This window comes from Vitis vinifera, chromosome 14 (genome assembly GCF_030704535.1).
Source record: "Vitis vinifera cultivar Pinot Noir 40024 chromosome 14, ASM3070453v1".
NCBI classification, from domain to species: domain Eukaryota; kingdom Viridiplantae; phylum Streptophyta; class Magnoliopsida; order Vitales; family Vitaceae; genus Vitis; species Vitis vinifera.
This window is the reverse complement of record NC_081818.1, coordinates 18,466,716-18,531,225: the sequence shown is the minus strand read 5'-3', so window position 1 is coordinate 18,531,225 and position 64,510 is coordinate 18,466,716. Positions and strand designations below refer to the sequence as shown.

General features: G+C 35.5%; 2 protein-coding genes across 4 annotated transcripts; both read right to left on the bottom strand.

Annotated features, from left to right (window-relative positions):
• Positions 1–35,068: 35,068 nt before the first annotated feature.
• Positions 35,069–35,503, bottom strand: LOC104881555 (uncharacterized). Its single transcript, XM_010662060.2, has one exon. The coding sequence runs from the start codon at positions 35,501–35,503 to the stop codon at positions 35,069–35,071; it is 435 nt and encodes a 144-aa protein (XP_010660362.1).
• A 13,489-nt stretch (positions 35,504–48,992) lies between these two features.
• On the bottom strand, positions 48,993–52,631 carry LOC100248486 (uncharacterized). 3 transcript variants are annotated; one of them, XM_010662057.3, is made up of 3 exons: positions 52,285–52,604; positions 49,507–49,688; positions 48,993–49,220 (listed from the first exon to the last, which is right to left on the bottom strand). In XM_010662057.3, exons 1-2 carry the CDS (start codon positions 52,505–52,507, stop codon positions 49,534–49,536), a joined length of 378 nt encoding a protein of 125 aa, XP_010660359.1. In that variant the 5' UTR covers positions 52,508–52,604; the 3' UTR covers positions 48,993–49,220; positions 49,507–49,533. The 3 variants fall into 3 exon arrangements, with proteins under 3 accessions (XP_010660359.1, XP_010660361.1, XP_002271418.1); XM_010662059.3 differs by lacking the exon at positions 48,993–49,220 and adding an exon at positions 49,319–49,372; XM_002271382.4 differs by lacking the exon at positions 48,993–49,220 and having other exon boundaries at positions 49,319–49,688; positions 52,285–52,631.
• Between the last annotated feature and the right edge of the window lie 11,879 nt (positions 52,632–64,510).

The following is a 64,510-nucleotide window of genomic DNA, read 5'->3' as shown; positions in this document are numbered from 1 at the left end:
GAGAAATAGGCCCGCGTGGCCATGTTTTTAAATATGATTCTCAAAAAATAGGTTGAAAGAACTGTTTTCTATACTTATTCTCTATTATGCATTTATGTATAATACAAATATTTTTAAAGTATTCACTATCTTTTTAATTATTACTTCAAAAACTTTATAAAAACAATTAAAAACACTTTAGATTTAGTTTTAAAAATAACTTAGGGACTGTTTGGCCATATTTTCTAAAACCTGTTTTTAAAAATTATTTTTTATTATTTAACTTTAAAATTGATTTTAAAAACAAGTTTAAGAAAACATGACAAACGGGGTCATGTTTTCCTTTTATTTTTAAAAATCGGTGAAAATAAAGTTTACTTGTTCTTTAAAAATTGTTTTTTATTTTACTTTGTTTTTAAAAATTATTGTAAAACAACAATCAAACTGTATTAAAAAAAATTTAAATAGTTTTCTATTTTTAAATCACATAACCAAACAAACTATTATACTCTAAAGAAATTTTGAAAAGAAAACACTATTTGATGTCAAAAAAAATTCAAACATGTTCTCTAAATTAGAAAACAATATTCAGTTCCAAAAAATGAAAAACCATTTTTAAAAACAGTAACCAAACAAACCCATATATATGAAATATTGTTAAAGTTCAATGGGTGTTTAGATAAAGATCAATCATGCTTTGGCTAGCTAATTAGACTTTAGCAAAATTATAGGCGTTCTAATTAAATTTAAAATTATATTTATTTAATTTATTTTTATGATTTAAAATAAGCTTGGTTTTTATTATAATTAGATTTTTATTAATGTCTTGTGTTGGAAGTTTTTATTTTTATGTGTGTGTGTATTTTTTTTGGTCCCTTAGACTTGGTAATCAAAGCTCGACTAATAAAGATGCAAACAACCAACAATAATACAATCCAAGCATAGTTTTCATACAAGTAGATCAAGCAAAACTTACACAAGCACAAAAGAATTATTTGATAAATTCCAAGGAAAAAGAATTGAAGGCTTATCTTTCCATCTATCAATCAATAGAATCAAAAGGTACATGCATGAGACATCTTAATAAACACTACAAAGAGTAGAAAAGGTGAAGAAAGTTCAACTATAAACTTTAAGAATGCAATTTGATCTTTTTAAATGGAGAAAATGGAAAGAGTTTGTAATTATTTTTCATAGATATTAGCTCTTATCAATCAATTCTTTGAACTTTAATCATATGATTCGAGTAGAAGGTAACAACAATTGAAAAATTAAAGATCTTAGTGTCATAATATTACATGAGTTGATGGGTTCCTTACAAGCCCATGAATAATGCTTAAATCACAGGTCTCATATTGAAGTGGCGAAGCCAACTAAGTCTTAAAAAAGAAAAAGAGAAGTCTCAAAATAATTGTAAATCAAGTAAAAAATGTTAGAGTTCACAAAATAGAAGATGAGGAAATTTTAGATTAGAAGAAAAAGGAGTAAGAAATTTTAGTGAAACATTTCAACTCAAAATAATAATAATAATAAATTTCATATTTAAACTACAAAAAAAAAAAAAAAAAAAAGGTCATTACAAGTCCAAATGTAAAGGTAGAAGATCGAATGGATTAAATTTTCATGCTAATATTATAGAAGATAAGGGTGCAAATTTAGATACGTTATTATTAGCAAACAATGTTGCAAAGGAAGAAAACAAAAAATACTTGGTTTTTGGAGATAGGTTGTAGGAATCATATATGTAGCAATATGGTTGTATTGAATGTTTTGATCTTATTTAAGAAATACTCAAAAGAAGTTCCTATAGTACAAATCTTTTGTGATAATAAGTCAACAATTGCATTCACCAAGAATCCAACTTTTCATAGAAAAAGCAAACATATTGACGTCATATTTCACTATATTAGCAAGTTGGTGGAAGAAAAAAATTATACTCGCATTTTTATTTTCCTTCTAAAAATGAAATTATAGACATAGTTGCAAGTTCAACAGAAACATTGTTTGACGATGATAATGAGTAAGATAAAATTTGAAGACTTAAGGAAAACAATTTTGACTAAAACTCTATGGCTATATTTGGTTCCCGAAAAGTGCAAAGGAAAGAGAAAAAATGATAAAAATAAATTATTTTCTCTTGTTTGGTTTTACTATAAAAAATATAAAAGAAAATCAAATATAATTAAAATTAATTGAAATTTTACATATTTTAAAATTATCTAATCCTTGTACCATAAAGAAAAATAAGTAAAATGAATTTTAAAAAATATATACAAATAATTTATTGACTTTAAATTTATTTTTTATTTTCCTTAACATTTTTTTTTCTTTCACTTCCTCTTTATTTTCTTTATCTCACATTTCCCCTCAAATTTTCTAAAACCAAAGATAATCTATTTGTTTAGTTTATTAGAATCATTTTATTAATATCTGAAGAGTTAAATTTTTTTAAATTTGGAATTTTAATTTTTATAATTGTTTCTCTATATTTTAAAAATAATAGAAAGTAGTATGATAATTTTTGTCTATGATTATTTATTTTCCTCTCCATATCATTTTACGCCTCCCTCTCTTGGTGCCATTGTTATTTCCACATTAAAATTAAGTGGGTGGCCCACTAACCTAGTATTTAGCCAATTAAATAATATCCACTATCTTTAAACTGTTATAGATATTTACCATTGATGGAGTGGGTAAATTATAATAATTTTAATATTATTATTTGAGATAATTAACAGTTATTTTGATTGACACGTTCAGAACGGTTTTTGAACGTGTATTCTTGGCCCTCTTTTCCTATCAATAAAAGACATATACAGAAAACCCTTCATGTGTGGAGTGTGTGCTTTTTCCATCAATTACAGAAAATAACTCTGTGTATTAAGGTTTGATAAGGAGAAGAAGAGATCAAGGATTCAAGATCTATAAGTTGAAGGGAAATCTCTCATGACTGCGTCTTCTTCAAATGGTATGTGATCTATTTGTTAATTACTGGTTTTTATTATTTTATTATTATTTATCATCAAAGACGAGTTTGAATCATAATGATCTGGATTATTGTATGTTAATTTCCGTGTTAAAGTCCAACAATTGGTATCAGAGCAAGGTTTTGAATTTAAATATTCAGATCATTGATTTATAAAAGATTAGATTTTTGAGATTTATCTTACATTAATTCGTCTCACTAAAATTAATAAAATAAACAAAAGACCAGCTTAACGCATAGAAGGAAGATTTTTATTTTTCCTTGCAATGCTGATTGGATCTATGCCAGTGAGGGGCGCTGGTTTGGCGTCAGTCCGTTGGCCATTTTCAGGCGCCGTTTTCAGGCGCCATTGTTGGCCGTTTTTAGGTGCCTTTGCTGGCCATTTTTAGGCACCATTTCAGGCGCCTTTGCTGGCCATTTTCAGGCGCCTTTGCTGGCCATTTGAAGGCGTCATTGCTGGTCATTTTTAGGCGCAATTGTTGGCCACTTTCAGGCGCCATTGCTGGCCGTTTTCTGGCGCCATTGCAGGCGCCATTGCCAGAGCGCCATCTCGCCGTTTGCGCACTAGTTGCAGGCGCCATTGTCAGCGCCAGTCCAGGCGCCATCTCGCTGGTTTCCGGCCCTAGTCCAAGTGCCATTGCCGGCGCCATTGAAGACGTCATCTTACAGTTTTCACGCGCCAGTTCAGGCGCGATTTTCGACGCCAGTTCAGGCGCGATTTCCGGCGCCATCGCGCTGTTTTCAAGCGCCATTGTCGGCGCCATTTTTCAGGCTCCATCTGCTGGTTGCAGGCACCATTGCCGGTGCCATTGAAGGCGCCGTTTTCAGGCGCCATCTCCTGGTTGCAGGCGCCATTAGAGGCGCTATTTGCAGGCGCTGTTTTCTTGCCGTTTGCAGTGCCGTGTGCGCTTCAGGCACCACCTTTCAGGCTCTTCAAAAGTGCCATTTCAGGCACTAATCCAAAGATCTTAATTGATTTATTATATGATTTGAATCTATACATTTGTGAAATTACTATTATTATATATGCGGAATGCAAGTATTAGCTTTAGTATATTCAATGAATGCAGATTTCTTTGATTTTATTATGATTAATTATTGAATTTGTTGATTATTAAAGATACTATATTATGATTGATTAATGAATCTGTTGATTATTAAAGATACTATATTATGATTGATTATTGAATCTGTTGATTATTATAGATACTATTTCCTTGTTTTTTAACTCAAATAAAAGAATTAATTTCATCTTGTGAATATTTTATCTAAAGACAATTTATAAATATAAGGTTAACTAATTTGGATAGTTGTCAAAGTAACCTAAATTAGTGAGCCTTGTATTTATTGAATTGCATAAAAGAAAAAAGGGAGACTTGTAAAATTCTTAATAATTTTCTTTATAATTAGGAGAATGAGACTAACCCAAAGGAGAGTCAATTTCTGCTAATTATTAATTAATGTTTTTATTTTGTGTTGCTTAGAAAAGTAAAATGGATACCCAAAGGTAACATATAAATGACACAAAATAGTAAAGTGTTTTAAGCTCCCTCCAAGTGAACACTGGATATGTTAAAATTTACCCAAAGGAGAATTTTAATGATATCAATAGTTCATTGTTTTTTATTTTATACTTGAAGCTTATTGTGAGCATTGTTCTATTTTGTACAGTTCCCACTTCATTACACTCTCTTGCATCTGGAATGACTATTTTTGATGGGTCAAACTTTTCTGAATGGTATGAAAGGGTTCAATTCTCACTGGGTGTATTGGATCTTGACTTGGCTTTAATATCTGATAAACCTCCTGAAGCTACGGATGACAGTACTCCGGAGCAGGTGGAACAATCAAAAGCCTGGGCAAAATCAAACAGACTTAGTCTGATGTTTATGAGAATGACTATTGCCAATAATATCAAGACCTCTCTCCCTCAAACCGAGTTTGCCTTGGAATTTCTGAAATTTGTTGAGGAGCGCTTCAAACGTGCTGATAAGTCCCTTGCAGGCACATTGATGGCTGAATTGACCACCATGAAATATGATGGTCAGAAAGGTATTCAGCAACATATTTTAAACATGACTGAAAAGGCTACAAAGCTTAAGGCACTAGGTATGGGTATGGATGAGTCCTTCTTGGTACAGTTTGTCCTTAACTCACTTCCATCATAGTTTGCTCCATTCAAAATCCACTATAATACTAACAGTGATCAGTGGAACTTGAATGAGCTCACCAGTAAATGTATACAAGAGGAAGTGAGATTAAGACAAGAAGGACATAATCTTGCTTTTGCTGTAACTCATGGAGTCACGAAGAAGAAAGGAAAATTCAAAAAGGGAAAGAACTTTCCACCTAAGAAAAGCGGACCTGGGGAAGGTAGCCAGAGTCATGATCGAAAATTCACTGTAAGTTGCTACTTTTGTGGCAAGAAAGGGCATGTGAAGAAGGACTGTATCAAGCGCAAGGCTTGGTTCGAAAATAGAGGTATAAATCTTTCTTTTGTATGTTATAAATCTAATCTTGCTGAAGTTCCTTCAAATACTTGGTGGATTGATTCTGGAGCCACAACTCATGTGACTAATTTAATGCAGGGATTCCTTACAACCAGGAAACCAAAGGAAAGTGAAAAGTTCCTCTATATGGGAAACCGTCTCAAGGTTGAAGTGGTAGCTGTTGGTACCTATCGCTTACTATTAGAGACGGATCATCGGATGGATCTTTTAAACACTTTTTATGTACCTTCTATCTCTAGGAATTTAGTTTCCTTGTCTAAATTAGATGCTACTGGATATTCTGTTTTATTCAGTTCTGGACAATTAAGTTTGATGTTGAATTCTGTTATAGTTGGTTCTGGTATTTTATGTGATGGTTTATATAAAATTTCCTTGAATCATGAATTTGCACAAGCTTTGATAACCCTGCATTCAAATGTTGGTTCAAAACGTGGCTTAATTAATGAAAATTCTTCAATCTTGTGGCACAGAAGACTAGGGCACATCTCTAGGGAAAGAATTGAAAGATTAGTGAAGGAAGGAATTTTACAAAATCTTGACTTCACTGATTTTCATGTATGCGTGGATTGCATAAAGGGAAAGCAAACTAAACATACAAAGAAAGGTGCCACAAGAAGTAATGAGCTCCTTGAGATAATTCATACAGATATTTGTGGACCACTCTCTGTTCCATGTTTCACAGGAGAGAAATATTTTATCACCTTTATAGATGATCTATCTCGTTATGGTTATGTTTATCTAATGCATGAAAAGTCTCAGGCCATTGACATATTTGAGATGTTCATAACAGAGGTCGAGAGACAATTAGATAAAAAGATTAAAATTGTGAGATCAGATCAAGGCGGTGAATATTATGGCAGATATGATGAATCAGGACAAAATCCTGGTCCTTTTGCCAAATTCCTTGAAAAGCATGGCATTCGTGCTCAATACACAATGCCTGGTACGCCACAGCATAATGGTGTTGCTGAAAGGTGTAATCGCACATTAATGGAAATGGTTAGGAGTATGATGAGTTACTCTTCTGTAACTATTTCATTGTGGGGTGAAGCCTTAAAAACAGCAATGTATATCTTGAACAGAGTTCCTAGTAAGGCAGTCCCAAAAACTCCTTTCGAGTTATGGACTGGTAGGAAACCTAGCTTGAGACATATACATATATGGGGTTGTCCAGCGGAGGCAAGAATCTATAACCCACATGAGAAAAAGCTTGATTCAAGAACGGTATCTGGATATTTCATTGAGCCATCCGGATAAATTGAAAGGGTATAGATTTTATTGTCCTAACCATAGTGTGAGAATAGTTGAAACCGGTAATGCCAGATTCCTAGAGAATGGCGAAATCAGTGGGAGTAATGAACCAAGAAAGGTAGATATTGAGGAGATAAGAGTGGATATCCCACCACCTTTTTTACCTCAAGAAATTATTGTTCCTCAACCTGTTCAACAAGTTGAGGATAATGAGCAAAATAATAGAGATGGTTCATTACCACTAGAAAATATTGCCATTGAAAATGCTGTAGAGCCACCACAACCGGCACCTTTGAGGAGATCTCAAAGAGAAAGGAGACCTGCCATTACAGATGATTATGTGGTGTATCTACAGGAATCTGATTTTGATATTGGGATAAGGAAGGATCCGGTTTCGTTTTCACAAGCCATGGAAAGTGATGATTCTAGTAAATGGATGGAAGCTATGAATGAAGAGTTGAAATCTATGGCCCACAATGGTGTCTGGGATCTCATCGAATTGCCTAATAATTGTAAACCCGTCGGCTGTAAATGGGTCTTTAAGACAAAGCGCGACGCTAAAGGCAATATCGAACGATTTAAGGCCAGACTTGTGGCCAAAGGTTTCACTCAAAAGGAAGGTATCGATTACAAAGATAACTTCTCTCCAGTTTCCAAGAAAGATTCGCTTAGAATCATTATGGCACTTGTAGCTCATTTTGATTTAGAGTTACATCAAATGGATGTGAAAACTGCATTCTTAAATGGGAATTTGGATGAAGATATCTATATGGAACAACCTAAAGGGTTCGCAAAGAAAGGAAATGAACACCTAGTTTGCAAATTAAAGAAATCCATTTACGGTCTTAAACAAGCTTCCGGACAATGGTATATTAAGTTCAATAATACCATTACATCTTTCGGATTTAAAGAGAACATTGTTGATCAGTGTATATATCTGAAAGTTAGTGGGAGCAAGTTTATATTTCTGATACTGTATGTGGATGATATTTTGCTTGCCAGCAGTGATCTTGGTTTATTACGTGAAACCAAGGAATATCTCTCTAAAAACTTTCATATGGTTGATATGGGTGAGGCAAACTATGTTATTGGCATTGAGATCTTTAGGGATCGATCTCGAGGAGTGCTAGGTTTATCTCAGAAAGGATATATTGATCGGGTTTTAGAGAGATTTAATATGCAGTCATGTTCATCGGGTATTGCACCTATATTGAAAGGTGACAAATTAAGTAAAATGCAGTGCCCAAGGAATAACATGGAAAGAGAGCAAATGAAGAAAATTCCTTATGCATCAGCTGTGGGGAGTTTGATGTACACTCAAACATGTACAAGACCGGATATCAGCTTTGCTGTAGGCATGTTAGGAAGATACCAAAGTGATCCAGGATTCGAACACTGGAAAGCTGCAAAGAAGGTGATGAGGTATTTACAAGGGACAAAGGATTATATGCTCACATATAAAAGATCAGAACAATTAGAGGTTGTCGGTTACTCGGATTCTGATTATGGTGGTTGTCTCGATAGCTTAAAGTCAACTTCAGGATTTGTCTTTATGCTAGCAAATGGGGCAATCTCGTGGAAGAGTGAAAAACAATCAATTACTGCTTCATCCACGATGGAGGCCGAGTTTGTTGCTTGTTTTGAAGCTTCAAGTCATGCTTTATGGTTGCGGAATTTTATCTCAGGGCTTGGTGTTGTCGACTCTATTGCTAAACCTTTGAGAATATATTGTGATAACACTGCAGCTGTTTTCTTCTCTAAGAATGGCAAATTTTCTAGTGGATCGAAACACATGGATTTAAAGTATTTAGTTGTTAAAGAAAGAGTCCAGAAACAATAAGTGTCAATTGAAAATATTAGGACCACACTTATGGTTGCTGATCCATTAACTAAAGGATTACCTCCAAAGGCATATTTGGAACATGTTATGAGGATGGGTCTTTTGAGTAATCCATAATGTGTATGATAATGAATGGTGGTTATGTAATTGACAATTTGCGCATTAAAATTGTTTCTGTTTATTCTTGTTTTCAATTATGGGTGCACATTTTATTGTTTGATAAACAAGAATTGTCCTGACAAGACAAATTACAGGGGCTATTTGGCATTAAGGACTGGGTTAGTAAGGGTTATTAATGTGTGGTGCATGGAAGGAAACATGATATTATGGTCATGTGACCGCCATGACTCGCATTTATCATCTAAATTGATTCAGTATTATGGCAAATGATTTTGGATGTATTGGCTAAGTTTATTGAAATCGTGATCACGTGTCAAATTTATTTTCCAGTATATATTTTATATATAAACTAAATATATTATAGTTTTCATAATCAGTTTAGTGGGCTAAGTGGGAGAATGATATTTCCACATTAAAATTAAGTGGGTGGTGTAGACCCTCTATTTTGTCTTCCTCGCACATGTCGTTTATAGCAATTCCCTGGTGGCCCATTAATACTCGTGTAGCCTATTTTTTCTAAGCCATCTCGGAGACTTTGGTTGAGGGATTATCTGACCCCTTATTGTGACCCTTGGCAGCCCTAACTTAGACTTAGGCTTTTCTTGCTTTTTTTTAGGATAGTTTTTAGGCACCCTAGGCCCACTTAGGCACCCTAGGCCCATTTAGGTAACCTTAGGCCAATTTAGGCACCCTTGGCCCACTTATGCACTCTAGGCACATTTAGGCACACTTGGCCCATTAGTCATTACCATTAGACCCATTTAGATCATTTTTTTTGCATGGATGCATGTTTTGCATGGCTTGCATGGTTGCATAGCTCGTATGGCTTGCATGTGCTTGATTTTGTTTTTGTTTTTTTTATCTTTCTCTATTTATTAGTTTTATTCATTTATTTACTTATTTTTTAGAACATTGCATGAGCTTAATAATCATATTCATTTCATTTTTATTTATCTATTTATTAATTTATTTTGATAGGGAATTGCTTGAGTCGATAATTCATTTTAGTTATGCATGTGATCTATATTTTTAAAATTTCTTTTAAAATGACATAGTTTGAATTTTTAATTATTAGTCACATTTTTTTTATTATTACTCTAACCCTTATTTTTTCTATTTTTTTATTTGTTATATTTTGTTTTGTTGCCCGGGATTTTACATACTCCATATTGAAAAAAAGATTATTAAAAAGAATGATTATGGGAAAGGATGATTATGGGAAGAAGATCAGCATGATGAAGGTGGTCGGTGGAGTCAACAGGATGATTATGGGAAGAAGATTAAGAAGGCTAGGTTTTGGCAAGTGAAAGGAAAGAGGGTGCAGCATGTATGTGGACAGGAAGTGAGGTTGTGTTCAAGAAAAGAAAAAAAAAGTGGTCTGAAAAGGAAGAGTGCAGCCGCGTGATTAAGGGGAAGAAAGATCATTTTCCGGGCTGGTGAGTTGTCTTCCCATGTTGGCAGGGTACTAAAGAGGAAGGAAAAGAAAAGAAAAGGAAAAAAAGACAGACGATTGAGAGAGAGAAGGAGTGAGGCTGTGATTTTCAGAGGGAAGAGGAATGATCAGTCAGGAGGGGAGAAGGAGTGAGGTTGTGATTTTCAGAGAGAAGAGGAGTGATCAGTCCGGTGGAGGAAAGGTGAGGCTGCGATTTTCAGAGGGAGGAGAAGAGCGGGCTGCTGTTTTCAAAGGAGATCAGTCCACGTTTTAGAGGGATTCGGGGTTGCTGTTTTCAAAGGAGATCAGTCCATGTTTTAGAGGGATTAGGGGCTGCTATGGGAGAAAGATCAGTCCATGTTTTAGAGGGATTAGAGGCTACTGTTTGGGCAAAGATCAATCCGTGTTTTGAAAGGATTTTGGGGGTTGCTGTTTGAAGAGATCAGTCCATGTTTCAGAGGGATTAAAGGTTGTTGTTTGGGCAAGGATCAATCCGTGTTTTAGAACAGAGGTGGGCCGCACCAGAAAAGTTTCGGAAAGCATTACTGCATCAGAGAACCGCACCATGCATTGAAGGAGCCGCACCATGCACTGAGATTTGGCCTCTCCAGGGGTACCCACACGGCTGCAAGTTGAAGAGGAACTCACCATAGCCGCACCATCCATTGAGAACCAGCCGCATCACTCCTTTGACGGGAGATTCAACACGCATCTCCACCTGAAGGAAATCCACTTACACGGCTGCCACCTTGAGAAGGACAATCCACGCACCTAGCTGCCAGGTAAGTTTGGTTTCTATGTGGGGTTGCTTTGAAAAAATATAAAAGTCTGGTTTGATGTTTGTTTGGATTATTATATTGGGTTGTTTTATTGGTCCAGTACGTGCTCATTAATATGGCAGCAAGAATACTATTTTTTAGGTTTAATTGTTTAGTTATTATATTCGGTGATGTTTTGGTGTACCATTTTTAGTTTGGATTTTTGTATTGAGTGAGTGGGATGATTTGTTTATTTGCTTGAACACGTGTTTTCTTTAATATGGTAATGCAATCTCACATTTGTTTATTTATTTATTTTTTATTCATCACGTTAAAGGTTAGTTTTAATGTATTATATGAAATTCAAAAAATATGATTTTAGATAGCTTTACATAAAATAAAATAAAAACATATATATTTTAATCTTCATTTGATGTGGTTTTGATTCATTTAATTACTGATTTATTTATTTATTTATTTATTTGTTACCAAATTAATGCTTTGTAATTTATTTAATTATAAATAAAATTGATTCTATAGGTTAGAGATTTGGTTTTAAAAATCATTTTTGTTAGTTTTTAATTTTACTTTAGGTTTAAACACTTTTATAAAATTTTAGTTCATTAAAATACTTTATCATATACATATTTATCCAATTATAAATAAATTATTTTTGATTTGTTATTCTAGCTTGAAAATTATGTTTTGTTCACTGTAGTTACAATTTATTTCCTTAGTTTGACAAATTAGTTTCTTAGTATTGGTTTGGGCAATTTTTGTTAATAATGGAAAAGTTGAGATTTCTTAGAGTTTAGATAATTTGTTATGATAGTTAAAAATTTAGAATATTGATTAGCATTATTTTGATTCTCAATTAGGAAATTCATAATTTCTTTTAGTTTAGTTTAATTTATCTGTTAGTTTAAATGTTATTAAAATTCAGTTTATTAGTTCAATTGATTCTATGTCACTCTTTTCATATCTAAAGGTTGTTAAATTTAATTCATGATTCATCTTTCTAGTTTATTAGTTTTAGAATTTAAGTTGGTTAATTCATTTCATTCCGCGTTGATATATTCATGTTTTAAAATAAATAAAGAAAAAATTATTTTACTCTTGATTCATCTTGTTTTAGTTGATATTTTTTAGAGTTTTAATTAATTCGATTGGTTTCATGTTGATTAGTTTATGCTAAGATTTTTTAATTCCATTTTTCTATTAGTTCCATGCTTTCAAATTGTAGGCTATTAGTTTAATCCATCCCCATGTTGTCATTTTGTGTTTAAAAATAATTCATTTTAGTTTTTGACTAATTTTATTTATTCTATGTGTTTGTTTTCTTTTATTTAATTGTTTAGCTAGCCGATTAGATTTATGACTCAAAATTGTCAATATTAGTTAATACATATCGCTTGTACTGTTTTAAAGGTCACATAATATTTAGCGCTTGATTAAGTTTATCTTAAGATTAAATGTTTTTAAAGTTTCAATGCTTGTAAGATCTAAGGTTTCGGTTTATCACTTTGTTCATCCTTTGTCAAAATCAATTTTTAGAGGCCATTGGAAAATCATGAAGATTGGCCTCTACCATCACCATTATCATTTTGTTAATTACTAAAAAAAAATTTTACTTTGAGGTTTCATTTTTGTTTTGTTTGGTATTTTATTTCTTATATTTTATTTTTTTCCCAAATTAATTCCTTTTATTTTAAAATAAAATAATTTTCTCAAAAAAATCATTTTAAAAGTCTATTTCAAAAACTCGTTTAGAGTCCTCAGGATCGAAATCTTTTTTTTATTTTAAAAAAATAATATGCAACCATATTTTGTTCGGTTTGCATCCTTCTCGGTTTCCAACAAAAGGTTTGGTTTTGAACAAAAACACGAATCAAAGCTTATGGTCCCACATAAATGGGATAATTCTGAGTTAAATTCGTGTATATTAATTTGGGGAATTGGTGAAACCCCTACATAAGAAAATCTTTTCAAAATTTATTTTTGTTGCCACATTTGACACTTGTTGAAATCATGTCTTATCTTTTTTTTAGAAATTGTATACAAGATGTGTGTGATAATTAATGTTTTCATATACTTTGATAATTTTTGTTATGCTAATTAGATAGCAAGCATGCTAGGGTTTCTTTATTTTATTATTATCTAATCCCTCATGTCTTATGGAAGCGCATTGTAAGTTATCTATGCTATCCAGGTACGCCCCCCCTATCACCTACTTTCTAAATTTTGTAAACAATCATGTCACTGTGAAGTATGCATATGTTTGATAATCCTTAGGTGTTTAGATGTATGTTTGATTCACTATGATTAAATACATGTTGTGTGTTATACTTCTATACTAACTCTGATGTTTTATGATAGCGCTTGAGAGGCAGTCCAGGTACGCACCCTAACTCTCCTTTATTGTGATTTGATCTTGTTTAGCATGCAAATTTTTTTGAAATCACCTAGCCTACTTAGGTATCCATAATTAACCGATTAATTGCCATATTCCCCTTAACTTAGTCAGTAGAGACCTCTTTAGGGCTTAGAGGGGTGCTACCTCTTAGAGGTACCTTCCCAATAAGTAACCTGATCCCCGGACTTAGACTCGGGTTTTTCAAAGACACGCTTTTCCAAAAATTATGGAGTCATTTTTTTAGGGTTTTATTTCTTGTTTTATTTTCCCTTTTTAAAAAAAATAAAATAAGTGGCGACTCCAACTTTTTTTTCAAAAATCAATTTTTCATAAATGAAAAGCGAGTCTCGCCGATCGAGTGGGGACGCACGTGAAAAATGCGGGTCCACAAATTGGCGACTCCACTGGGGATTTTGAGGATCAAGCTTGAACACTAGTTGAGGAAAATGTGGCGTTTAATTGGTCGATTAGTGGGTACCTCCTTTTTAGGCAAGGTGATTCGATTTGCTTGCTTGTTTGGTTTGCTATCTTAACATGTTTGATTGCCTTGGATGATCACTTGATTGCTTGCTCACTTCAGCATGATTCACTCTCACGTATGCTAGATAGGACTTTGATTGTATGATACTTATTTGCTTGGTATGACTGCTTGTTGCATGACAACCCTTTCTCTTGCATGATTGTATGATTGCTTGTCTTTGTTCACTATCTCACTTTAGATCTTAGGTTTTTCGGATGCACCCACATTCTTCATCGTGCACTTTAGATTATCCTTGAGTGTTGAGAGATGGGAGAGCCTTCACCCTTAAGAAACCCCCTGGGAACGCGAGGAAGTGCATGTGTGGAGGTGATGACCACCTTGCATGGAAGCACCCCGTCTCCTTGGAGGCGTGCAGAGGGTTGCGTACCGCCGGAGGGTACGATCGCTTCTGCTAGGGATTCTTTAATCCACCCTTTTTTTTTTATCTTATAGAACCACCACAACCTTATAGGCTAGCCTAGACCCAATTAGGATTTCACTCTTACACGTGGGTGCATCTGTGGACCTTCAGAGCTGCCTTGGTTACAATTGGGTTCGATTACCCTCTCCATAGTCCCATTTTGGTATGATCAGATACGGGTATCAGTTTGAGTATACATGGGCTATATGCTTGATTACCTTTTAGTCGATTTCTACAGAGTTACCCTTGTACAACGTCTCATCTAGTGTTTCCGTGTTTATAGGAGTATTTTTTGGCGCCCAGTCTGGATTCGCCTTCGTGGACTAGAGTTAGAGGCAGGTTGACCAGAGTATCAGATCAGCCAGACCAGAGAGTAGATCAAAGAGATATGGACTCCTAGGTAGTCACAGTTGACCAGTTTGCTGCGGCCATGGCTTCGATTCAGGAGGCTATAGCCGGCCTTGGCCAGAGGATAGACGGGCAGCAGGCCCCACCTCAGGATGGTGCACAGTATGACTCTACGGCACCACCACCCCCTCCACTCAGTCAGCCAGTTCCACACCCGACACCGTATGTTTTACATAGTCAGACTGATGCTACCCCACTTCCTGTTGTAGCACCCATTCAGGCATCAGAGGATGCACATGCTCGTATGGATAGACTTGAGCAGAGGATGAGACAGATGAGGGTTTCGGATGGAGACATCAGTTGGGATGATTTTGATGGAGCACCGGTAGTCAGTTTACCGACTCAGTTCAGGATGCCAGAGATTGAGAGGTATACGGGCATAGGTTGCCCTAAGATTCATTTGAGGTTATACAGTAGTGTGATGAGGGCCCACGGGTTGGATGAGGCCCATTTGATTATGCTTTTTCCCATGTCCTTGAGTGGTGCAGCACAACGTTGGTTTGCTTCTTTAGACGCTTCACGCCGTAGGACTTGGGATGACTTGGCCCAAGAGTTTTTGAGACAGTTCGCGTTTAACACTGTCATTGATGTCTCGAGGAGAGAGTTGGAGGCCTTGAGACAGGGGCCAGATGAGTCGGTTACTTCATTTATCTCCCGATGGAGGGAGAAGATCGCCCAGATTGTTGATCGTCCTTCCGAGAAGGACCAGATTAGTATGATTTTGAGGAGTTTACAACCTAGATTTGCTAGACATTTGATGGGATTTCCTCATACGAATTTTGGATCCTTGGTACAGGCCCTGTATGGCATAGAGGAGGGCATCGCTAGAGGGTTGTGGCCCGAGTCTTCTCCTTACGATTCAAAGGGGAAGAAGCCCTTAGGAGGACAGAGACCAGGAGATGTGAGTGCTATCAGTTCAGTAGGATCGAGATCTCCCAGGCGCTATCAGACATTCGGGCAGACTTCACGAGCCTATTACCCGCAGCATTATGCTCAGTATAGACCACCCAGGCCCATGATTCCTACATACCTACACCAGACCCCAGAGCCTGTTTTTGCTGCACAGGTCTCGGAGAGGCCTCCTACCTTATATCCTCGGCCTCGAGCTCCACAGACTACTATTCCTCTTGTACAGAGGCCGACACGACAGTTCTCCCAGCTAGGTATGCCTTTGAGTCGAGCTTTCCAAAAGCTCATGGAGGGTGGTTTGTTGACTCAGTTGGCACCTAGGCCTGTACCCCAGCCTATGCCACCACGCTTCAGGATGGATCTACATTGTTCCTACCATCAGGGCCCAGGGCATGACACAGATCATTGCGCCGCCTTGAGACATGCTATACAGGACTTGATAGATCAGGGTCTGGTTAACTTGGGGCAGCCAAGTGTAACCACGAACCCTCTACCGGCTCACTCTACACATGCAGTGCCACCACCCCCGGGTGGTATACATCATATAGATTTTGTAGAGGATGACAGCATACACATGATGAGTTGGGATGATGGAGTGCCAGAGCCGATTGTTTTGGATGATGGTTATGAGGTTGACACAGTGGGTTCTCAGACTTTTACTCCGTTCAGTTTGATTCCAGATTGGATACCATTTGAGTTGACTTCTATTGCACCATTGATTACAGCACATCAGGGCCCGCCCGCCCAATTTATCCTATGGTTAGATGACGATGATTTAGAGGGGAGAGATGTACAGATTGTGACCCGTAGTGGGAGAGTAGCTCAGCCCCCACCTCTAGTAGCTAGGCCATTTGATGGCGCGGTTTCTCATGAGGAGGTCAGGAGAGAGGATGATGAGATATTGAGGCAGTTACAGAGTACACAGGCCCGCATATCTATCTGGAGTTTGTTGGCATCTTCTAGTACTCATAGAGATGCATTGATTCGGGCTTTGAGCCAGATCCGCGTAGAGACCACCACTACCCCGGAGGGACTGATTCATATGATGACGGCTGGCAGGGCCACTTGCATTGTATTTTCAGATGATGACTTACCACCAGAGGGTTCAGACCACACACACCCTTTATATATTACAGTTGGTTGTTCAGGCCACAGAGTTCCATCCGTCCTATTGGACAATGGCTCAGCCTTGAACGTTTGCCCATTGGCTACTGCTATTGCTCTTGGTTATGCACCTTCAGACTTCGGTACCTCTACACAGACGGTCAGAGCATATGATAGTACTAAGAGGGAGGTCATGGGTACTCTGATGATAGAGTTGATGATTGGTCCGACTACATTTCCCATCCTATTTCAGGTTTTGAGGATTCCCACATCCTTCAACCTGCTTCTGGGCCGACCATGGATTCACAGGGCCGGGGCTATTCCATCTTCCCTTCATCAGAAGGTGAAGTTTGTTCATGATGGGCAGGTCGTCACAGTTCGCTCTACCAGGGATATATTTGTCGCTTCTGAGCCAGTACTTCAGATCAGTCACAGTGAGGACGACCTACTTCTGACTGGGTTTACTTTTGATGAGATACAGACTCTCGAGATTGAGGATTTTTGTAGAGATTTTGTGGCTATGTCATTTGATCAGCACAGCAGCACAGTGGTCCTCGATATGATGAGGGGTATGACCTTTCTACCTGGCATGGGGTTAGGACGACGTCAGCAGGGACCGAGCGAGTTCATAGCTGCCATTGACCATGATACGACATTTGGACTTGGATTCATCCCTACTGAGGCCGACTACCGTCACATGGCGCGGCTGCGCAAGGAGAGGGTGAGAGCCCGTTTATCCCACACACCATTTGATTATCCTATTCGACCCTATAGGATGAGTTTGGCTGACTACTTTGTCAGAGGATCAGAGACTCGACCTCGTCTAGAGGAGATTGATAGTGTGGTTCATACAGATAGAGAGACCGATCTTCAGCATCTATTTCACCAGCTACAGTTGAGTGATGGGGCCCCCGACTCTCCTTTCCCTTTGACGATTACTCCCACTTCTCCAGATCGAGCTAGCATGTTGTCTCTATGCTTTCCAGAGGAGATCACTGGTGATGGGGTGATGGTTGATTCTACTGAGATGATTGATGGAGTTGTTTCCCATGATGAGTACCGAGATGAGATGGACATGATGACCATGAGCCAGATTACCAGCATTGTTCAGCTTCAGCCTGTTTCAGCATTTGATATGTTCGGGGTGTCTACCATTGAGGTTTTTGAGGGGACTCAGACTCTTCCTGTTCCAAAGCTTCCAGAGGATGATAGTAGCTTGTTTGAGGGCATTGTTAGCCCAGTTGAGGGAGCGTCCGACCTTGTGGACCCACCTCTTTCTTTTGATGTTTTATCGGGATTTGTCTCCCGCTCTGACGATGTTTCTGTTGCTTCATTTATAGATTTGAGTATTTTTGAGTATTCGCCTGTCTCTTGTGATAGTACCTCTATATCTGCACCCCACTCACCCACTTCACATATATTTGATATAAATGATGAAGTTGCATGGCCCGATTCGGATAGGGACTTTTCTGATCATGACTCTGATCCCGTGGATGAGAGAGTTTCACCTGATACAAGGGATGTTGAGACTGTTGATTTTGGCACAAAGGATCAGCCGAGAGAGCTGAAGATTGGTTCACCCCTATCTACAGAGGAGAGAGATAGACTTATTCATTTACTCAGGTCATACTTGGATGTTTTTGCATGGTCTTATGAGGACATGCCGGGTCTGGATCCCTCTATAGTCCAGCACCATCTGCCTATTCTACCACATGTTAGACCAGTTAAGCAGAAATTGAGGCGATTACACCCACGTTGGAGTCTACAGGTGAAAGAGGAAATTCAGAAACAGCTCAGTGTTGGGTTTATATCAGTAGTTGAGTATCCAGAGTGGTTGGCTAATGTCGTCCCAGTTCCCAAAAAGGATGGCAAGGTTAGAGTTTGTGTCGATTTCAGAGACCTTAATAAAGCCAGCCCTAAGGATGATTTTCCCCTCCCACACATTGATTTGTTGGTTGATGGCACCGCAGGCCATTCGATGTTGTCTTTCATGGATGGATTCTCGGGGTATAATCAGATTTTGATGGCTCCAGAGGATATGGAGAAGACGGCCTTCATTACCGAGTGGGGTACCTACTGTTACAGAGTTATGCCATTTGGGTTGAAAAACGCAGGAGCCACTTATCAGAGAGCCGCTACCACTTTGTTTCATGACATGATGCATAGGGATGTCGAGGTTTACGTGGATGATATGATTGTGAAATCCCGAGGTAGAGCAGATCACCTAGATGTTTTAGAGAGATTCTTTGAGAGGATCCGGAAGTTTAGATTGAGGTTGAATCCCAAGAAGTGCACCTTTGGAGTGACTTCTGGGAAACTGTTGGGGCATATGGTCAGTGATCGGGGCATAGAGGTCGACCCAGATAAAATCAAAGCCATACTTGACATGCCTGTGCCGAAGACTGAGAAAGAGATCAGGGGTTTTCTAGGCCGGTTACAGTATATTAGTCGTTTCATAGCCAGATTGACAGACGTATGTGAACCCATCTTTCGTCTTTTGAGGAAGAATCAGCCAACGGTTTGGAATGACAACTGCCAGATTGCATTTGAGAAGATCAAGGAGTATTTGCTTTCTCCTCCTTTTTTAGTGCCTCCTATGCCAGGATGTCCACTTCTTCTGTATTTGTCAGTTTCAGACGTGGCCTTGGGATGCATGCTAGCTCAACTCGATGACTCCGGAAAAGAGCGAGCAATTTACTATTTGAGTAAGAGGATGCTGGAGTATGAGATGAGATATGTTATGATTGAGCGCATGTGTTTAGCGTTAGTTTGGGCCACCAGGAGATTGAGGCACTACATGACTGAGTATTCGGTATGCTTGATTTCTCGGTTAGATCCTTTGAGGTATCTGTTTGATAGACCTGCATTGACTGGTAGATTGATGAGATGGCTCGTACTCCTGACAGAGTTTGATATTCAGTACGTTTCTCAGAAGTCTATTAAGGGAAGTATTGTCGCCGATCATTTGGCTTCATTGCCGACATCTGAGGATAGACCAGTTGATGATGATTTTCCAGATGAGGGGTTTGTTGCTATGACCAGCTTATCAGGATGGTGCATGTACTTCGATGGTGCAGCCAATCAGTCAGGGTATGGGATAGGTGTTCTATTGGTATCCCCTCAGGGTGATCATATTCCGAGGTCCGTTCGTTTGGCATTCTCTGATCGACATCCTGCCACGAATAACATAGTTGAGTATGAGGCTTGTATCCTCGGTTTAGAGACTGCACTGGAGCTTGACATTAGACAGATGGAGGTATTTGGTGACTCCAATCTCGTACTTAGGCAGATTCAGGGAGATTGGAAGACTAGGGATGTGAAGCTTAGGCCATATCATGCTTATTTAGAGTTGTTGGTTTCGAGATTTGATGACTTGAGATATGTTCATCTGCCTAGAGCGCAAAACCGATTTGCTGATGCCTTAGCTACCTTAGCTTCCTCCGTAGACATTCCGATTGATGTAGTCATACGTCCATTGCTGATCGAGTTGAGGTCTGCACCCGCCTATTGTTGTTTGATTGGAGAGACCGAGGTCCAGGATGACCTACCTTGGTATCATGACATTTATCAGTTCCTTAGATCTGGCACATACCCTGAGGTAGCCACTACCAAGGATCGGAGAGCACTGAGGAATTTGGCCACTAGATTTGTGATTTGTGGAGATACCTTATACAGGCGATCAGCTGATGGTATGCTTCTATTATGTTTAGATCGAGCCTCTGCAGATCGAGTGATGAGAGAGGTTCATGCAGGAGTTTGTGGTCCGCACATGGGAGGACACATGCTGGCTCGTAAGATTATGAGGACGGGTTATTTCTGGTTGACTATGGAGACAGATTGTTGTCAGCTTGTTCAGAAATGTCCAGAGTGTCAGATTCATGGTGATCTCATACATGCACCGCCATCAGAATTACACGCTTTGACATCGCCATGGCCATTTTCAGTATGGGGCATTGATATTATTGGGAAGGTTTCACCAAAATCTTCCAATGGTCATGAGTTCATCTTGGTTGCCATAGATTATTTCACCAAGTGGGTGGAAGCCGCATCATATGCGAGGTTGACATCTGTTAGGGTTGCCAGTTTCATCATATCACACATCATTTGTCGCTATGGGGTTCCTCATGAGCTGATTTCCGATAGAGGGGCGCACTTCCGAGCTAAGGTAGATACTTTGTTGCAGAAGTATGCTATCCGACATCATAGATCTTCTGCATATAGGCCACAGACCAATGGGGCAGTAGAGGCTGCAAACAAGAATATTAAGAGGATTTTGAGGAAAATGGTTGAGACTTCTCGAGACTGGTAAGAGAAGCTTCCCTTTGCGTTGTGGGCATATCGTACATCTTTTCGTACTTCTACAGGAGCCACGCCTTACTCTCTAATGTATGGCATGGAGGCTGTTTTGCCAGTCGAGACAGAAATGGGCTCATTGAGAGTAGCCCTTGAGCAGCAGATTTCTGAGACAGAGTGGGCTCAGGCTCGATTTGATCAGCTTAACCTTTTAGATGAGAGGAGATTGAGAGCAGCAGATCATGTTCAGGCCTATCAAAGAAAGATGGCTCGTGCCTTCAAGAAACGAGTTAAGCCTAGACCATTGCAAAAAGGGGATTTAGTTTTGAGGATTCTCAAAGGTTTGATTGGAGACCCTAGAGGAAAGTTTAGACCTAGTTGGAGTGGGCCTTATGTTATCCGAGAGTTGACTCCAGAAGGGGCTGCATGGTTGACAGACTTAGATGGAAACCAATTTTCAGAGCCTACCAATGTGGATCAGCTGAAGAAGTATTATGTTTGAGACCGTGGTCGCAGGATGGGTGGCCATCATTTCGGTTAGCCTCATACTTTATCACCTCTATATATTAGACCGTTGCTAGCCCATTGAGCTTCGCGTGGTATGTTATAGCCTTATTTCTTTCTTATAGCTTTGATTACCATTTCTATACCCGGGTTGGGGCCCTTTGATGTATACGCATGCTTTGCTAGGAAAGTCTCATGAGCTTTAGACTTATAGGTCTATCTTCTCATTTTGTTACCATCCTTTTATCATCCTATTTGTTCTATTTTATTATCATCATATATTCATTCTCTTTTTTGTCTCTATCATTATTTGCTTCATCTTATCTATTATCTTCCTTGGGTTGATGATTCTTCACGTCTTAGTGCAAAGAGGGCAGTCATATCACTCTATTCATTCCATCATTTGACATTGATTCGGAGATTTTAGTTTGAGAGGTTGTCTCAAGGGTTGGGGTTCATGTATCCATCAGTGGTCAGAGAGAGTTTGTTCATTCCTTATATTTTTTTCATTGGAGTTGGATTCATTGATGATCAGAGCATGCGCAAAAAAAAAAAAAAAAAAAAAAAAAAAAAAAAAGATCAGAAAAAAAAAAAGAAAAAAAAAAGAAAAGAAAAGCGCAATGATATGCTCATGTATGGTATCTCGTTCCATTGGGTATTTATGCTACCTTTTGAGGTTCATTTATTGGGTATATCTGCCATTGTGGGTTTTTGTGAGTTTTTATGAGTTTTTCAGTCCTTGAGCCACTCTTGTTATTCATTTGGAGTGTCGAGGGTTCATATGAGAGTTCTATGAGATCCTATGCTTTTTGGATCATGTTTGATATATACTAGGTATGAGAGATGAGTGATCTTTTTTACTAGGGTCTCCGGATCATTGCCTTACCCACCATTCCATCATTGGTGATATGACTTTCCTTTATAGTACTAACATGGGTTGACCATCACTCGTTCCACTTTCTCATTGCTTTCTTTTGTATCTCATTACCTCTTTCCATATCTTTGTTCCACCTTTTATTCATTCCCTACATATTGATGCCCATTACTGATTTGATACCTTCTTCACATCTTCACATATTTCATTGATGGTTTGACCATTCATCCTTTCTCTCATTTCGTTATCGACATTCCCTTTGGTTACTTCTAAGTCCATGACTCATGATATTTTTCTATGCATTACATCTTGTACACGAGGGTACGGGTTTGATCATTGGGTATTTGAGTCTAGTTTCCCTTCATTTCCTTCACCCTATCACCTTGGCCTACGTTACGTCCCGTGTCTTAAGACCACCCTGAGGCCACGAGATCAGACATTATCTTTGACAGTCTTCACTTGGACAGGTTTTTTTTTGGTAGATTGGTTGAAGTTTGGTCGTCACTATGTTCTCTTTTATGGAGATACTTTTGGGAAGCATTTGGTCTCTCTCTTGCTTGGCATATTGATGTTTTGATGGATTTTTTGGGTTTGGAGACAGTTCATTGAGGATATCGGATTCATCATTTTGTCGTGCACCAGACATCCACACTGGGGCATATTTCCCCATCTCGAGATTGCCACATCCCTCATCATTTTGGCTATTCATTTGAGGTTGGATTTAGAGTGTCTCCCTTGAGGCATTGGTCGATACTTTATTCTGACTTCCTAGCAGATTATTTTTGAGCTGAGGACAGTTGATTAATGATGTTGGATTCATCCTTTGGTGGTGCATTATATATTCACACTGGGGCATATTCCCCCTTCCTCCGAGATTCTTATTTGTTATTGTATACGGTACGAGGATGGATGATCATTGTTAGTTTGTTTACCTCACGACTTCGACATTAGGTTATCCACACTGGGGCATATTCCCCTCTCCTTGACGGGATTTATTTGGGCAGTGATATGAGGATGGATGATTGGTGTCGGTTGTTTAGCTTATGACTTTGACATCAGGTCTCATACTGGGGCATATTTCCCCATTTTCTTTGAGTATCCTTGAGTTTGGGACAGTAGCCAGTTTGGTTTCAGATTGAGTACTAGCCCTGAGCTTTCGATGATTGACTGTATCAGGACCCCCCTATATGGATTTGTCGAGATAGAGATAGATCACATCAGGTTTCGCTCGAGGAGCATGGATGGATCCTTTAGCTAGATGCTCATGAAATAGATTGTTTTCTTCATTGATTATCTTGTGGATCGGGTTATCTAGGTGAGCAGTATTTTCGTGCACCTTGAGTTTTTCTTTTAGATGAGTCATGATATACACACTCCGAGATTTACCTCTTGAGGTTTGTTGCCAGAGCAGCTTGTGAGACATAGAGGGCTCTTTTAGTTCAGATTTTTCAGAGGTTTGTCACGATGCATCGGTTACAGACACCTTGATTTTAGCGAATGATTGATTTATTGGTTGTTTCAGCACTGCGAGCACCTTGGATACCGGGGCATATTTTCTTTCCTAAGCTTACAAGTCTAACCCTTAGCATTTCGATCACACGACTTTGATCCATTTGCTTCCTACCCCCTTTTGAGTTAGTCTCCATTTCTTTTCCATTTAGAGCCCAGAGCTCTCGACCTAAAGTCGATTTTTCATTTATGACCCAGAGTCATTTCTTTTCCATTTAGAGCCTAGAGCTCTCGACCCAGAGTCGTTTTCTTCGTTTATGACCCAGAGTCATTTCTTTTCCATTTAGAGCCCAGAGCTCTCGACCCAGAGTCGATTTTCCATTTAGAGCCCAGAGCTCTCGACCTAGAGTCGTTTTCCGTTCTTGACCCAGAGTCATTTCTTTTCCATTTAGAGCCCAGAGCTCTCGACCCAGAGTCGTTTTCTTCGTTTATGACCCAGAGTCATTTCTTTTCCATTTAGAGCCCAGAGCTCTCGACCCAGAGTCGATTTCCATTTAGAGCCCAGAGCTCTCGACCCAGAGTCGATTTCCCATTTAGAGCCCAGAGCTCTCGACCTAGAGTCGATTTCCCATTTAGAGCCCAGAGCTCTCGACCCAGAGTTGATTTTCCATTTAGAGCCCAGAGCTCTCGACCCAGAGTCGATTTTCCATTTAGAGCCCAAAGCTCTCGACCCAGAGTCGATTTTCCATTTAGAGCCCAGAGCTCTCGACCTAGAGTCGATTTCCCATTTAGAGCCCAGAGCTCTCGACCCAGAGTCGATTTCCCATTTAGAGCCCAGAGCTCTGGACCTAGAGTCGATTTTCCATTTTGAGCCCAGAGCTCTCGACCCAGAGTCGAATTTCCATTTAGAGCCCAGAGCTCTCGACCCAGAGTCGATTTTCCATTTAGAGCCCAGAGCTCTCGACCCAGAGTCGTTTTTCATTTATGACCCAGAGTCATTTCTTTTCCATTTAGAGCCTAGAGCTCTCGACCCAGAGTCGATTTCCCATTTAGAGCCCAGAGCTCTCGACCCGGAGTCGATTTCCCATTTAGAGCCCAGAGCCTAGAGCTCTCGACCCAGAGTCGATTTTCCATTTAGAGCCCAGAGCTCTCGACCCAGAGTCGAATTTCCATTTAGAGCCTAGAGCTCTCGACCCAGAGTCAATTTTCCATTTAGAGCCCAGAGCTCTCGACCCAGAGTCATTTTTCGTTTATGACCCAGAGTCATTTCTTTTCCATTTAGAGCCCAGAGCTCTCAACCCAGAGTCGATTTTCCATTTAGAGCCCAGAGCTCTCGACTTAGAGTCGAATTCCCATTTAGAGCCTAGAGCTCTCGACCCAGAGTCGTTTTTCATTTATGACCCAGAGTCATTTCTTTTCCATTTAGAGCCTAGAGCTCTTGACCCAGAGTCGATTTTCCATTTAGAGCCCAAAGCTCTCGACCCAGAGTCGATTTTCCATTTAGAGCCCAGAGCTCTCGACCCAGAGTCAATTTTCCATTTATGACCCGAAGTCGATTTTCCATTTAGAGCCCAGAGCTTTCGGCCTAGAGTCATTTCTGTTCCATTTAGAGCCTAGAGCTCTCGGCCTAGAGTCATTTCTGTTCCATTTAGAGCCTAGAGCTCTCGACCCAGAGTCGATCTTTCACTTATGACCCAGAATCATTTCTCTCGTCTATGACCTAGAGTCATTCTATCTATGTAAAGCCTTGAGCTCACGACCTGAAGTTATTCCTTTTTTGTGATTGCATCCCCGTGTTTAGAGCTTATTCTCGTCATGTGCTAGGACAAAATCTCAGGTCCTTTTCTTTTAGTTCTTCGGTATAGTTCACTTTGTTCCGCTCATTATTCGTACTTTTACTCACATTCCCTACACTCGTGATCTCTACCGAAGAGGGGCATATTTGTAGACCCTCTATTTTGTCTTCCTCGCACATGTCGTTTATAGCAATTCCCTGGTGGCCCATTAATACTCGTGTAGCCTATTTTTTCTAAGCCATCTCAGAGACTTTGGTTGAGGGATTATCTGACCCCTTATTGTGATCCTTGGCAGCCCTAACTTAGATTTAGGCTTTTCTTGCTTTTTTTTAGGATAGCTTTTAGGCACCCTAGGCCCACTTAGGCACCCTAGGCCCATTTAGGTAACCTTAGGCCAATTTAGGCACCCTTGGCCCACTTATGCACTCTAGGCACATTTAGGCACACTTGGCCCATTAGTCATTACCATTAGACCCATTTAGATCATTTTTTTTGCATGGATGCATGTTTTGCATGGCTTGCATGGTTGCATAGCTCGTATGGCTTGCATGTGCTTGATTTTGTTTTTGTTTTTTTTATCTTTCTCTATTTATTAGTTTTATTCATTTATTTACTTATTTTTTAGAACATTGCATGAGCTTAATAATCATATTCATTTCATTTTTATTTATCTATTTATTAATTTATTTTGATAGGGAATTGCTTGAGTCGATAATTCATTTTAGTTATGCATGTGATCTATATTTTTTAAATTTCTTTTAAAATGACATAGTTTGAATTTTTAATTATTAGTCACATTTTTTTTATTATTACTCTAACCCTTATTTTTTCTATTTTTTTATTTGTTATATTTTGTTTTGTTGCCCGGGATTTTACATACTCCATATTGAAAAAAAGATTATTAAAAAGAATGATTATGGGAAAGGATGATTATGGGAAGAAGATCAGCATGATGAAGGTGGTCGGTGGAGTCAACAGGATGATTATGGGAAGAAGATTAAGAAGGCTAGGTTTTGGCAAGTGAAAGGAAAGAGGGTGCAGCATGTATGTGGACAGGAAGTGAGGTTGTGTTCAAGAAAAGAAAAAAAAAAAAAGTGGTCTGAAAAGGAAGAGTGCAGCCACGTGATTAAGGGGAAGAAAGATCATTTTCCGGGCTGGTGAGTTGTCTTCCCATGTTGGCAGGGTACTAGAGAGGAAGGAAAAGAAAAGAAAAGGAAAAAAAGACAGACGATTGAGAGAGAGAAGAAGTGAGGCTGTGATTTTCAGAGGGAAGAGGAGTGATCAGTCAGGAGGGGAGAAGGAGTGAGGTTGTGATTTTCAGAGAGAAGAGGAGTGATCAATCCGGTGGAGGAAAGGTGAGGTTGCGATTTTCAGAGGGAGGAGAAGAGCGGGCTGCTGTTTTCAAAGGAGATCAGTCCACGTTTTAGAGGGATTCGGGGCTGCTGTTTTCAAAGGAGATCAGTCCATGTTTTAGAGGGATTAGGGGCTGCTATGGGAGAGAGATCAGTCCATGTTTTAGAGGGATTAGAGGCTACTGTTTGGGCAAAGATCAATCCGTGTTTTGAAAGGATTTTGGGGGTTGCTGTTTGAAGAGATCAGTCCATGTTTCAGAGGGATTAAAGGTTGTTGTTTGGGCAAGGATCAATCCGTGTTTTAGAACAGAGGTGGGTCGCACCAGAAAAGTTTCGGAAAGCATTACTGCATCAGAGAACCGCACCATGCATTGAAGGAGCCGCACCATGCACTGAGATTTGGCCTCTCCAGGGGTACCCACACGGCTGCAAGTTGAAGAGGAACTCACCATAGCCGCACCATCCATTGAGAACCAGCCGCATCACTCCTTTGACGGGAGATTCAACACGCATCTCCACCTGAAGGAAATCCACTTACACGGCTGCCACCTTGAGAAGGACAATCCACGCACCTAGCTGCCAGGTAAGTTTGGTTTCTATGTGGGGTTGCTTTGAAAAAATATAAAAGTCTGGTTTGATGTTTGTTTGGATTATTATATTGGGTTGTTTTATTGGTCCAGTACGTGCTCATTAATATGGCAGCAAGAATACTATTTTTTAGGTTTAATTGTTTAGTTATTATATTCGGTGATGTTTTGGTGTACCATTTTTAGTTTGGATTTTTGTATTGAGTGAGTGGGATGATTTGTTTATTTGCTTGAACACGTGTTTTCTTTAATATGGTAATGCAATCTCACATTTGTTTATTTATTTATTTTTTATTCATCACGTTAAAGGTTAGTTTTAATGTATTATATGAAATTCAAAAAATATGATTTTAGATAGCTTTACATAAAATAAAATAAAAACATATATATTTTAATCTTCATTTGATGTGGTTTTGATTCATTTAATTACTGATTTATTTATTTATTTATTTATTTGTTACCAAATTAATGCTTTGTAATTTATTTAATTATAAATAAAATTGATTCTATAGGTTAGAGATTTGGTTTTAAAAATCATTTTTGTTAGTTTTTAATTTTACTTTAGGTTTAAACACTTTTATAAAATTTTAGTTCATTAAAATACTTTATCATATATATATTTATCCAATTATAAATAAATTATTTTTGATTTGTTATTCTAGCTTGAAAATTATGTTTTGTTCACTGTAGTTACAATTTATTTCCTTAGTTTGACAAATTAGTTTCTTAGTATTGGTTTGGGCAATTTTTGTTAATAATGGAAAAGTTGAGATTTCTTAGAGTTTAGATAATTTGTTATGATAGTTAAAAATTTAGAATATTGATTAGCATTATTTTGATTCTCAATTAGGAAATTCATAATTTCTTTTAGTTTAGTTTAATTTATCTGTTAGTTTAAATGTTATTAAAATTCAGTTTATTAGTTCAATTGATTCTATGTCACTCTTTTCATATCTAAAGGTTGTTAAATTTAATTCATGATTCATCTTTCTAGTTTATTAGTTTTAGAATTTAAGTTGGTTAATTCATTTCATTCCGCGTTGATATATTCATGTTTTAAAATAAATAAAGAAAAAATTATTTTACTCTTGATTCATCTTGTTTTAGTTGATATTTTTTAGAGTTTTAATTAATTCGATTGGTTTCATGTTGATTAGTTTATGCTAAGATTTTTTAATTCCATTTTTCTATTAGTTCCATGCTTTCAAATTGTAGGCTATTAGTTTAATCCATCCCCATGTTGTCATTTTGTGTTTAAAAATAATTCATTTTAGTTTTTGACTAATTTTATTTATTCTATGTGTTTGTTTTCTTTTATTTAATTGTTTAGCTAGCCGATTAGATTTATGACTCAAAATTGTCAATATTAGTTAATACATATCGCTTGTACTGTTTTAAAGGTCACATAATATTTAGCGCTTGATTAAGTTTATCTTAAGATTAAATGTTTTTAAAGTTTCAATGCTTGTAAGATCTAAGGTTTCGGTTTATCACTTTGTTCATCCTTTGTCAAAATCAATTTTTAGAGGCCATTGGAAAATCATGAAGATTGGCCTCTACCATCACCATTATCATTTTGTTAATTACTAAAAAAAAATTTTACTTTGAGGTTTCATTTTTGTTTTGTTTGGTATTTTATTTCTTATATTTTATTTTTTCCCAAATTAATTCCTTTTATTTTAAAATAAAATAATTTTCTCAAAAAAATCATTTTAAAAGTCTATTTCAAAAACTCGTTTAGAGTCCTCAGGATCGAAATCTTTTTTTTATTTTAAAAAAATAATATGCAACCATATTTTGTTCGGTTTGCATCCTTCTCGGTTTCCAACAAAAGGTTTGGTTTTGAACAAAAACACGAATCAAAGCTTATGGTCCCACATAAATGGGATAATTCTGAGCTAAATTCGTGTATATTAATTTGGGGAATTGGTGAAACCCCTACATAAGAAAATCTTTTCAAAATTTATTTTTGTTGCCACATTTGACACTTGTTGAAATCATGTCTTATCTTTTTTTTAGAAATTGTATACAAGATGTGTGTGATAATTAATGTTTTCATATACTTTGATAATTTTTGTTATGCTAATTAGATAGCAAGCATGCTAGGGTTTCTTTATTTTATTATTATCTAATCCCTCATGTCTTATGGAAGCGCATTGTAAGTTATCTATGCTATCCAGGTACGCCCCCCCTATCACCTACTTTCTAAATTTTGTAAACAATCATGTCACTGTGAAGTATGCATATGTTTGATAATCCTTAGGTGTTTAGATGTATGTTTGATTCACTATGATTAAATACATGTTGTGTGTTATACTTCTATACTAACTCTGATGTTTTATGATAGCGCTTGAGAGGCAGTCCAGGTACGCACCTTAACTCTCCTTTATTATGATTTGATCTTGTTTAACATGCAAATTTTTTTGAAATCACCTAGCTTACTTAGGTATCCATAATTAACCGATTAATTGCCATATTCCCCTTAACTTAGTCAGTAGAGACCTCTTTAGGGCTTAGAGGGGTGCTACCTCTTAGAGGTACCTTCCCAATAAGTAACCTGATCCCCGGACTTAGACTCGGGTTTTTCAAAGACGCGCTTTTCCAAAAATTATGGAGTCATTTTTTTAGGGTTTTATTTCTTGTTTTATTTTCCCTTTTTAAAAAAAAATAAAATAAGTGGCGACTCCAACTTTTTTTTCAAAAATCAATTTTTCATAAATGAAAAGCGAGTCTCGCCGATCGAGTGGGGACGCACGTGAAAAATGCGGGTCCACAGGTGGCCCACTAACCTAGTATTTAGCCAATTAAATAATATCCACTATCTTTAAACTATTATAGATATTTACCATTGATGGAGTGGGTAAATTATAATAATTTTAATATTATTATTTGAGATAATTAACAGTTATTTTGATTGACACGTTCAGAACGGTTTTTGAACGTGTATTCTTGGCCCTCTTCTCCTATCAATAAAAGACATATACAGAAAACCCTTCATGTGTGGAGTGTGTGCTTTTTCCATCAATTACAGAAAATAACTCTGTGTATTAAGGTTTGATAAGGAGAAGAAGAGATCAAGGATTCAAGATCTATAAGCTGAAGGGAAATCTCTCATGGCTGCGTCTTCTTCAAATGGTATGTGATCTATTTGTTAATTACTGGTTTTTATTATTTTATTATTATTTATCATCAGAGACGAGTTTGAATCATAATGATCTGGATTATTGTATGTTAATTTCCGTGTTAAAGTCCAACAGCCATGTGAATTCTTTGTTTGTTTAATACAATAAGTGAATTTCCTTCCTCATTTTTCCCCCTTAACTTGTTACCAATGAATGGTGCAAGTTGCTCTAAGCTATGGCCAAATTTTCTTCTGGTTTATCTTGTAGATAATATCAAGGGTAACATATGTTAGGCCTGTTATTTGAATATTAACTGTATCCCCAGTTTCAATATTGCAAAATATTAGCTACCTACCACCATTAATTCTTACATTCTACCTTGCAGTACTCCTAACTTGATCCCATTTCAAACTCTTTTTTTTTCATCCAACGAAATAGCTATACATTTGGATCCATCTCAGAATTCTCTCCACTAATTATAAGTAGAGATAAGAGGTATCTCCTGCAATTGCATGTACCAATGTACCAAAAACCTCTTTGGCCATGTTTGGTTGCCTAAATGTAAGAGAAAGAAAATAAAATAGAAAAATAGAAGAAAATAAAAAAATAAATTTAAAATCAATAAATTATTTTTATTTGTTACTTCAAACTTATTTCATTTATTTTAATTCATTGAAATAAAAATTAAATAATTTTAAAATATATAAGTTTTTAATTAGCTTTAGTTATATTTAATTTTGTAAATCATTTTCTATTTAAACTTTTTTTTTCTTTGCTTGGTACTTAAAACCAAACATAGCCATTATTGATGCACAATTATTAAAGCTTTGAGCTTTTTGATAGAAAAGTGCCATGTGCAAACATGAAAGACGAATGGTTGGATTTACTGTTCAAACTCCACGTTTTCCATTTGTTTCTCCATTGATGGCAGTAGGTAGCAGCAAGTTGCGCACTTCTGATGGCGATCAACCCATGTTGAGTTGCTCTACTTTCCACCCCTTTATACCTAATGGAATTTAGGTCTATTGCGAACAATGCTCATAAGCTTTCTTGGTGACTGCTTGGATGTCTGATATATGGTTTATTCTATAAAATCAGAACTTCAGGAAACCCTAATGATAGACTGAAAGCCCCCACTCTGCCTGAAGTTACTTCCAAAACACTTCCTAAAATTAAAAGAATCTCTATGCAGTTAAAGAAGTAGCAACCTGTATTCAATCGTGAAAATATTGTCCACTCGGGGACAAAAGGGACTCTCACAATTTTAAAACGGGCCATATAATTATAATAACCTTATACTTGTATAGGGTCAGAAACTTTCTCCCCATATGATATAAGATATCACGAAGAAATTAGGTTAATTGACATTTTCAGAGTTGATATGTTCTATCACCCTTTTTGACCCAACAAACGGCTTTGAAAGCGGTATTAAAAACCTGAGATCTTACCAACTTGCAGAGTCGCCAAGGTAAGCTTGGTTTTGGGCGGTTGTGAACTTTGAACAAATTTGGAATTTCGTCCAACCTCAATACAATCCCTTGGTGTTATAAAAAGCCACTCGACAAGAAAGAATGAAGGCAGATGCGCCTCCTCTCTCATAAACGTTTTCCACATGCAATGAAGTAATCAGAATTTATGATTGCTTGTCGACAAAACTGATGGCCCCAGATTATAAAGACGATACTATGAAGGCTATTTCTCATGATAGCCAGTTGGACAAAAAGTAAAAGCCAGAGATAATTTGGTGTGCACGTAAATTATTAGTTCAAATTAAGCGATAATTGATACTTCCAACAGTAGTTTGTGCTAACACTGTCAACAAATAATTGCAAATATACCAAAAAAAAGGAATGAAAATTCAACATAAACTGCGAAAATAGAAGACGAGAGAGAGGAGGATCAATATTTGCAGCACTCATTTGTATGCACATGTTTCATATGTTCAAGATGTTTCTTAATCTTTAAAGAGAAGTGACAATCACTCTAACCATCTTTCACCGGTCAGCAGTCGGGAAAAACCTGTCTAATACAATGGCGGTGGGTTTCTCAGGAATTTTGTTCTATTTTGTTCCATCTAGGTGTTCCACATTTACTTCATATTCTTATGATCAAGATGTGTATGAAGGAGAGACCTTTATCAATTTCTTTTTGGATATTGAAGCAACTAAGTACTGCCGGCAGACCTATGTACCATCAAGAAAAATCAAAGAAACGGTAACTATGGTAGTTAGTATCTGGATGTCCACATGGAAGTGTTTACTTGATCAAAAGATAGATTTCAATGAAGTATAAATTTTTCTCCGTTTGATGATCAAAGACTCAAAGTAAAACTAAACCTAATCTTAAACCTGTTCAAATATGAAATTCTAATTTGGCAATAAAGTTTTGACCTCAAAAATATTTTTAATTAACCCTAATCTTTGTTTCTGGTTTAACAATGGAACCCTAAATTCATATGGGAGATTTATCTTAATCTCATTGACAATCAATCAAGGCGAGTTATCATCAAGCATCATTGAAATTGAATTAAACATTCATTATTACTTAATTGTGATTAACAATGTAGAATACAATTTGCAATATTATATATATATATATATAAAATTTAGGTAGAAAGTTACCGACGTTCATTATTACTTAATTGTGATGAACAATGTAGAATGCAATTTGCAATATTATATATATAATTTAGGTAGAAAGGAGGAATTTTCCATCTTGCTTATGCTTTTCTTTGGATCGTCATGATAAGTCAAATATGATGAAGGATTTCTTTTCACAGCCCATATTTGGTTTATTAAATAAGAAAAGGGTAAAGAAAAACTAAACTTTTATTGAAATGACACCAAAACAAACAAAATCCAAATCTCTTTCTCTCTATTTTTCTCTATATATCTATCCATAAATTTGTCCCTCTCTAAGAATGATACATATATAAAATTAATCCTACATAGCCAAGTCCTAAAAAAATTACAAACTTCAATAAAAAGTCATGAAATCAAAATAGCCATGAAATAAAAAATTTTCTATTTCAAGTGGTTGCTGATGCGAAATTTTGATTTGAAATATGAAGAAAATTCAGCATTGGACTTTTCTTCCTAGCCAAAACTGCTTTCATAAAGACAATCGAAATTGGACTTCTCGACTTTGTTGGGTTGAAATCCATTTGGAACTTCTTTCAAACCCGATTTCAGTTCCTTTGTATTTCCCAAATCGAAAGATTTGATTTCTCTAGGCTCCAAATCGGAGATTCTGATTTGAGCTACTATGTTGCCCATCTGCATCAAATTCTGAAATCTGTTCCAACACCTTTGAAAGCAAAATTTCGTGATCTCTCAAATCAAAATTGATTCTACACTATAAAACTCAGCTTTTAAATATAAAAACTCCTTAGTTTAGGATGTTAATCACAGGTTAGTATATGTCTTCTGCAACATGGTAGCGTGTGAATTAATTCAGAAGCCATGTTGTTGTTACCTCTTTAGTATTTAACTACCATTCACACGAACCTATACTATATGTTCCGATGAATCAATCGAGTTATTTTGCCAATTTTAATTGTATATACATTTCTTTTCAATTTACCTATCTCTTTGGGATCGGAACATTAATGCACTAGAAAGCTGCCAACTAAATCTCCAGGCCCGATCCCTCTCTCTCTCTCTCTCTCTCTCTTCCCCCCTCCTCCCTTTGAATGAACCCTACAGCAAAGGTCACCTCCACTAACCCTAGTTAAGATATTCCATAACTTGCAAATGTGAAATGTAAATCACGTTAAAATCCAAATATAATCATAGTACAAAGGATCAAATTACAAATAGCCTCCCAGAATTTACCATATTTGTCTCAGATACATCCTTGAATAACATAAGCCGATAGCAAGTAATATGAATAAGCAAAGGACTCAAGCAAGGCCTTTCCATTAATCCACTCGATGCTCAGCTAGTTCAACATTCAAGCTTTGATCTTTCTTTCTTTTTATTTCATTCTAAATATACTGCTATTCCTTCATTGAACCCAGAAGAACACAGAACTTCCACCTGCCATGCATGCACCCATTAAATTTGCTTCTTTACTGGCTTTCAACCACTGAACATGTAAGAGAAGTTAAGCTTTCCATGGTATCTATAAATTAGTGCAGGCATGGTAAGAAAAAGAAAGAATTTGCCCTCCCTTCAAGCGAATGAATAAAATTATGGCAGCAGTGCTGCTTTATTACAGAGACTGCCGTAGAAATTTGATCATTGATGCATGTGCTGGAAACCAGTAAACTAGTGACCAAGATAAAACAATGATCTACATATCCAACCCGGATACAGGTAAGTAATAATTACTCCATACACCCAAAAAATAAAAATACAAAGAGGACAGTTAGAGATCAAGTTTTTCTATCCAAACTACCATTTTAAATTTGACAAAATGTATCAAGGGCCAAAAAATCCATCAGCTTAACCCAGATAAGAGTCCCTTGGCCATCTTTATAGCCTGAAACATACCCATCACAGTTGACATGGGCACACTCAATGAGATAAGTCCCAAAAACCCTAGAGCAAGACTAGGCCTAATATTCATCAGGTAAGATTGCAGCAACCCCACTGCTTGACATACATCTTCATTGTAATGTTCATAATACCGCTTCTCCCATTCCATCCAATTTGATGGGGGTGATTTACTCGTCTCCAACATCTTCACTTCTCTAATGCGCATTCTGAGGACAATCATGTTTTCATCCACCAGCTTGCCCCTATAGTCTCTGTCACCCGGTCCTCTACTTGCAGCAACAACCCGTCTAACCGGTTTTTTCCGGTAAGACGCCTTAGCTGATGAAGAGGGCAAGGAGGTTAGCGTAGGAGAAGGGAACAAAGAGGTTGATTCCATTGCTATTAGGTGAAGTAATTAGCAGTGCAACAGAATGTGGAGAAGATGGAGGCCATTTATAGAAGGCACAATAATGTGGTCATTACATAGTGGCTGAGTATCTTAGGAGCGAAGGCTTATGTCCCAAACCGTGTGTGGCATGTGAAGTTGGCCATGTGGCGCCGTGTGGTTGAGTCCCATTGAGCCTAGTTAAGAATTCGCATCATAATCAATATTTTACTTTTGAGCTCTAACTTTCGACAAAGGAGGGGTCATATATCTTTGACAGGACAGAAATCTCTGCCTTTTAATGTGAGATTGTCTCACCCACCATCGTTGAAGATTCGTTAAATAAAGTCCAAATCCTGAAGATACTTTGAACAAAACCCTGAAAACAAAAGCACCTGTACTCATTGAGACGATGACTAGGTCAATTGACAAATTAAGGTACCTCTCAATGTTGAGAGTAATAGAGAATTTTTTATTTGGGAGAGACATTAATTTCAATCGTTTCATGGTGCAGGTAACTCCGGGCAATTGAATTGATTTAATAGGGGATTTTAAAAAATACCCAGGAAGAAAAAAAAATTTGGTACAGTTAATTTTCTTTCTCTCAACTTTTTAATAAACAACAAAGTAAGAGGAAACAGTATATTTGTTTTCCTTATATTTTTCTTTCCCTTCTTTCATTTTCTTTCCTTCAAATTTTATAACAATCAAACATGGTCTACAAAAATGGAAAACAACCAAACATGGTCTACAAAAATGGAAAACAACCAACCATGGTCTACAAAAAAAGGAAAAGAAGAGAAAATCATATTGAGTTGTATGGAGCCTAATTTTTTATTTAAGGGGTATTTTATGTATTTTTTATATGTATTAATTTGCCCTGATTTTCTCATTATATAAGGAATTAATTAGGATGACCTTTTTTAGGGGTAAGTGTGTGAAAATAGAGTGATATTAGGCATAAGATCACCTTATATTTTTCTTTTTAATCATACTAGAAATTCTGGAGTAGCAAAGTAGACGTAACTCTTACATTAAGAATAAATTACAATAAATCTTATGTGTTCTCTCTATTTTTTGTTTCTTATATATATATATATATCCTAAGAAGTGGTATCAGAGTTTGGTTTGAGTGAGAGTAATGATTAAAAGAGATAGATTTGAGCTTGAAAATGACAAGTTCGATGATACAAATTTTACATTTTAGAGAATGCAAATTGAAGGTTATCACTATGGTAAAAAGTTACATCTAGCTCTTCTCAAACAGAAATCAAAATCAATATCAGAAATCAATTAGAATCTCTTTGATAAACAAGTGTTAGGAGTCATGAGATTAACATTGTCAAAAAACATGACACATAGCATGGTGAAGAAGAAAATCGCAAAGGGACTAATGGAGTTCCTATTTGACATTGTGAAACCAAGGTTTGGTTAATCTTGATTTTGATGATAATAAAACAAGGTTTAGAACTAATGATCATATTTCAAGTGTGATTAGGCAAGACGACTTCCAAAGTGGCAATCCAAAGACAAATCAAGCCAATGAGAAATCATGAAGAAGAAGACCACCTCAAAGAGAAGAGTTTTTCAAGACCAAAGCTTCTTAAGATCCCTTTGTAAGGTTGTTGGTGCACTAGGACTTTCATGCATTTCATTCTTTATTTATGCACCAAAATCATCCAAGAGTAATATTGTTTTAAATATCTTAAGAATTGGATGATTTCATGTTTTCAACTAAAACCTTGTGTTAAATGATTTTCAAACTTGTGTTAAAAGGTTTTAAGTTGAAAAAGGTTGAGTGTTGAGCCAAAAAAATGGCTCAACCGGTTCAACCGGTTGTGCTTGTCTGGTCAAGGACCGGTTGAGGGAGGCAAAAAAGTTTCTCTCTCCCAGTGGCCTTCTCTTCCCGGTCAAGGTTGAACCTCAACCGGTTGAGGTCTGGTCGAGGACCGGTTGAGGTCCGGTTGAGGCCCAACGGTCACTTTCCCTAACGGCTAGTCAACCAGTCGACCCCTAGCTCGACCGGTCGAACCCCCAACCGCTAGTATGACTTTTTTCTTTTTTAAAAAGGCTCCAAACTTCATTGTTTCATAAGCAAAACCTTCCCAAATATTTCTTGATTATATTTGAGCCTTGGAAGAGTATTTTTTAGTGCATCATTATTCCAAAACTTGCATATCTTTAGTGCACCATTCAATCCTAGTTTTTCTTGTATCTTTGAACCTAAAGTTCTATTACTAAGATTTTGAGAGATCATTATTTGTATATCTTTGTGAGGAATTTTCTCAAGTGAGGGGTATCACTTGAGAGGTTGTTCAAGAGAGGGATATCTCTTGAAGAAGTGTAAAGGGTGCTTGGAGCCAAAATTCCAAGAGGGTGAATTGGAACCATAATCCAATTGTAAAGAGATTGGAAGCTTGGTTGAAGCTTCAAGATAGTGGAACCCTCACTCGGTTAGGAGGTTGAGGAGAGTGGACGTAGGCAAGGAAGTGTCGAACCACTATAAACTCTCGTGTTTGCACTCTCTCTTCCCTAACTCTTTTAAATTATATGCAATTGTGTTTATTTTGTTTATTATATATTTGCATATAATTATCTCTTATTTTTGCATAGTTTAAATTTGTGAAAAAGAGACCATCACCCTATTTAAACCCCCCCCCCCCTACCTCTAGGGTGATTACCATAGTTTGGATTAGCCTCAAATTCCTAACAAACATGTATGAGAAGCACTCTACAAATAACAAGGCATATCTCATGAAAACATTATTTAATTTGAAGATGAGAGAAGGTGCTCCAATGGTAGAGAATTTGAATGAATTTAACAAGATTATTAATCAATTGTCCTTAGTTGAAATTAATTTCCATTATGAAGTTTGTGCCTTAATTCTTCTAGCCTCATTACCAAGTAGTTGGGAGCCCATGAGAGTAGTAGTTAGCTATTCTATAGGGAACTCAAAATTGAAGTTTAATGATGCTAATTCTTCCTAAGAAAGTTCACATGAAAGATTTCAGGTGAGACAACAACATCAAACTTTGCCCTAAATTTTGGGACCAAAGATAGGAGTTATGAAAGGAATTTTAACTGAGTTCATTGTAGATTGAATTCAAGAAAAAGAAGAGACAAATCCAAATCTTGATGAAATGTAGAATGCTAGAATTGTGGCAAGTTTGGTTGCAAAAAGAGAAATTGCAAAGCAATGAAGAACGATGATAATAAAAATGACACTGCCAATGTTGTGACTAAGGAGGTATAAAATGCAGTACTCTTATTGTTGATTATACTATTAACTCTTGGGTGTTAAAATCAAGAGCTTCTTTTCATACCATTGCACACCTTGAAATTATGGAAAATTATGTTACTAGAAACTATGGAAAGGTGTATATGGCTGATGGAGAACCGTTAGACATTGTTGGTGTTGGTCATGTTATATTGAATATGTGAAACAAATTTGTGTGGAAAATCTAGAAGGTAAGGCATGTACCAAAGTTAATGTATAACTTGATCTTTATAGGACAACTTGATGATAAGGGTCATTTGCTAGTAGTGTGTGGAAAATCACCAAGGAGCCATGGTTTTCATTCAAGGAAATAAAATTAGAACATTGTTTATGACTTCTAGTTGCAAGGATACAATTGTTATTGCTAATGCTAGTGTTAATTCAGATTTATGGCATTGCAGGCTTGGGCATATAAGTGAGAAGGGAATGAAAATGCTTTTGTCCAAGGGAAAACTATCGAGGTTGAAATCTATTGAGCATAGCTTATGTAAAGGTTGCATCTTCGGCAAACATAAAAGGATTAGGTTTTTTTTTTTTTTTTAAGTTAGAAGAAAACCAAAAGCAAAAATTTTGGAAACATTCAAATCAAGGTTTGAGTTTCTATCTCTAAATCTAATATATATTTTGGTTTTTTAAACCATTCTTTTCTATTATGTTGGATTTAGAGAGTCGTGAGGATAAATACAATATACCCTATGAGTAGCAATATGTAATATTAATAAAAATAACTATTTTTATGTAACTAAAGAAAAAATATTTTAAACAAAAGTGACATATAAAATCAAATATGTTATTACATGACTAAGTCATATGTTTCATATACATTTTTAAAGTAAAAAATATATATACTCAAGATTTTCAAAAATGTCTCTAGAAAATTCAATCGTAAATCAAATATATATTTTATACATATTGGAACAAGTTTCCATATATTTCAAATATATCAAAACAAAATCTCCATTTTTCATCAAACATGGTATTAAAATATGCACACTAGATTTTACAAATAAAAAATAAACAAAAATAAAAAATTCTTACATTCATATCATAAAATTAAATAATATTATTCTATTAATCTCAAATCTCTAAAAAATTTGAAATATTTCAACATGGATATTTAAGTACAAAATCTTATGAAATATCACATGTATTTACTAAGATATACTAAAAACAACTCATATTCTCAAAATTATATATTCAAAATGAAATATTAATTTTCATATTCTAATAAGTATCTTCAAGATTCAAATAAGGAAAAACAAATTTATTAATATGTATCTAAAAGCATACAAAATTTTAAAATCACTCTTTATAAATATAATATTTGTTTTCATATTATTAATAATACATAAAATGGAAAATCAAATCATAATAGAATGACATGTTAAGAAAAATGAAATTTTTATATGTAGTCTTAGAATATTCAGAAATCAAAATTATATACAAATAAATAAAAAAATATTATCCAAAATTCCCATAATATGAGTTTATATGCAATCTAAAACTTTCAATTTTTTATATGCATAACAAGCATATTTTAATATCACATATCACTTTTAGATATTGGAAAACAAATATTAAAATTAATCTTAGTTGTTATATAGCATAGAAAGATTCTTAGGTATAGAATATTTTTTTTCATAAATTCTCGTTACATGAATTTTAAAAAGTTGTACAAAATTGTTAACTAATAAAAAGTTGTACAAAATTGTTAACTAACAATTTTATTATCCATAACTTTTGATTATAAGAAAATGCATATTAACAACTTGGTATAACACCGGACTATTCCAAAGAATACTAATTTTCTTATTTTCATAACTTTTGGTAATGGATAATAATAATTATATAATTTCTAATTATGTGTAATTTAAGTTTATAATAAAATATTTTCCATATAACTTCTAGTTATATGAGTTTTAATATTTATTGATTTACTAACCTTTTATATATAACTTTGAATTATAAATAATTAAAATTTGAGTGATGGTAATAACATAAAACAAGTGACAAAGTGTAATAATTACAAAAAAAAGACAAAAAAAAATTATATCATGCTATAACTTTTGGTTATATAATAGAATTAAAAATTTTCTATATAGCTTCTTGGTACAAGGTTGCTGACTGGCAATTTTACCAGCTATAAAGTAATTGTCAATAGAAATTATTTTCATAGTTTCTAGTTATGAAATTTTTTTTTATATATAACTTCTAGCTTGATCATATAAAATGTGATATACAAAATTTCTAGCTATGAGTTAAAGTAAATCAAAATTATAATATTAAACATAAAAAAAAATTATATACCAATTTTCATATATCTTTTGAAATAAGAATGTTTGAAAGAAATAAGATTGCATAACTATAAAAACTTTTGTAGATAAGTTATTTTCTTTTTCTACAAGGAGCATCATGTTGATAACTTGTTATAAAATAAACATAAAAATTAAAAGAGAAAAATGAGAAGAAAATTAGAGAAGAAAATAACTTAATTGTTCAATCTCACTTTATTAAATCATAAACTCGTATTTATAGGCCAAAGATAATATCGATATGGTAATAGTACAAATATGGAAATAGTGCTACTATCCACAAACTACTATAAATATTTATAATAAATTAGGAATTTTTTTCTTCGAGTGTTCTATGAAACTATATAGCAAGAAAATAAAATGGAAAGGAAAGTTATTATTGTTGGTGTGATGGAACAAACATTATGTTTTATTTATTAAAATACCTGATAAAAAAAATATTTATATTGTTTATTTAAATAATTGTCATTCCAATGTTACATAATAGATTTAGTAGAATTATTCATACAAAAATATTATATTTATACAATTAAAATAAAATTTAGGTAAGACTTCTTATCTCATAGATTGAAAATAATTATTAAAAAATAAAATATGTGCATCTCCATATTCTTCACAACCTTTCACTAAGTTATAATAATATTTACATAAATATTTAAGAAAGAATATAAAAATATTTTTGATTGATTTATCGTCTATTTGGTTAAAACCTCACTGATCCGGCAAGATTTAAATGTATAAAAGTTTATTCAATAAATAAATGCATTGAGTCAAAGAACCATAACCACTTCCATTAATGAAATAAACATGCCACCAAATGTAATGTGAATTTGAAAATTAATTTTTTGTATAAACAAGTTTAGGTGGTCACTTCTAATATGAGATAATTAAGAGTGTGTTCTTCAAATTGATAAATGGTAGTTTTTTCATTCATACTTTCATTCGTTCATGTACAGAGTATATATAGAGGGTAATCACCATTCTAAGAATGGGAAAGAATAATACAAGGAAAGAATGATATATGGAAATAACAACTAATATCCTAATATCTCAACTTTCCTAATATCTCAATATTCCTAATATCTCAATATTCATAATATCTCAACTTTCCTAATATCTAAACATTCCTAATATCTCAACACTAAATGATATAAGGAAAGAATGATATAAGGATAACATTCCTAATATTTCAACGCTCCCCCTCAAGTTGGTGCATAGATGTCACACATGCCCAACTTGTCTAAAAATTTTGAGAACACTTGACTTGAGACAGCTTTGGTAAGGATATCGGCCAATTGATCTTCTGATCGAATCTTAGCCAATTCCACAATCTTATCATCCAACTTTTCCTTAATGAAGAATCTATCCACCTCAACATGCTTTGTACGATCATGTTGTACTGGATTATGAGCAATGTCACATGCGGCTTTATTGTCACAAAACAATCGGATTGGTTGCCTAGATAGGTAACCTAAATCCTGTAAGAGGAGTCTTAGTCATAATGCCTCACAAAGTCCTAGAGTCATACCTCTAAATTCCGCTTCTGCACTTGAAGAGCGACGACATTCTGCTTCTTACTTTTCCATGTCACAAGATTACCACCTACAAAGGTAAAGTAACCAGATGTAGATCGCCTATCATCCACTGCACCGGCCCAATCAGCATCAGTATATACTTCTATACTCTGATGATCAACATTTTTAGCAAACAAAATTCCCTTCCCAGGAGCATTCTTCAAATACCTTAAAATATGCATGACTGCATTCATATGTTGCTCTCCAGGATTTTGCATGTATTGACTCACTACACTCAATGCATACGTAAGATCTGGTCTTGTATGAGCTAAGTACATTAATATCCCCATAAGTCTCTGGTATCTTCCCTTATCGGTTGATACTTGATTAGGCTCAACACACAATTTCAGACCTCCTTCATTGATGTATTAACAGGTTGACATCCCGACATTCCAGTCTCCTGTAAAAGATCTAAGGCATACTTTCTTTGAGACAGAAAAATTCATTCACTTGATCGAGAAACTTCAATCCCAAGAAAGTATATCAGAGGACCTAGATCTTTCATTTCGAATTCTCTAGATAAATAATTTTGCAGAGCTTTTCTTTCTTCAAGATCATTTCGTGTAACTACCATGTCATCCACATATACGATAAGTGTCGTAATCTTACCATGTTGCTTTTTCAGGAACAAAGTGTGATCTGAATTACTTTAACAATAGCCAAAAGCTCTCATTGACTTTGTGAACCTTCCAAACCATGCTCTCAGGGATTGCTTCAACCCATACAATGACTTCTTCAACTTGCACACCTTCTGACATTGCTTTTCTGGCACCATGCATCCTGGTGGAAGATCCATGTATACTTCTTCAAATAACTCGCCATGCAGAAAGGCATTTTTCACATCGAATTGTTGTAATGGCCAATCTAAGTTTGCAGCTAAAGACAATAATACTCGAACTATGTTGATCTTAGTTACAGGTGCAAATGTTTCTGTGTAGTCAATTCCATAAGTTTGAGTGTACCCTTTTGCTACCAGTCTTGCTTTAAATCGTTCAATACTACCATCTACCTTGTACTTCACAATATAGATCCAACGACACCCAACTGGCTTCTTTCCTGGTGGACATTCTACGAGTTCCCATGTTTCATTCTTCTGCAATGATTTCATCTCTTCATTCATGGCTACTTTCCACATTGGATCAGCTAGAAGCCTGCACACTGTTAGGAATAGCTACAGTGGATAATTGATTTACAAATGACTTATTTGATTCAGACAAACGATGGTTAGACACATAGTTGCTCATGGGATATTTGACTTTGGTAAACAATTCATGTTCATATGTGGGTTTAGGAATACCTCTATTATGACGGTGTGGTAACCGTTTCATGAATAGATTAGGTTCCAAATTAAGAACACCCTCAACAGAGGACGATTGGTTTGGTATTTCAATGAAGACATCATCGGACCCCAATTGTTGACCACTCATATCCAACTCACCCGCTTCCTAGTTCACTAGTTCAGATTGTCCAAATTCATCTTTCTCAGATATATGATAATCATAATCGAGAGTCTGAATTTCCTTATGGTACTCTTCCTGAAGTTCAGACTCAGATGAAAAATACATCGAATCTTCATGAAACACCACATCCATTGTAATATACATTTGTCGAGTTGGAGGATGGTAACATCGATATCCCTTTTTGTGCAATGCATATCCAACAAACACACATTGCAATGCATGGGAAGTTAACTTGGTGCGTTGGTGCTTGTGTAGATGCACAAATGTCACGCAACCAAAAACACGAGGAGGTAGATTTGGGACGGTTGGGGCACCTACGGAATCAGTAAGAGCTTGGAGAGGTGTTTGAAAGTTAATTGAGCTAGAAGGTACCCGATTGATCAAGTATGTGGCAGATGTGGTTGCTTTTCCCCAATAAGATATCGGTGTTTTTGCTGATATCAAGGAAACACGAACAACCTCTAACAAGTACCGATTTTTTCGTTCAACGACTCCATTTTGCTGGGGTGTATTGGAACAAGTAGTTTGATGAATGATGTCATGTTCTTCCAAATACTTTTGAAGATCAGAACTTTGATATTCTCCACCATTATCACTACGTAGAACCCGAACCTTTGCATTGTACTGAGTTTCAATCATTTTATGAAAATTTTGAAACAACAAGTTCACTTCATCTTTGGTCTTCATCAAGCATAACCATGTCATTCTGGTACAATCATCAATAAAAGTAACAAACCAACGTGAGCCACTCAAAGTTGGGACTTTGGATGGGCCCCAAACATCAGAATGTATAACCATAAAAGGAAACGGACTTTTATTCAAAATTAACGGAAACGAAGCACGATGGCTTTAGCCAATTCACAAATGTCACAACGGAAACCAGAAATATCACTCTTTGTAAACAAACTAGGAAACAATTTTTTTAAATAACCAAAGGAAGCATGTCCCAAACGTCGATGCCACAACCAAATTTCAGACTTTTTCTTCTCTCCCTCAGATCCATCTACCATCAAGGCTTGTTGCAACTTATTTGAATCCTTTGACTATAAGTCCAAGTAATAGAGTTTTCCCCGCTTAATACCACAATCAATCGTCTGTCTTGTTTGGATGTCTTTAATCACACAAAATTTAGGCCAAAAAATGACAATACAAGATAAGGTTACAGTGATTTGAGAAACTGACAAAAGATTGTAATCTAAAGATGGAACAACTAAAATAGAATCCAAATTCAAAGTATCAGTAAGAGTTAAGGATCCTTCCCCAATGATTGGGGTTGTGTTACCATTGGCTGTGGAAACAATTTTTTGTGAGGGAGGTCTAAGGGGTGAAACCTGTCTAGAATCAAAAGTCATATGATCTGTAGCACCAGAATCAATTATCCATACACTATTAATACCAGGTGTAAAAGTATTTAAAAACTTATCACCATGATCAGTAGCGGCTACCAATGCAGAGGCTTTCTCAGCAACATTAGCCTCTGTTTTTATTTCGGCAACAGTTGCAGTCAAGGTTTTCTTGGAATCCTTCTTCCGTTGATCACGATTATTATCATTAATAACAAAGTGTTGATAGCCTAAACATGATCTAAAGGTCTATGGTTCAAACCCTCGTTCCTCATTGTTTTCCTGGTCATACCAAGAGTCCTTGCTTTGAAATTGTGGGATATTCAGACTGGTGAGACCAGTCTTATTGCAGTGAGTGCATTTGAAGGTTGACTTATCAATATTAGGGCTTGTCTTAGGATGGTTGATCGTTGTTGGACTACCATAGCGACAAAATATCCAGGATTTCAGTTCCATGGCTCTGATACCATCTTCAAATTGATAAATGGTAGTTTTTTCATTCATACTTTCATTCGTTCATGTACAGAGTATATATAGAGGGTAATCACCATTCTAAGAATGGGAAAGAATGATATATGGAAATAACAACTAATATCCTAATATCTCAACTTTCCTAATATCTCAATATTCCTAATATCTCAATATTCATAATATCTCAACTTTCCTAATATCTAAACATTCCTAATATCTCAACACTAAATGATATAAGGAAAGAATGATATAAGGAAAACATTCCTAATATCTCAACATGTATTTCGTAATGATTTTAGAAAACGTTTTAAATTTTTTTAATACTTAAATGATAATAAATTTCAAGTGTTAGAAATATTAGAAACGTTTCCTACGATCACTACCAAATGTGTACTAAGAGTTAGTTTGGTAGTGATTTTACGAAACGCTTCTAACATTTTTAATACTTGAAAAATGTTATCATTCAAGTGTTAAAAAGATTAAAAGTGTTTTATAGAATCGCTACCAAATGCACTCTAAGAGTGTGTTTGGTATTGATTTTAGAAAATGTTTTTAGCATCTTTAATACCTAAAAGGTAAAAAAATTCAAATATTAGAAAAATTATAAATACTTTCTAAAATCATTGTTAAATATACTCTAACAACACATTTAGTAGTAATTATAGGAAGTGTTTTTACAATTTTTAATACTTAAAAAATTTTATCTTTCAAAAGGGCTAAAAAAAATTTTTAGAATCACTGTCGAACATACTCTAAGAGTTTGTTTGGTAATGATTTTAGAAAGCGTTTTTAATATTTCTAACACTTGAAAATTTATATTTTTTAAGTATTAGAAAAAAACTAAAAACACTTTTTAAAATCACTATCGAATACACTTTAAGAGTCTTTTTTATGGTGATTCTAAAAAACACTTTTGACCTAAATAATATTTAAATAAAAAAAAATTAGATGTTTAGCAAAATTTAGAAAATGCTTTTAAAAATCTAAAAAAATCACTTGTAATATTGTAAAATCACTTGCAATGTTTTCTAAAGAAACACCTTATACAATGTCAAACAAACTCTTAACTCTAATTAAATTCAAAATTATTTGTTAAAATTTGAATTTGAATTGGATCTAAACTCAAATTAGTGAATATGTCCGAATTTGTTGGATTTGAAGGGGTAAATAGATTGCACCTCATGAAAAGTGGAGTGGTGGAGGATTGCAATATTGTGATGACCCGAACATTTTTCTTATAAAATAAATTTTTTAAGTATAAATTTTAGTGCAATTGAAGTAAAGTGAGTTATGGAAATTTTAATTTTTTGAGAAATAAATTTATTTTTTATTCATATAAATTTAATTCCAATAGTTTATTCAAATGCTAGCCAAATTATAAAATTTAAAAACAAAAATATATCATATGTGTTATATACTCTATCAATTGTTAAAATGAACAAAAATAATGAATTTGATAATTAAAAAGGTAATTATAATTATTAATTCTTGTTAAGACATAAATTTAAGATTACTAAATAAAATATTCTAAATTTTCTCAAATATTATTTTAAATTAAAGAATAATATTTGAACGGGTTACATAGAACGAGCCATATATGATTTTCTAAATCCCCTAAATATTGATTTTAATTAATAAATATTATTATTAAAAAAAAATTAAAACTCCACTTGTCATTCTTGATGAGTGCCATGTATCCTTTGATTTTTTTTTTTTTTTTTTCCCTTTTATTCTCAGCTTCTTTCAACCCCTTAGAAGTTACAATATGGTATACGAAACAAGAGCAAGCCCATGTTCATATCAAAGCCCAATCCAAAATAAAAATAAAAAATAAAAAAGTCCAATTCAAAACCCAAATCAAACCAAGTCCATGTCCATAATCCAGATGAAAGGCTCAAAGAATACAAGTCCAAATCAAATTAAAATCAATGAAGCCCAAAGAAATTAAATATTAAAGCCCAAAGTCCAAGCATTTATCCAAAGGCTATATTAACATTAAAAAATTAGTGGCCTTAGAATTATACCTAACCAAAATTAATAAACCAAAGCCCATAACCCCAATCAGAAAACAAAGACAAGCCCAAAGCAATTAAATAATTAACATTTAATTATTTAGTGTTCAAAATCCTCCATGAATTACATTAAAAGGATGTTTGACTTAAGAACTGAATTTAAGTCACTTAATGGATTAAGCATATTTGGTAAAAGAACTTAATATTACAATTTAAAATTATTTTTAACCTTAAGTATTAAATCAGAATAATTAATTTATTATTAATCTCAAATCTTTTTTTCCCCATTTGCCTAAACTAGTAATAGTATTTTTTTTAAATTATGATTTCACAGACTCAAATCAATACTTTATGATTATCTTATAGATCCATAAATAAGGATGTTTTATAAATAAATTTAGTACTTAAAATTAATGAAAATAAATATGAGTTAAAATCAATTAGGATAAATATATTAGTTAAAATTAATGAGATAAATATCTCAATTTGATAATTTAAAATAAATTTTAAATTAGATTTATCAAACAATCTTAATACCTAAAATAAATAAATATTTTAAATTAATAATTTAACTTAAAATCACCTTAAATAATTAAGATCAAGGTTTCACGATGATGTGACTAATAAATTGGGAATGAAACCAATAATGACTACAAAGCCCCCACAATGATCCTTCAGGTAGCGTTCGGAATGCTGGAATAGATATTGGGAATGAAAAGAATAGGATAGGAATAAAAGAATCATTAATATGAAAATTAAGATGGTGTTCATAAAACTTCATACATATTGCTTAGTAACTTAAAAGTGATTTTAACTTATACTTAAGTTATTAAGTCATAAGTTGATATGCTTAATAACTTAAATTAATTCATTCAGCCATATTAACTCAATAAGTTGATTTTGATTCCTCTCTTCTACGTAGCATCGTAATTCACCTCCATTCCCATACCCATACCATTTCCCTTCCTATTCCCATTTACCCAAAGCATCCTTTACTCCTTTGCACAAATTAAAGTTTGTGACTGTAACAGTAATTAAAAACCTTCTCAAGTGATACTAAACTTCCAAATTTCCATCAATCAAAAGCTGAGTTACAAACCCACCTTCCAAACAAAACAACGATTAAAAACTGCAGTTGCAAATCACAGAATATGGGCATGCCTTTTTCTTCCGTGGGTTCAGCTTAGCCCCTTGGACTGAGATTACTGCAATGAAGAAGTGGAAGAGAGGAGTAGCCCTTCATACCTGTTGAAGATGGAGTTCACTGAGCATCACCAACCTGCCAAAAGAACAACCTCAGCATTGATAGTCACCAAAATGTCCAAGAAAAAAGATTGGACAAACTGTAATACTACTTATCTCTCGTGAAAAACAAGATAGAACAAGAGCTCAACTCTCTGTTTATTGGGATTCTCTCAGCTAAACAATTAACTGTTAGGACATGTTTTTGTCAAAAAAAATAGAACAGGGAATAGAAACATCTGCAATTACATATAAAAAAGCATAAACAACCTAGTAATAACAGGAAACAACCAAGAATCAAGAATCATCCATGTGAACCTAACATTGATTGAGAAATTGCATTGATTCCATCAGTCATCATAGGAAGAGTGAGGGGCAGCAGTGCATCCAGGATCAAATGGATCTTCAGATCCACAGCAATGCCAGTATTGAAGAACCTGACCAGAGTCAGGTGTATTCATGGTGCCTCCTGTGTAGACGCTCTCGAACTTCCTCTTCGTTTCTCCTGAGGGTATGGAGAATGGAAAAGAGATGAGGTGATATAGAGCATTGGGAATGAAGTGGCATTAAAATATCCATCATGTAGAAGCATGATATAAGCATAATGCTAATACAAGAAATTAGAGATTCAGAAGTTAGTAATATTCAATAGACAGCTGGAATCCCTTCCTGTTATGTTTTTTTCCCCTTTAATTTTTATGATTTGCACAAGTTAATGACCTTTGCAAAGCCAATGCTATTGCATTTTGAGTTCAGTAAATTTTAAGTTTAAAACTCTTGGTTACGTATGATGTCCTTGGTTTTATAGTCCAACTTTAGCCACAACCTGGCAGCATTCTTCTATGTCTCAGTTTTGCAAACTAAACCATTTTCAACTTGAATTAGTATTCAAGAGCCCCATTTGATTACTAAACAACAAAATGGGATTATGGTCCTTTTTACTTCTCAAATTTATCAACTATTTGATTTAAGAAAACTGACAAGATGACGGTGAGACCAAAATACCCACATAGGACTAAAGGATGATTCATGAATTCTTCAAATTTCCAGATACATTCCATTTTATAGTATACATAGCCACATATGTGCCTTCTACCAAGCTAGTCTTTGTTCATTTTCCCATGGAAGTAATCCCCTCTTTTAATAGGTAAATAAGAGAAATTATATTAGAAAGCACCTAACCAGAAAAAATAGTGCAATGCAAGTATACAAGCCATGCAAAAGCACATAGCAAAAAGAAAATAGAAACAACACACTTCCGGCTTACATCTCAAACAATCTACAAAAGCTAGAAGGGAAGATTGTCTCTGCCCACAATGCCTTCAGACCACAACAATAAAAAATTTAGAAACCACCCTTTCACAGCTTACTATGTCCATTCTTTTAAATCCAAGGGAATTATTTCCAAAATGAATGTCAGCACAGGAACTTTTTGTTAATTTTGGCCAAATAATCTAAAAACTGAAAAATAAAAACCATACTTCAAAGTAATATTTACGTGTATCATTAATGAGCTTCTTGCTTCCATTGTACAAGCTATTCTCTACTGATAGCAAGAATTCCCTCCAGCAGATATATAGTTACATCCACCAAGCTCAATAAAAGAAATACCCCTAAAATTGAAATCATTTCCAAGTCCAAGATTTATTTTGTCTGATTCCTTTTGGAAGACAGGGAAGCTTAGGTTGCACCAGTTTACCTGGCTGCAGAAAACTCATCCTCAAATTCAAAATCAAGGCTTTATTTGGTGCTTGACCCTGTAATATCCAAACTCTTCAATTTTGCTTAATGTACCCATGTTGAGACGATATGACAAGGTTATGGGTGTAGGGATCCTTTTCAGATGCTCTTCTTTTGCTTTGGATATTTACTAATTTTTTACTTTTCCAAGAAAAAGGATAAAAGAGAAAAAAAAGAAATTGTTTTTTTCTTCAAGGATATTTTTCTTTTCTTTTTTGCTTTGATCGACTTCCAATTGATTTTTTCCCCTTATGATATCATATCTATGTACCATTCAAGAGCATTTTTCAGTCGAGTCCCTACATTCTAAAATTTGAGATGTGAAAGATCAGATGCTTAGATGCATACCTGCACCAGGCACTCGTACCCAAACCCATGCAACATGGGCTTGATCTTTGACATTTATATTCTTCACCATCACTATTCAATCACTCACACCTTCCCTCTAATTTGGAAATTGAAACCATACAGTCCATATTCCACATTCACTCCATCCCAACTCATCCTTTAAAACGGAATATAAAGAAAAGCACCACCCATTCCCAGTGATCTTCCATCTCAAAACATTGAGATTCTAAGGACCTCACTGCTTAATTAAGCTTTATGAAGGAATCCACAATTCAAACTTGAACTTCCAGTCACAGAGTTCTCTACAAACCATGGGATCCAGTACCCCTAGAAGCTGAACGGTATCAACATTCAGCTCAGTAGCTTCTCTATTCACAGCAATTCTGAAAAGTTCCAGAAATTATACTAGTAACACTCTATCACAAGCTCAACATGCAAAAACCTCAGCCTCTGCCTATCCCCAGCAGACAACAAATACATTCCGAGAATTTGTCATGCCAAAACCTCGTCTTCCTCCCATCCCCCACCGAATAGAAAACATATCCTGAAAGTTCCTCCTCATCCATGAACCCCCTACAATGCCCAAAACCTCTATCTCACAACTTACCCACACTATCCGCCTTCCTTTTCTCCCACTCGTTATATCAATTTCTGGGCACTAAACCACAAACCCACCCACCATAAACCACAAGGCCACTGGAACCATAAATAATAAGATTCAGAAGAAAAAGAAATATAAATAAATAATGTCGATCTCAAACCATTCACCATAAATTTTTATCAGTCTCTTTCCAGTACCCAATACGATCTCCTAGATTTGCAATTGCAAAAAGAGTATCCAAATTTGAGTCTTGTGTACATACATAACCCTAACGCTGAGATTGGCTGCTGAGAAAACGAGTGAACAAAAAAAAGAATGTTTAAAAAAAATAAAAAACTGCATCTTATTTGGTTATGATTTCTCCAATTTTTCTCGGCAAACAAACAATGAAGAAGGAGGAGGAAGGGGGTACCGCCAAAATGAGCAGTGTGAAAGCGGCAAGCACGAGGGTGGTTGAGCAAAGGGTCGAACTGAGTTTTACAGATCTTGCAAGTCTTGAGGGTCTGATTAGAATTTAGAGAACATCGAATTGCAGGGAGCTGTACAGAATTAAGGGTCTTAATCGCCTTCGTCCTCAGGCCCTGGAAGATACGGAGTTGAGGACTGAAGGAAGGAGCAGCCAGCAGAGACGCCATTCAACCAAGGCTTGCAGATTCTCAACCATATAGTTGAATTGTAGAATTTGATTTCCTTTTAAAATTTAAATCCTTGTTTCACCCATTTGATTTTAGGAAAATTCTACAGTACCTTGATTTTATTGCCTAAGCTAATAGAAAATTCGCTACAATTTATTCGGGTATTCGTGCACTTAACCGATAAATTACGGATTTTGATAATTGCGGCAGTTTTTAAAAATAATTCCTAAATTGGTGTAGTTAGAAAAATAATTTTAAATCTACCATAGTTTTGTCTAGATAAGAAAGAGAAAATAAATTGGAAGTGAAAATTCGTCTCTTCAAACGACGATTTATGAACTTTTAAAAAAATTATAAAAAAAAAAAATTGATTTCCTAAGACTTGATTTCTAAATTAAAAAGTGAGAAATCGTCTTTTCAAGAGACGACTTACATACAAAAAATATATATGTGAGAAATTCTCACTTAAAAAAAAAAAAGAAAACAACCAAGTGGACAACACAAAAGTAAAAAATTCTCACTAAAAAAAAGCAAAACCTTAAAAAATCCACTTTTTTCATTCTTTATTCTATTTATACAATATTACAATTATTTTAAATATATATTATAAAATTAATTAATTTTATTTACTAAATTTAATATATAAATAATATACTAAATTTAATATAAGATAAATAATATTTATATATTATTTTTCTTTCACTTTGGAATTTTTAAAAAAAAAATATTATCAATTTTATGTGAAAATTGAGTTTAAAAAAATTATTAATTTATTAAATAAAAAAACAAAACTCAGAAATTATGTCTTCAAGAGACGATTTTCAAAAGAAAAAAAAAACTTTAAAAACCATTGCAGACACCAAAAATTGTCCCAATTTTATTTTTTCATTAATTTTGAGCACAAATTTGTCAATAAATTTTAAATCCCGATTACATTTTTTTTTTTTTTTGCCCACTCACCCTTTAATTCTTAGTTTTTATATTTTGTAAATTGTTTTATTTTTATTTTTATTTGTTATTATTATTATTATTATTATTCTGTTATATTATATTATATTATATTTGTATCTTTTTTATTTTATTTTTTATTTTTTATTTTCTCTTTCCTCTCTTCTTTCTCTTCCTCCACCTACCCTCACCTACTAGGGATGACAATTTTCTGGGCTAATCGGGTAACCTGCCCCGCCTCGCCCCTATTGGGACAGGTGTAAAATATAATAAACGAGTATAGGTCAAATATGAGAATATTTTAAAAACCTGAATCGGGTTTAGGACGGGTATGGATTTTGTTCCAACCCGCCCCGCCCCGAATATGCATTTACAAAATTACCCTTCAACTACTACTTAAATGTAAAAAAAAACTCCCCATATATATACTTCATTCTTTCCCATTTGCCCTTATTCTTGCCCTAATTCTGACGGTCGCTCCTTCTTCTTCTTCTTCCTCTGATATAATGGTCTTTCATTCTTCCCATTTGCCCTAATTCTAACAGCCGCTTCTTTTTCTTCTTCCTCTGATGCACCGCTTGAAACCCTATCTCCAAGATTAGTACTACTTTTTCTTCCTCCCTCATACCAACTAAAATACTCTGAAATCAATTTCATCTTGTTCTTGGTTTAGCCTCAAAGCCCAAAACTCCTCTTTCGCGACATCAAACTAGTCACAGACTTCGATCTCCTTACCCTAAATATGTGCAACACGATCATCTAGAGCATCACCTTGAAATCTTTGTCCGAGAGCACAACACAAAAGGAATGCAAAAGCCTTTGAAGTAATGGATTTGATGAATTCTTGGTTCAAAGATTGGCTTGAAGAGGGATTCACATCCATGGCTGATATTAACCCAGTTTCTCGTTTGGTTCAGTTTTCATTTTGTTCTTTTGTAAATGGTTTAGATGGTTTTTTTTTTTTTTTTTGTGTTTTACATTAATTTTGAATGATTTAAGCTAATTATGGGCTTAAAATTATTGATTGTTGTGGTGTTAATTTCAACTTTGATATTATTTTTTCATATTTGGTATATTATCATAATCAGTGAAAGGAAAGTGCATTTGAGTATGAGATTTGCTCATCACCAGTTAGGGTTAGGGCCCAATAGACATTTGGGACAGGGTGGGGATGGGGTTATTAATTCTTCTGTTAACAAGGATGGGATCCAATCAACCTACCCTGGCACGAGTTTGTGTCAGGGATGGGAAATAACTGTATAATCGGGTACGGGAATGGGATGGGAATGACCCGTCCCAAACCTGCCCCGTTGCCATTCTTATAACCTACCCCCCATACCTCCCACGTCCAAAGGCTCCCCATCTCCACTCTTCATCATTTTTTTTCTCCCCCATTCCCAAGGCAAGGTGGATGGCGACCCCCATAGCTTTTCCAATTTTCTTTTCTTTTCTCCTTGCATCACTTCCCACTAGACGCCCCCCCCCCCCCCCCCCTTCAATTCTTTTTCCTCTGATGTTGGCTTTTGGCTTTTGGATTTTTGGGTTCCCACTTTTTTCTTTTTTTTTTTGCGGTGATCGGCTCCCAAATCTTTTCTCTTCATCTTGCATCACTCCACTCATAGCCCAACTCCCCCTCACACAGCAGTGGCCGGCTGCCCCCATCCTCCTATTCTCTCCATTTTCTCTTCGTCTCCTCCCACTTTCTCCATACGGTCAGCCGGGATCCCCACCCAAATTTTTTCTTTCCCATTTTTTTTTTTTTTTTTTTTGGTTTTTTCTCCCTAAAGACCCACTGCCATTTTCCCGAGTTCTCCCACTCTCTTCTCTCTTTTTTTTCCTTTCATTTTTTTCTCCACATTTTATTTTATTTTATTATTCTTTTCGGATTTTTTCCTTCCATTTTCTCTTTCTCATCTTTTTCCTCGCTCTCTCCATCTGTCACACTCACCGCCACTCCTAGTCGACCACTATTAGCCAACTACCCCCATCATTGCTGGTTAGCAATCCGACCATCTATAGTTTTTAAAAAAAAATTGGTAAATTTCCTTTTTGCTTTATTTTATTTTTATTCATTTTATTTTTTATTTTTGGTTTGTATAGAAATTGATTTGGATTTGGGCCTATTACTTATTGATTATTTGTTTGGGCTTATTGGATTGAACATGATATATTGTTTCTTTTGGCTATATATATTATTAATGTGGGCTTGTTAATTGGCTATTTGTTTGGGCTTGAAATATTATTTCATTTGACCATGTGTATTATTAATGTGAGCTTCTTAATTGGTTATTTGTTTGGGCTTATTGGATTAAACTTGATATATTGGTTCTTTTGGCTATATATATTATTAATGTGAATTTGTTAATTGGTTATTTGTTTGGGCTTATTGGATTGGGCTTGAAATATTATTTCATTTGACTATGTATATTATTAATGTGGGCTTATTAATTGGTTATTTGTTTGGACTTATTGGATTGGGCTTGATTTATTGTTTCTTTTGACTATATATATTATTAATGTGAGCTTGTTAATTGGTTATTTGTTTGGGCTTATTGGATTGGACTTGAGATATTATTTCATTTAACCATATGTATTATTAATGTTGACTTGTTAATTGGTTATTTGTTTGGGTTTATTGGATTGTGCTTTGATATATTATTTCCTTTGGCTATATATATTATTAATGTGGACTTGTTAATTGGTTATTTGTTTGAACTTGAGATATTATTTCCTTTGACTATATATATTATTAATGTGGGCTTGTTAATTTATATGAATTTTGGGCCCACAATGTGGGTGAGATTTGTTGGATGACTTGAATATTTGATATGGGCTTGGCCAATTCAAACTATTTAATTTAGACATGAGACAATTGTGGTGTATATTAAATTAAACTTGAATTATGGAATATTAAATTTAGGTCTAATGAAATTTATCATGTTTTTGGTTTGATTAATTGAATTTATTTTTTTGGCTATTTTGAAAATTTTAGATTAGGGTCTATGATATGTGGGATATTTTTGTTGGGTTATATTTGTTAATTTAGACCCATTTTTAATTGGTGAAATTTATTGGACTAATTTAAAGTTTGAATTTAGGTTTGAACAATTATTGTGGACTCTACATATTTTTGGATATTTACGTTTGTGATATTTTTGTTTTTGCATGAGCCTATTCTGCAATTTTATTGGCTGAGTACGAATTTATGACACGTGGAGCATGGAATTTAATGGAAGAAAGTGATATTGAAAAAATTGTAGGAAGACATTGAGTTTGTTGTAAGTTTATTTTGGTACATATTTTATTTCTCATTTTTATTTGATTTTGTTTTTATTAGTTATGTAAATATTTGTTTGTATATATTTATTGAGTGTGTATAGAATTGAATATCGAACAAATCAAAAATTTTGTTTAAATAAGATGAATAATTCAGTAAATATGTTTTAATAAAATAATAATTTTAAAATATTCTTCTTAATAAAAGAAAGTTTTTTTTATTAATAAAAATTCAGAAAAATGTTTTTAGAATTTTTTTTTAAAAAAAATTGCTTTTAATAGAATTTGAAAATTTTGTTTTAATAAAAATTATCCAAAAAAAATTTTTGTAAATAAAGTTGCCCCAAAAATTAATTTTTAATAAAATTGTCCATAAATGTTTCTTTTAAATGATTTTTTTTCCTTAATTAAAATGGGATTAAAAGTATTTTTTAGAAATAGAGGATTTAATTTTTTTTCTTTTTAATTAAAATTTCTTTTGTAAATAAAGTTATGTCTTTTTAAATCATTTGTATAAATCACTTTTTTGAATGAAAGTGAATCAAAATACTTTTGTAAATAAAATTGTAAAAATAATTTTTGTGCCCAAATTGAAATTTTGTAATAAATTATTTTGATACAATAAGTGTAAATAACTTTTTTGAAAATTGAATACAAATAAAATTGAGAAAATAAATTGACTATTTTTTTGTAAATAAATAAATTGAAATCATTAATTCAAAATCATTTTTAATAAAATCATTTGAAGTTTCCTGAAAACTATTTTTTTTAATATCTTTTTTTAGTTCAATAAATCATTTTGCATATTTTGTATTTAGATTTCATCATTATTTTTGTGTATATTGATTTTCACTATGACTTGTACATACTCATTTGTTTGATTATTTTTCTTGTTATCCATAATTAATTAATTAATTGCCACAATTCTTTCAATTTGTTTAGTAAATACCCTATGTTATGAGCTCAGAGGGGTGCTACGACTCACCACCGTACCTTCCTAATAGGTAACCTGATCCCCGAACCCAGACTCGATTTTTCGCAGACCTGTTTTTTTCCTTCAGGAGTCACATTTAGAGTTTTTATTTCTTATTTTGTTTTTCCCTTAAAAAATAAAACAAAAATAAGTGGTGACTCCAAGTCTTTTTCTAAAAATCAAATTTTCACCAAACAAATAAAAAGCGAGTTGCACCATCGAGTGGGAACGCATAAAGAAAAATGCGGGATCCACAAAAAATATGCCCCTCTTCGGTAGAGTTCATGAGTAAAGTGAGTGTATACACAAACGAAACGAAGTGAACTTTTTCGAAGAACAAGAAAGACCACCAAATTTGTCCCAGGATGACATGGGTTCTCTTAAACTAAAACAAGAACAAAGAGGCTCTAAAACCTTACAAAAATGAAATGGCATGAACGGAAACTCCTAAGGTGCCCCGAAAGTTACACTATGGATCTAGAACTCCCGAAAAGTCTCCAAAAGTGACTCGAAAATCAATATCAAAGCCGAGTAGCAGTTGAACCACCAAAGAGCATAGAAATGAGTACAAATGGAAAAACCACACATACACTATGGAGGACTATGTCATGTGCTATAATGATAAGATCAAAACACATGCTATAAGCTCAAAGCCTCTAGAAGAGCATGATGAACAAGCAATAAGCACAAGGTAACGAGGTGAGGAAACTGAGAACGAATGTAAAATCGTCAAGGCAAGATGTGCAATGCTAATGAATATGAATGCCAGGAGCTATAACTCTGAATGATAAGGCTGAGGAAAAATGACTCTGAATGCCAAAATAAAGAAAGATGGTGACTCTAAATGCCTAAATGAGGATGCACAATGACTCTAAATGCCAAACTGAAGAAGATGATGGCTCTAAATGCCAAATTAAAGATATGGCTTTGAACACTTAAAACTGAAGACATATGATGATGGCTCTGAACGCCAAACTATGGAGAGATAGTGGCTTTAAACGCCTGAAACTAGAAGAGATTAGTGGCTCTAAATGCCTAAAACTGATGAAATGAATGGCTTTGAACGCCTAAAACTGGAAAATATGATGGCTCTAAATGCCAAATTGAATACATGGCTTTGAACGCATAAAACTAAAAACATATGATGATGGCTTTGAACGCCAAACTATGGAGAGATAGTGGCTCTGGACACCTAAAACTGGAAGAGATGAGTGGCTTTGAATGCCTAAAACTGATGAAATGAATGGGTCTGAACACCTAAAACTAGAAAAGATGGCTTTGAACACCTATGAAGGAAAATTGTGGATATGAATGCCAATGGGAGATTTGAAGGCCTACGATTCTAAACACCCATGAAAGAAAGTAGTGGCTTTGAACGCCTAAAAGGTGAAAATGGCTTTGGGTCATGAGCTTAGGGCTTTGAATGCTAAGAATGACTCTAGGCCATGAATAAGAAGAACAACTCCAGATCGTGAGCTCAGGGCTTTGAATGCTAAAAATGACTTGGGTCACAAATGAGAATAATGACTCTGGGTCGTGAGCTCAGGGCTCTAAATGGATAGCCGATCAGGATGCTTTTCGGCTCATGGTGTTGGGTTGAGGCCACTTGCAAGTGGCTAGAATGATGAAAACGAAACATCTCAGGGATGTGAAGAATGTAAGCGACTCTAGGTCATGAGCTCAGGGCTCGGGATGCTAATGAATGACTCTAGGTCATGATGTAATGAGTAATTCAGGGTTACAATGAATAGCTCAGGGCTATGAATGGAATGAATGACTCTAGGTCATGATGTAATGAGTAACTCAGGGTTACAATGAATAGCTCAAGGCTATGTGAATAGACTCTATGACTGATCAACAAGAAAGAGAATGTGATACGCAAACTCCAGGTCATACCACTCATGGGCGCCCAAATGATGAAGGCTTGGCTCAGGGCTGGAAAGACTCTAGGTCTTAAGTGAGAAAAATGACTCTGGATCGTGAGCTCAAGGCTCTAAATGGAAAGAATGACTCTGGGTCATGAATAAGAAGAACGACTCTAGGTCGTGAGCTCAGGGCTCTAACTAGAAAGAATGACTCTGGGTCATAGATAAGAAAAACGACTCTAGGCTCTAAATGGAAAGAATGACTCTGGGTCATGAATGAGAAAAATGACTCTAGGTCGTGAGCTCAAGGCTCTAAATGGATAGCTGATCAGGATGCTTTCCGACTCATGGTGTCGGGTCGAGGCTACTCGTAAGTGGTTAGAATGATGAAAACGAAACATCTCAGGGATGTGAAGGATTCAAACGGCTCTGGGTTGTGAGCTTAGGGCTTAGGATGCTATGAATGACTCTAGGTCATGATGCAATGAGTAACTCAGGGTTACAATGAATTGCTCAAGGCTATGGGTGGAATGAATGACTCTAGGTCATGATGCAATCAGTAACTCAGGGTTACAATGAATAGCTCAAGGCTATGTGAATATGCTTTATGAATGATCGGTTAAAAAGAGAATGTGATACGTAAACTCTAGGTCATACCACTCATGGGCGGCCAAATGATGAAGGCTCAGCTTAAGGCTGGAAAGACTCTAGGTCTTAAGTGAGGAAAATGACTCTAGATCATGAGCTCAAGGCTCTAAATGGAAATAATGACTCTAAGTCATGAATAAGAAGAACGACTCTGGGTCATGAGCTCAGGGCTCTAACTAGAAAGAATGACTCTAGGTCATAGATAATAAAAACGACTCTGGGCTCTAAATGGAAAGAATGACTTTGGGTCATGAATGAGAAAAATGACTCTAGGTTGTGAGCTCAGGGCTCCAAATGGATAGCCGATTATGATGCTTTCCGACTCATGGTGTTGAATCGAGGCCACTTGCAAGTGGCCAGAATGATGAAAACGAAACATCTCAGGGATGTGAAGGATGCAAATGACTCTAGGTCATGAGCTTGGGGCTCAAGATGCTATGAATGACTATGGGTCATGATGCAATGAGTAACTCAGGGTTACAATGAATTGCTTAGGGCTATGGGTGGAATGAATGACTCTAGGTCATGATGTAATGAGTTACTCAGGATTACAATGAATAGGTCAAGGCTATGTGAACAGGCTCTATGATTGATCGGCTAGAAAGAGAATACGATACGCAAACTCCAAGTCATACCACTCATGGGCAGCCAAATGATGAAGGCTCAACTCAAGGATGAAAAAACTCTAGGTCTTAAGTGAGAAAAATGACTTTGGATTGTGAGCCCAGGGCTCTAAATGGAAATAATGACTTTGGGTCATGAATAAGAAGAACGACTCTGGGTCGTGAGCTCAAGGCTCTAACTAGAGAGAATGACTCTAAATATTAAACTAAAAGAAAACGATAACTCTAAATGCTAGCAATGTGGCTCTAAACATCAAACTAAAAGAAAATGACAGCTCTAAATGCTAGGAATATGGCTCTAAACACTGAACTAAAGGAAAATGGTGGCTTTGAATGCCAAGCTGACTAATGTCTCCGAATGCCAAACTAAAGAAATATGGTGGCATTTGAATGCCAAGTTAACCAATGGCTCTGAATGCCAAAATGAAGATATGATGGCTCTGAATGCCAATCTAACTAATGGCTCTAAATGTCGAACTGAAGAAATACAGTGGCATGTGAATGCCAAGCTGACCAATGGCTCTGAATGCTTGACTATGAACGACGACTCTAAATGCCATAATTGAGGAAGGATGGAGGCTCTAAAGGCTAATAGGAAGAACATGATGACTCTGAATGTCAAACTGAAGACGTGGCTTTGAATGTCGAACTAAAAAACCTAATGACACTAAATACTAAAGATGAAGCTCTGAATGTCAAACTAAAAACACAACTCTAAATGTCAAATTGAAACAAACAACGGCTCTGAACACCAAAATGGAGATGCAACTCTAAACGTCGAACTGAAAGAGATATGGTGGATCTGAACGCCTAACTGAAGAAAGACATGATGACTCTGAAACCCGAACTGAAGACATGGCTCTGAACGCCGAACTAAAAGAACTGATAACACTGAACACTAAAGACAAAGCTCTGAATGCCCAAACTGAACTGACAGCTCTGAACACTTGGAATGTAGCTTTGAATGCCGAAAAAGTTGCAATGAATGCTCGATCATGATAGGATGATGGCTCTGAATGCCAAACTGTGAAGGGATAGTGACTTTGAATGCCAAAGTGGAGATCAACTCTGAACGCCAAACTGAGAAGGACAACTCTGAATGTCGTAACTGAGAAGAAATGGCGGCTCTGAACGCCGAGTTGTAAAGAGATGGCGGCTCTGAATGCCAAATTGAAAAGAAATGGTGGCTTTGAACGCCCAAACTGAGAAGAGATGGTGGCTCTGAACGCCAAAACTGAGAAGAGGTAGTAGCTCTGAATGTCATAACTAAGAAGGGATGGTGGCTCTAAACGCTAATCGGAAGAACATGATGACTCTAAATGGCGAACTGAAGACATGGCTGTGAATGCCGAACTAAAAAACCTAATAACATTGAATACTAAAGATGAAGCTCTGAATGTCAAACAAAAAACATGACTCTAAATGTCAAACTGAAACAAACAATGGCTTTGAACGCCAAAATGGAGATGCGGCTCTAAACACCGAACTGAAAGAGATATGGTGGATCTGAACACCTAACTAAAGAAAGACATAATGACTCTGAATGACGAACTGAAGACATGGCTCTAAACGCCAAACTAAAAAAACTGATAACACTGAATACTAAAGATGAAGCTCTGAATGCCCAAACTAAACTGATAGCTCTAAACGCTAGGAACGTAGCTCTGAACGCCGAAAAAATAGCAATGAATGCCCCATCGTGATAGGATGATGGCTCTAAATGCCAAATTGTGAAAGGATAGTGACTTTGAATGCCAAAATGGAGATCAATTCTGAACACCAAACTGAAAACATGGCTCTGAACACTAAATTGAGAAGGACAACTCTAAACATCGTAACTGAGAAGATATGGCGGCTCTGAACGTTGAGCTATAAAGAGATGGCGACTCTGACGCCAAACTAAAAAGAGATGGTGGCTTTGAACACCCAAATTGAGAAGAGACGGTGGCTCTGAACGTCGAAATTAAGAAGCGATAGTAGGTCTGAATGCCATAACTAAGAAGGGATGGTGGCTTTGAACGCCAAACTGAAAAGAGATGTTGGCTCTGAACCCTAAAATTGAGAAGAGATAGCTTTGAACGCTAAACTGTGAAGGACGACTCTGAACGTCATAACTGATAAGATATGGCGGCTCTGAACACTGTAACTAAAAAGGAATGGTGGCTTTGAATGCCAAACTAAAAAGATATGGTGGCTTCGAATGCCAAACTCTGAACTGACATCTCTGAATGTCAAACCGAGAAGGAGGACTCTGAACGTCATAATTGAGAAAAAACCATGGCTCTGAACGCCGAACGGTAAGGAGATAGTGGCTCTAAACGCCAAACTGAAAAGAGATGGTGGCTCTGAATGCCATATTAAGAATGGATGGTGGCTTTAAATGCCAAACTATAAGAAGATGGTGGCTCTGAATGCCCAAACTAAGAGGAGATGGGTGGCTCTGAACGCTAAGACTGATAAGAGATGGTGGCTCTGAACGCCATAACTAAGAAAATGAGGTGGCTCTAAACTCCATAATTAAGGAAATGAGGTGGCTCTAAATGCCAAACTATGGACTGACATTTTTGAATGTCAAACTAAGAATGAGGACTCTAAACGTCATAACTTAGAAGAAACAGTGGCTCTGAATGCCAATCTGTAAGGAAATGATGAGGGAAAAATATGCCCTAGTGTAGCATACTGCCACAACTCTCAATCTACTGAAATGATCTGAAAATGACTCTATGAGTCCTAAAAGACGTTCCGCTAGTGAGTCGGAATGGTCAAATCGACTATAAATATAGCCTCACAATCTATTTGACCAAAACACGAGGCCTGATGAAGCGTCATAATAATCCGGATGTCTCTGACTCAAGATGTTCTGTTGGGAGAATCCATCGTAATCTCAAATGAATGATTCACTGGGAAGTCTCAAGAGAATAGTCTGCCAGGATAACTACCATGATCTCAATCTACTGAAGAATCATGGATAGTAAGATAGTCAAACCCTTGAGGTCATGCTCTGTTGAAGGCTTCTCTTGGCAAAAATCATCGAAACTGTGGCCAATAATGGAAATAAATATCCCTCGGTCGAATAATATAGAAAATGACAGGTCTGTGAGAAAACAATCATCTCCACAACTAAAAGAGGGAAATATGCCCCAGTATAGCAACTAGGGCATCCGGTCTGTCCTGATGACTCGAGAATAGCTCCATGGAATGTATAAGAGATCTAACATGTACTCCACTAAAATGATGATATAAGAGTCTATGCACCTGGGATAACTTCGTCTATGAATCACGACAATATCATAAAGCACAAGCTTAACTGAATGACTCAAGAAAGGCTCCACTAGAGAATCAAGAAAAAATGAAAGCAAATCATCAGCTTGATGTGTATCTCGTAATTGGAGATGATCATGCAAATTAATGGAAATCTACAAATCTCCACCAGAACGAAAATATGCCCCAGTATGGCATTAGAAGTGTGGTAGGTCAGAAAATCATATGGCACCAAATCATTCATCACCAAGTGTGTAATCCTAATCATCCATGTCCACAGTTGAATCAGATCAACTGATCAAAGAAACATCTCCCAGAAGAAAAAACATGATGATATCTGAATGCCGAAAAGTGTGAGCTTGATTGAATGGCCCAAGAAAGACTCCATTGGGGGATCATGAAAAGATAA

Coding starts and splice junctions, on each gene's coding strand:
- LOC104881555 (XM_010662060.2), bottom strand. CDS start 35,503: ATGGAATCAACCTCTTTGTTCCCTTCTCCTACGCTAACCTCCTTGCCC.
- LOC100248486 (XM_002271382.4), bottom strand. CDS start 52,507: ATGGCGTCTCTGCTGGCTGCTCCTTCCTTCAGTCCTCAACTCCGTATC. Junction 49,689..52,284: donor TCACACTGCTCATTTTGGCG/GTACCCCCTTCC, acceptor CCATACCCTCAG/GAGAAACGAAGAGGAAGTTC.